Source organism: Vanellus vanellus (assembly GCF_965231255.1).
Source record: "Vanellus vanellus genome assembly, chromosome: 1".
NCBI classification, from domain to species: domain Eukaryota; kingdom Metazoa; phylum Chordata; class Aves; order Charadriiformes; family Charadriidae; genus Vanellus; species Vanellus vanellus.
The window spans coordinates 32,171,540-32,243,628 of NC_138905.1; the positions used below are offsets into that span (position 1 = coordinate 32,171,540).

The 72,089-nt window shown below is 39.2% G+C and overlaps 1 protein-coding gene across 1 annotated transcript; it reads left to right on the forward strand.

The window, feature by feature from the left end:
- The first annotated feature begins 1,508 nt into the window (after positions 1-1,508).
- Positions 1,509-43,524, forward strand: PNPLA8 (patatin like domain 8, phospholipase A2). The gene is made up of 10 exons (XM_082498686.1): positions 1,509-1,580; positions 2,300-3,516; positions 4,704-4,853; positions 6,074-6,225; positions 7,979-8,073; positions 13,902-14,073; positions 18,943-19,000; positions 21,249-21,443; positions 40,432-40,627; positions 42,671-43,524. The coding sequence occupies exons 2-10, from the start codon at positions 2,392-2,394 to the stop codon at positions 42,943-42,945; spliced, it is 2,418 nt and encodes an 805-aa protein (XP_082354812.1). The 5' UTR covers positions 1,509-1,580; positions 2,300-2,391; the 3' UTR covers positions 42,946-43,524.
- Positions 43,525-72,089: the final 28,565 nt, after the last annotated feature.

Sequence of the window (72,089 nt, forward strand, 5' to 3'; positions counted from 1 at the left end):
AAATGAAACGTTATCCTCCTAACGTTCAAGGCAAGGCGTTCATCAGTCTGCTGAGGCACAAGGCGTGTTCACCACCCTTCGCAATCACCCTAAGTTTAGGCAATTTTATGAAAACTGTCTTTCAGAGAGGCTGCGTAGGCGGGAAGCTCACTGGCCTGCTGCTGCTCTGAAGTCTGGCTGGGTAATAGCAAAGCTTCCCCCAAACCTGTCCAACTTATGAAAAACACAGTATTTGTCATCATTCTCTGAGTATTAAGTGGGAAACAGAATCATAGTATCGTTTTGCTTGGCAGAGACCTTTAGGACCATCGAGTCCAACCGTTAACCTCAACACTGCTGAGTCCACCACGACAGTGTCCCTCAGCACCACATCTACACATCTTCCAAACACCTCCAGGGATGGCGACTCAACCGCTTCCCTGGGCAGGCCGTTCCAGTGCTTGACAACTCTTTCAGTGAAGAAATTTTTCCTTCAAAAACGCGGGGAGGGATACACCCGCGGCCAGAGAAGAGCTAGGCCGGGCAGGGACCCCCCTCCCCTTCCTCCTTACGGCCCCCTCGCTCCCAGCGCCTCCGGGAAAGAGGCGGGGAGGGGTGGGGGGCGGCACCAAGGCCCCGGCGCCGCCGAGCAGCGCCGAGTAGGACCCGCTCCGCCCTCACCGACCGGACTCGGGACAACGGCCACCCCCACACCCGCCCCGCGCCGTGCTGAGGCGATGCAGGCTCGGCCCCGCCCCCCGCGTGCCGCTCCGCACGTCGCCGCCCGTAGCTCCCGCGCAAGCGCCGCCGCCGCCACGGCCGTGACCTTGCCCCGCCCCACAGGCTTGCGGGCCGCCTTACGCCACACCGCCCGCTTCCCCCTCCCTGTGGCGGCGGGTGAGGCGGCGCGTGTCTCAGCTGTTTCCGGCGTGCGGGGCACGGCGCAGGCGCAGTAGCGCCGCCCGGGTGGCCGCTCCGCGCCCCTGTCGGTGTCGCCGCCGCCGCCGCCCTCCTCCTCCTCCTCCTCCTCCTCCTACTCCTCTTCCCCTTCCCCGCTCCGCCGGGCTGGCACCGCACGGGCCGCGGCTGCTCCGTTCGTGAGGGGCGGCAGGCCCTGCCTGGCGCTCGGCGGCGGCCTGGGGAGCGGGGAGGTGGGAGCCGTTGCCCAGCAGGTACCCGCCGCCGCCGGGCTGGGCCGCGGGGTGTAGAGGGGTGGGCAGGGGGTGGCGGCCAGCGCGTGCCAGGCACGCGGGACTCGCGTGCGTGACGCAGGGGTGGGTGTGGGCGCGTGACGTGGGGACCGCCACCTCCTGGCAGGGCCGGGGGCGGGGGGGGTGGTGGGGTGTGTGGGGAACGGGACGGGCCAGGACTCGCCGCTTGTTTACGAGGCCGCTCTCGAAATCGTTTCTGCGAAATGGCGCAAGGCAGAGAGCGAGGCCGCTCCCGCCCCCCCCCACCCCCCTTCCCGGGGCAGGAGGCGCCCGTGTCCCTATATATCTCCCCGCCCGCCGCCGTGGCCTGGAGGCCGTCGGTGACCCCGCAGGAGGGCTGGCAGGCGCGGGGCGGCACGGCCTGGGTTCGGGCGGCCGCTGAGGGAAAACGTAAGTAAGGGCGCTGCTGCCTGCGGCAGGGTCGCCTCTGCTGTTGTTGCTTTGGCGTCGGCCTGCGCAGGTATAGGCCTGCCCGAACCCCTCTGGCACTCCTCACAGCAGCCGGGGGAGTCTGGGCTTGCCATTGAGGCGAGTAGTGGATTCGCGCAGGCGGTGTCAGCGCAGCTCTTGAGTACTGTGTAAAACTCTGATCCACCCCAGAAGCATCCTTCTCGGTAGAGTGAGGGATCATATACTGCCCTCAGCTCTTAGGATAGAACTCGTGGCTTTATACTGAAGCTTTGCTCAAAGAGTTGTTGCCCTTTCCTCCCTGGGAGGAATTCTGCCAAGGGCTGGTTATGGAATGAAAGTTTCCTTTGAAATTTGGGCTCTGCACAAAATAATTTGCTAAAGAGATACGTATTTCTCTCTATTGGAAAGACCAGCAAGTAATTTTATGGGTTGCTAAATGCTTTCGACAGGTGTTCTGTATTGCTCAAGATGGACTTAAATTGGCCTTTAAGGAATAATGTGTTGAAATAAAAATGTTGGGATGGTACTGCTAAATGTCCTGATCAGTAGATATTCCCCATGAGATTATTTGATTTGAATGTTTATCTGTCGTTACTGAAAGAATAAGTAAGCTGCAGCTGCTTTAAGCAACTCTGTGATTTTAGTTTAACTTGTTACTGGTTTTGGGTTTCCATTGGTGTGTTTTTCTTCTTTTTCAGACAACACCGTGGTATGAGACTTATTTATTGAAATATATTTTCTGGATTGAAGTAGACAAGCAACATAGAAAAGGTGCAATTATTTATAAGTAATGACAGTTCATTTATCTTTAGATGCATATTTGTTTTTTGTGATTAGCCCAAAAAGTCTTTGGTGGAAGCAAAGAAACAAATACCTGTATTTGTATAGATCTAAAGTCTATTGGAGGATAAATCATGCCATTCACCCAAGAGTTTTTCATACAAGTGAGACTCGGTGTAAATGGGCCAGAAGCAGAACATTTTGGTACAACAAATACACTTACAGCCATGACTTCTTATACTACAGAGTTTCTAAACTTTTAACTTCTTCTTCCAAAGGACTTACAAAAGTGAACAATCGCATGTCACGAATTAAGAATACTATAGATTCTGTTTCAAAGGCAGTGTCTGGCACTCACAGTGAACTGGTTTCACGGATTGCGCGATTAAAGACACACTCAGGTGCTCTGGGAAAAGCAAATAAAAGTAATGCAGATGCAAATAACATCAATGCAAATCTAGAAAATGATAAACAAGTCATAGATGCCAAAACTCAGGAGGATTGCAACAGGGGCCCAGCTGCAAAGAAATCCACTTGTGCAAATGAAAACTCGGAGTCTATGTTAGTATGCTCAAGTGGCACTCATCAAGATGCTCCAGAAGATTCAGCGTCTAGTAAAACACACCTTTTTCATATTAGCTACTTTTCTACAAATTTTGGAGAGACTTACAACTTTGTAGCTGATCATATCAACTGGTACTTTAACAGTAATTCTGTTATGGAACGAGAGAAAAAAAGGAATGCTTTATTACAGGACTCTAAAAGTGAAGAAAGGAATAAGCTTGATTCATCAGAAAGTACTGTAACGAGTGAAGAAAAGACAGTGGATTCACCAGCTACTGTAGCTCCTGAAGCAGAGACTCCGGGTGCTCTAAAGACAAATACTGCTGTTCCAGTTTCCACTAAAAAAAGTATTGCAAACTTTCTTTCATATCCCAGTAACAGCGTACAAGCTTTTGTAGACAGTTACATCGGTGGGTTGGTTCCCAAGTTAAGGTCCGATACAAAAGTTGTTTCACAAGAAAAGAGTAAACAGCCAGAACAAGAAGTGTCTGAGAAAGATGAGGAGGACAAAGCAAAAGAGGCCAAGACTGCAGAAGAGAGGGAAAGGCATCTGTCTCTTCAGAGAGAAAAGGTAAGCCTGTCTTTATATATTATTTCTATGTATATTTTATACAAGTGTATATATACACTATACATACATGTATGTGTATATAGCTATATGTAAACTTGCATATCATAGAATAGTTTGGGCTGGAAGGGACCTTTAAAGGTCATCTAGTCCAACCCCGCTGCAATGAGCAGGGACATCAACTAGATCAGATTGCTTAGTGCCCTGTCCAACCTGACCTTAAACATTTCCAGGGATGGGGCATCCACAACTTCTCTGGGCAACGTGTGCCAGTGTTTCACCACCCATATTGTAAAAAAGTTCTTCCTTATATTTAGTCTAAATCTTCCCTCTTTTAGTTTAAAAATGTTACCCCTTGTCCTATTGCAACAAGCCCTGCTAAAAAGACTTGTCCCCATCTTTCTTATAAGCCCCCTTTGAGTACTGAAAGACTGCAGTAAGGTATACACACATACATACTTACATAAATGAGTATATACCTATGTATATACTTACATACATAAAAGTATATCTATATATACTATATACATACACATATGTTTATTTATATGCATATGTACATATAAGTATGTACTTATATAAATGAGTATATACTTATACGCATAGAAAACCTATATAAACTTATATATACATACTCTAAGTTATGTAAACTTACATATCTATATACTTAAATATATAAATGTCTGTATATGTATATAAAAATGTGTATATACTTTTTATGTAAGTACATACATCTATATGTAGGTTTATATATAAAGTGTGTAGTACGTGTGTGTATAGTATATACAGATACTGACTTTATGTATATGTAGAGAAAGAGTACATAAATATAGATAGATCTAGTTGCTTTTTTGTTGTTGTAGTTATAGCAGTCTTGCACTCCTTACTGGTCCAAATATTATGATTTCACAGTTGCCCTGAAAATACATCTGAGTACATGCTGATACATGTTTGTTTGGTATATTGTTGCTGTGAGCTTCCTTTATTTATTTTTCTGGTAAACAAAGAATCAAAAGGTTGCCTGTTTATGTTTAAGCAATGCTTACTTGGAGCCTGTAGCAGATCTCTGGTACAACATGCTGTCCATTACTTCTGAGAAATCTTAAAATAACAGTTTGGAATTAGTCTTGACAAATTGTACACATTTCTTAGAGTAGTTTTATGTTATCTGTATAACTTTGTTTTTTTAGATTATTGCAAGAGTGAGTATTGATAACAGGACTCGAGCTTTAGTTCAAGCCCTACGAAGATCCTCTAATCGAAGAGTCTGTATCAGCAGGGTTGAAGAACTGACCTATCATCTTCTAGAATTTCCAGAGAGCAGAGGAGTTGCAATTAAGGTGCAAATTGTCTTTATACTTAGCCAAAAAATAAATACCTGACAGACAATTGAAGTAGAATAACATAAAACTTTCTTCTGTGCTTTTGCGGGCTAGTCATATTTTCTCTTTGTAAAGATTGCAATGTGAATGTCTACAGCTATTTTTTAGCTGGTTCAAGCAGACTCTCATGCAAACTATCAGTAGTTTAGCTAAAGGCTCTTAAGATTGCAGTGTTTAATTTAGAAGCATACAGCATTGTCATGTGGATAGATAGTATAGCTTATTGTAGTGGTAGAGGTAGAGGGAAGGTCGTACACTGTGTCCTCTGTTGCAAGTGACCAGACGGGAATGTACAGTACAGTTGATCTGTATATGCACAACAGTTTTTATGCTTGTTTGCATGTTTCCTTTGAAGAGAGGTGACGAGTGGAATATAACCATCAAATAAGTTCATGTAATCTAGTCCTACTCATTCTCTTTCCTGCAGTGAGAGGACAGGAGGTGGGTGATAGACTATTCGAGCAGTACTACCCAAATCACAGCATTTGTCAGTCCCATGCCTTTTTCCACAAGATGTGACAGGTGTGTGACATAGACCATAGAATTGCTGGAAAGGAGATCTTCGGGAATGGAGTGCAGGCCAGATGAATCATCCGGGCAGGGTATGAGTCAAGCGTCCACATGAATAGATGCAAATTACTTTGTTATGAAAGAGTACATTCTCTACTCCCATTTTGTTTATAATAACTCTGTATCTTTGTGATAATATTTGACGTTTTAAAATTAGCCAGTGTGAGGAAGAGTGTTAGTTTTTGGTTTGTTTTAATATTAGTGCACTTAGAAGGCATTTCCAATTTTGAAGCAGTGTGATATTTATTGAGCAAAATCTGGGATTTTAGCTATACTTGTGCTCCATACTTGAGTTGGCCAATGTGACATTGAAGTCAATAAAACTAAACTGGTAAATATAGCTTTTCTCGCTGTTCAAAAGATTTACTTTTCATCTTGATTGCTTAATTCTGATAGGTAGTTACTTTAGCAATGAGGTGTGTATGACATACTATTGGAGTCCTTTCTTTCCCTTGTTAGAAAGAGAGATGGGTTAATACAGATTAAAGATGTTTTCCTCCGAGTTTAACTAATTTATTACTTTTAGGCTTAAATGCCAAACTAGTACATTTAAGCATGGATTCTCTTGGTATAAACATATAGTTAGAATGAAATATATTTATCAACAGGAAAAATTAATCCCATGCCTACTGCGACTGAGACAGGCAAATGACGAAAGTCTTCAGGCTGCTGTTAGAGAGACTTTAGCTATAATTGGATATACAGACCCTGTGAAAGGCTGGGGAATTCGAGTCCTTGCTATTGATGGAGGAGGAACAAGGTAAAACCTATGGGTTTTTTTAATATATTTGTAACCTTATTCATACTGTAACTGGAAAGTTTATCTTTGATAAGTTTGTGCCCAGAGATGCAATTTATGATTTACAGTTATGTTACGTTTGACCATCCAGGTGATGGGTATTATTTTTGTATGCATTTGTGCTTAAACTTCCATGCATTAGTATTCCTACAACACTGAAATTATGTACCCATTTAAAGTTGGTTACACACTTAAGTAGTTGGATTGGCTCTTTCTCCTTTTGGAAGTAAATTAAATGGTTGTTTGGGTTAGTCTGCTCAGAAATCTAATCTCAGAAATACAAAATTGATGTGAAATGCTAGAAGTAGTTTATACTCTTATGATTGTGTTGACTTAGTAATACAAAAAGTGTTCTTGTACTTGCTTGGAGGGCAACCTGCCTTTGCAGGACTGGTCTCATATAAAAGAATGAATAGGCTAGTGGTGAAAGCTATTCTAGCTGTGCTGTTGATTTATATTTCTTCTACAGCAAATGTTTTTTGTTTTTTTTTTTTTAAATAAATATGCACCACATGTTCTTAGTTACATGTGCCCTAGTTCTGCATGAATTTATGCACCTACCGCAATTTGCAAGGAGTTGTAGCAGAAGCATGTTCATTAAATTTGTTTTCAGGCTTATTTGAAGAAATCTTGTTGGCATATATTTACTGATTCACAAATCTTTATTGGTAGAAAGTGTGGAGTTAGTTACTGGCAAAATATAGTTTCATGAACTTTTTGTTTCCCCATAGTATTTCTTTACTTGCATCAAAGTCAGTTGTATTCAATAAGGAGTAAGTGTATGTCACAACTTCAACATTTGTGTTTCCAAAAGTTCATTGTAAACCATGAAGATTTAACCAAGTAGAAAGAAGCATGCAATATGTATAAAGTGTGTTAACTTTTCTGTTGGATTTCTCGGGGAGTGACATTATAATATACTGCATATTTAGAAAGCGGTATTTACATCTATCACACTAAATGAAACAAGTCCAGAGAGTGAGCCTGAGTACTGACTACTGGCTGTTCTGCCACTTAATTGGTGGTGTTCGGCTGGTTGTAGTTTTGAACTGGGTTGATTAGTGCTCTTCAGCACAAGCCAGGACAGATTTGGGGTCAGCATGCAGGAGGTGCCATTCTCAGTGGAATGCGTTTGCCAGATGATACTTGGTTTGGTGCTCCTTTTGCCATATGCAGTTCTCTAGCTCTATCTCAGCACAGTTAGCACCTTTGAATGGCAGATACTCTTGTCTTGTGCTATAGAAGCACAAGTCCGATGGTCTGGAATGCGTCTCTCCGATTATTTCAGACGCATTGAATTGAGGCAAAAAAAAAACACAGACGGAAAAATACTATGTCCCAAGGGGCATTGTATAGCCCTGTTAAGACCAGACTTTTAAGTGCCATGTGGTGTGGATATAGATAAAAGCTATCCTGAGTCTACATCTGCAGAAGATGGTCATCCCTGAGCCTTTGCTACAGAACAGTATGGCTACAAAACAGTATGGCTGTAGCTGTTGAATACTATTTTTGGTATGCCTATGTCATTTATATTTAGTATTCGTAATTCCATTTTAATTGTGTTCTGCTACTCTTTCATTCCCTGAAATACTCAGGATTCTTACTGTTGTAGTCATTCAGTTACAATTAGTTACAATTAAGCAAAGATGGGCTTAATTAGAGCTATGTAAGATTAAACAACCATTGTACGTGAAGGGTTTTTTTTGTGTTTCAGGGGTTTAGTTGCACTTCAGACTCTACGGAAACTAGAAGAACTAACTGGAAAGCCGGTTCATCAACTTTTTGACTACATTTGTGGTGTAAGCACAGGTAATTAAGCCACACATTGGAATTTTGCTATCAATATAGTATAAGAACATCTGAAAATAAATGTAGATTTTTCAGAACTTGATGGTTTCTGACTTTGAGTGTAAGCTGGGAAAGTACAGGTGTGATTTCTAAAGTCTTTTTTCTTTTGAATAAGAACTTTGGGTGATTCTTGATACGCTCATAACTTCAAACTGAATTGTCATTTTTTTCAACAAATGTGAAACCTTCATTTTGCGCACAGATACAAATATCTTAGATATTTATGGGGCTTTACAGACAGCTAAGGTAATGTCCCTCAGGGACTAATGCTGGGCCAGTAGTGTTTCCTCTCTTTACTGATGACCGCAGCAGGACAGAGTGCGCCTGTAGCAAGATCTTGGATGACACTAAATTAGAGGAAGTAGTCAGTACAGTGAATGCCCTCTGTTCAGATTGGCCTGTGCAGGCTGGAGAAATGGCTCGACAGGAATCACCTAAGGTTCAGTAATACCAAGTGCCAAGCACTCCATCTGAGGTGGGCTGACAGGCTAGAAACCGGCTTTACAGAAAAAGGCCTGGTCCTGTTGGAACAAGTTGAACATGAATCGTCAATGTACCCTTGCAGCAAAGAAAGCTGACCATGTATTTGTTTGTATGCACAAAAACGTACCCAACAGATTAAGGGTCTCTGTGTGGCCACTGTATGTCTAGTTTTAGATTTCTCAGTAGATCCTTAATCTGTTGCGTATGCTCTTGTACATACAGGGTGAGTCTGGCAGAGGCCATGTAGATGGTCAGGGGACTGGAGGTCATGACAAAAAGGGAAGAGTGCAACATCTGGGTTTATACAGCTGTAAGAAGGGAAGGCTAAGGGGAGGCCTTGTTGCTAATAGGAAAATACAGAGAAGATGAAGCTAGGCTCTTCCTGAAGATGCACAGTGATGGGAGAAAAGCCAACAGACAAGTTGGAATACGGGAAGTTACGATTTGGTTTAAGGAATCATGTTTTCCTTGCAAGGATGGTCAGACACTGGAAAGAGTTGCCTGCACACACTGTGGAATCTCCATCCCTGTAGACAATCAAAACTCGGCTGAACAAGTCCTGAGTAACCTGTTCTAATTGAACCTGTTTGAACAGGAGGTTGGACTAGATGACCTACCAGCCTTAATTGCTCTGTGACTCCATGATAGTTTACTCCTCCCTTGGAAGTAGGAAACTCTAAAGCATAACTTTCTTTTAAAAAGGCAGTCATCTCTTTTGGAAATGATACTAGACCAGTAGCAGCATAATGCTGATTTCTAACATCTAACACCCTCTAGAGCGGGTCCAGAGGAGGCCACAAAGATAAGAGGGCTGGAGCACCTTTCCTATGAGGATGGGCTGAGAGAGTTGGGGTTGTTCAGCCTGCAGAAGAGGATGCTCAGGGGAGACCTTATTGTGGCCTTTCAGTATCTGAAGGGTGCCTACAAGAAAGTTGGAGAGGGACTTTTTACAAGAGCATGTAGTCATAGGGTGAGGTATAATGGCTTCAAACTGAAAGAGGGTAGATTCAGATTAGATATCAGGAAGATATTTTTCACTGTGAGGGTGGTGAGACACTGGAACAGGTTGCCCAGAGAAGTTGTAGAAGCTCCATCCCTGGAAGTGCTCAAGGCCAGGCTGGATGGGGCTTTGAGCAACCTGGTCTAGTGGGAGGCGTCCCTGGCCATTGCAGGGGGGTTGGAACTAGATCTTCTTTTAAGGTCCCTTCCAACCCAAACCCTTCTATGATAAGATGTATGCTGTAGTTCAATAGCTCAGTTTCCTTTAGAAACCCAAATTCTTCAATTTTTTTGCACAATGCTCGTCTTCCATACAGTTTAATTTAGAAATAACACTAAATGCTGATCACCATGACTAGATACAATGTTTGTGTTTCCAGAGATTTGCTTAGTAAGCTCAAAATAGCAGAGAAGAGGAGAATGTTTAGGTCTGCTAGACAGAATTTGTCTGTAGGCACAATATAGTTCCCTGCTTTACGATTTTAATAGTCTTTGAAAAGGAAATTCTTTGTTAATTAGTTTAGCAGTCAGTGGTTGGTTTTTTTTGGAACATAGTTTCATTAACCAAACACTTCTCTAATGTCTCCTTCAATCATTATGAAGACATTTTATCTTTGGTAAAGAGGCCTGGTGTTCTTAATTCGATCCCACTACTCTGATTAGAACTAACTTTATTCTTAATTTTTCACCAGATTGTGGGGTTTGTACTGCTAGTAGGTGCTTAAAATGTTCTTTTAAGCTTTGTTTACACTATCAAGCATTTGTTTGTGGTACTTCAGTTTGCAATAATTGGTGACAAGACATGGCTGGGAGAGGTTGTACATATCTGTCAGCATGTGCTAGCAGTGTACTTTACCGTTTCAATTTGTGTTGATGGTACATATGCCAACAGAATTTGCAGAAGCTTGCAGCTGGATGAATAGTGGTTTAAAGAGTGATGTATTAAATGAAAGGAAGGATGCCTCTTGTGCATTACAGGTGTTTTTTTTTTTTTTTTTCTGATGTGCTTTTCATCTCTTACCATCATTTAGCTGGTTTGCCTTGGAGGTTTAGAAATAAGCAGTTTGCTGTGAATTCAGTGTTATAGGGTCTGTCTTTGTAGTTAGCTTCCCTGTACTTCACTAGTGGTCATAGGGTGTAAATGTAGTTGCAGAGAAAGGTCACTGTAATGATGCTGTAATGGGCCCTGCATACTTAGGTCACCTGCCTGTTGCTGAGCACAGTATCTGGGCATAGAAGCACCAGAAAATCTGCAAGCACATGCAACACAGCGATGGCCACTGAACTTTCCTTATGGGGAACCAAGTTAATGAAAATTCTGTACCAAGTTTGTGCCTGTTCTGTGCAAAAATCCAGAGATGAAAACAAAGCAGTTGAGAGGAAGAAGTGCCATTCTGCCATGAACTGAGCTGGTGGGAATTCTGTAAGTGAGGGTGATAATCACTGTTGTCTGGATTATGACATGCTTTTACAGATGCACAGACCACTTAACCCATTGAGGAAAACTTACCTGCAGGTATGCTGTGGGTGTGGCTTGTATGTTCTTTTAACCACTCATTCAGTCTCCCAGTATAGCAAAGATACCTCTCAATAGTAGTGCACTTAACAATTCAGTCACAGGAAGCAGTTTATAACATCAAGAGTATGTCATCAGGCAAAGTATGTACTACCCCATTTTCAAATGTGCTGGCCTGCTCCAAGAATTTTAAAAATACATGTTTTTTCCTAAAATTCTGTATTGTTCTAATAATTAGTGCCATTCGGGTGCATCATATGAGAGATTAGATCATTGACATGCTGTGATCAAAGGTTCTCTACGCGTGCTGTTTTCCAGTGCGTTCTGCTACAAAGACATCTGAATTGTACTGGTCTCTTTGATCATCAGTTTTGGATGTATGTGAAGGTTGCATAAGGACTTCACGTAAGAATATTCTCCCAAAATATTCCTCCCAAGTTAAGAACAGCATTGGGCTAGTGCCCCCATGTATTCTCCCAGACTTCAGTACTTCAGTGATTTGCAGATAAGGCGTCTGTGTAAACAAAATGGGTATCTTTCTGTGTTGGTGATTTATTATTATTTTTTTTTTTAAACCCATGATGTCTTTCCAGTTTTGAAATGCATTTTGAAAACCTTTCTGATAGAAAAGGTATTTTTTTCAGGAGAATTCACGAGTAAGTCAGGTCATGCTATTATAGAGCTGGCAGCGTCCTTAGGAAGTTATCTTGTTTCCCAAGGGAAGGGTCAGCTGTGTGTGTTTCGCTATTGACAATTTTGTAAGATTTTGAATCATGTCATACCTCTTCAGAAAATTTGTGCTAGTGCTACGCTGTCTTTACGTTTGAGGAAAAAAAATCCAGGTGTCTAATATGGATCTTCCTGTGGATGTTCAAATTTTTTTCCTCTTGTCCTGACTCCCCAGGAACATGGATAACAGATTCTTTCTTTTCTCCTTGCAGCAGCCTTCTGTGCATTTAAAGGCTTTTCTCATAGCTTGTTTACTCAGACCTTCTTTACAGACTGATTTCCTTGATGTGTGATGGGGTTTTGGGGACTTTTTTTGTGTATTTCTTCTGTTGTTTTCAATTGGTCTGTGTCTTTTTTGAAGAATGTAATTTAGGTACAGGTATAGCACTTCAGCTGAAGTCTTACTAGCACCAAATAAGGAAGGAGTACTTCCGTCTTTCAGGTTATATTTTTGCTTATGTGTCTTATTAGCCAGCTGTATCCCTGTGTTCTTCAAGATATGCTTCTTAGCCTCCCAGGTTTTATTTAGTTCCCCCTCCCCCCCCCCCCCCCCCCCGAAGTGTTGGCCTGGTTGAGATGGTGGGATGGTGACTGGAGTGTAGGAGTCTCTGATACAAAGCAGGATGTGATGGAAGCATCAGAAACTTTTTTCACTGGACCACCTGGTGGAGCCTGCACTGTATCTTTGATTTTGATCTTACTCTCCTGTGAGTGTCTTATGACCATCCAGCAGGTTTCAGCAAAGCCCTCTAATGTGTACCTTGACTCTGGTATTATCTACTGCCACTTGTGTGCTGATGTGGACTGCAGGTTTTGGTGCTGTTTCTCAGGAGGTGAAGTGAAAATGAGTTTGCATTTTGTATGAATTTTGGCTCTTTGGCTTTGAAACTGTTCACCAAAATAGGAAATGCATGATATTCTAGAATTGGTGCTGGAGAGTTAATAGGAAAAGAAGGTAGCAGAGGATTTGCATGATTGAGGAAAATGGTGTTTCTCTGCTGCTAGATGTTTACTCTGTGGTGAATACAGGCATTGGTGATTTGGCAGTTGAGTAGGTTTCTGTTGATGAAACTTTCATGTGTCAAGTAGCCCCCGGTATATTAAGCATGTGGGCTACAATTTTAAAAATTGAGACCATCAATCCACTGACACTCAGCTATCATAGTGGTGGGGTTTGTGAGAGCAAAAGCAGCTTTGAAAGTCATGTTTCCTTTAAAGCCTTCTGTAACTTTCTTTATGTAGTTCTTTCTGCATATGCGTTTTATTCTTACTCTCTTTCAAGAATTTCTCCTTTTTAAAATTAATTTTATTCAAACCTATTGCATTCACTTCCAAATTGGACAAATCATGTCGTAATTATTCCTAATGCTTAATTACATGTCCTCCCAGTATTGCACAATGAGATTTAAAGGTTGCATATGTCCTTTTCAGTTTAACATATCTCAGAATTGTAGTGATGCATTAATTGTATTTTTCCACAGTCTTTTTAATGGCATTCTATATCCATGCTTTTTGGTTACTGTTGTTTTGTTCCTTCAAGGGTAGGTCATATATGGGTTTTGAGGCACACACTAGATGGCAGTATGTATGAATGACTAATTTTAAATGGTTGCAACCAAATGTGTTCCAAACTAGTCAAAACTCCTTTCTTTTTATGGAATTTTCCTAGAATTTTTCTTTACTGACTCAGAGTTTGCCAGATAGCAAGTAATGCTCCAAATATATTTTTAATACCACAGCATCAATTTCTCTTACTCATTTCTCTTTCCAGATAAAGCAGTGGATTTAATTTGCTTTCTGCCATATACATGTTTGCAGGGGTGAAATCTGAGAAATGAAATAATGCAATTTTCAACTTCTTATAGTTCTGTTTTTGAAAGTAGACTATTCCTGTCTTGTATATGTCCTTTAAAACATCGTCTGTGATCTTTGAACAGGAATTTAGTGATAGAAATGTCAGCTGGTCTTCCCTTTTCGAGATAGATGTTCTGCTTTATTGATAATCCATCTTTATAATCTTATTCCAGGCTATATTTTACATTTCAAAATATTTCTTCTTCAGGGGCTATATTAGCTTTTATGTTGGGGTTGTTCCATATCCCTCTGGATGATTGTGAAGAACTGTATCGCAAGTTAGGATCAGATGTTTTTAAGCAGAATGTGATTGTTGGAACAGTCAAAATGGGTTGGAGCCACGCCTTTTATGACAGTGACATCTGGGAAAAAATGCTCAAGTAAGTAAAAAATGATCAGGTGAGAAGTACTTAGTATAATGTTTGAGAGCCTGTGGTTTTGTCATTGTTTCACTGGTAAGCATATTTTTAAAACAAGTAGAAAGGATTAGCATATACTTGCATTCTTTCGAAATAGCTGTTTTCATATTTACCAAAACATTGAAAGCCTTTAATGTAATGATTTCTGTTTCTGGGGAGTAAAATACGTTTTAGTGCACCAATTTCTGATTATATTCTTGTATGCTTGCCAGCTCTACTTGATCTGACTCATTATAGATCTGATACAAATTTTTCTAGCCACCTGCTGTGCCTTTTTTTCTTATAGGCGACATGGTGAGAAATGAAATAATCTGCTGTAGAAGGAATTTTTAATCTTAGCTGCTATATTGAGGGGTTTGCCCATTGCCCCTTTCTTTGAAAAGGGAAATGGGCTGTAAAGATTGCAATTAAAAAATATCTGTTGTGTCAGAGTTGCCAGTGAAAGGGTGTTTGTTTGTAGATATGTATACAAAAGCATTAACGGCTATTCAGGAAAAGTCACTGGAAGAAATGATTAACATTTATTACAAGTTTTATTACTTAGTTTTATTCATCTGTATTTGTATTGGTAGTTCCATTGTTTATAATTTTTAGCAAACTAATGTCATAGTTTCCCAAACAGTGTAAGCTGGCACTGCTACTAAAGAACTGATAAAGCCTTCTCTGAGACCAAATGTAAAAAAGCTGCTTTGGATAAGTAATAACAAATTCCTTTGGGAACATGATTAATGTGTTTTATAGGATTGAAGGAATTTTTTCTGGGCAGTATAGTGGGAATACCTGTGTTGCCTGAGTTCTAAGCATCTTACTTCTTTGCTGAAGTGGAGAGAGAGGCTTCCAAGCACCACTTCTGTGTGCTCTTGCATGGAATAAGTGTGTTTATCAAATGAACATCACGATGTTTTCTTCTCAGATGTCTGAAGTTCCTCTTTTTTTTTTTTTTTTTAAGAAAAGAGATTTTTCTCTGCCTTCCCTCTTCCTTTCCTGCCCAACTAAAAGAAGTCTTGTGAAAATCAAAATTACCTCATGTGAAAGTATTTTACATGCCATTAATTAAAATGCTATTACTCTTTACAGCTACATGTAACATGAGGGAGGTATGCACTCTCCTCTTGTGCAACAGACAGAAGCCAGGCAATTTTTATATTATCTATAGATTAAATTAAAAATTAAATTTACTGATCAACAAATGACTTTTTGTTGACCTAATTCTGCAATGTTGAAGGGAGACACTATGCAGACACAGCATTTTATTTAAACAGCAGGGATTCCTGCAGGCTTCCTTGTGGTGTGGAAGCCTAGAGCTAAGAAGGGAATTGAAAGGTTATACAGTATCTCTTTATGGCAATAAGAAGATCAGGTCTAACTTTTGATCATTGCATGGGAAAAGTGCTGCATGTTTTCTTTTGGTTTTTTTAATATATTTAAAAGCCTGACCTGTGCTGGGAGACTTTTTGTTGATTAAATGGTAGTAGACTTGTCAGCCTTGCTTGAAATAGAGAGTAACCATTTACCGTATACAGGCATACAACATACATTTAACCCTACCACAATATTGATGGTATTATTGTCTGTCAGAAAGTATTCTTGCTGAAAATAATTAAGCTAATGTTGCATGTATTAATGAGGCATGTTATAAATTCCATTTCTGAAAATGACAACTGATTTTGTTTAAATAAGTTTTATTCTGAGTGCTCTAGGGAATTGATTTTATGTCTTAAATATATGTTTATTTTAACACTTCTGATGTATTCCTTGGATTGCAGCTTGAGGACTAGTTTTAATCAATTACTTTTATTATTTTGTGCAGAAAATTATACTTGCCATGCATTGCATTTGCAAGAAGAACCTGGCTTATAGTTCCAAGTTTTCTGTTTTCTTTTGACTGTTGTTTATATATGCAGTTTTTTTCTTTCATACTGTCCTGAGAAGCTACTGGAGAAATTTGCTGAGCAGCTAGAGGTTTTCACAAACTAACTAAAATCCCGTATTGAGAATTTATAATCTTGAGAAGCAATCAAGCATTGTATAGACGGTAGGGTAAAAGTTACATATTCTCTGTTGGTAGGAAAATGGGTAATGCATGTGCTTGGTATTGCAAGTAATAATACTTCAAACCAATTTACGCAACAAATATTGAAGTATAAATTGAGACTGCTCTCCAGTGACTTGACAGGCAACACATTCTGTACCAGTTACTCACTCCAGACATACTTAACAGATTTTGCAGCGTTATCAGTGAGATGTTCTATATCTTTATGGAACATGGAATAGAAGTCCCTCTTCTACGTTTGATAAATAGTCATAGTTTCCTGGTACTTTTTGTTGTTAGAAGGAAGTAAAAGTTACAGTTTTGCCTTTCAAATTGAATGTTCTTTCTCCAGACTATTTGTACCCTGGCTGTAACCCATTAGAATGTTTCTGTAAGCATATCTTTGGCAATATGTTCTGCATAGCATTATTGAAATAAGTGTTGCAATATTAGTGACCTGAAGCAGTGGAAGAACAACATTTGCGAAGGAGACTTGTTTAGGTAGGTCACGTCTAGGGGACATAGGTCACAGACAGACACTAACAAAGCAGATAAATGGAAAAAATAGGATGGCAAATGTAATTATGTGTAAAGTAATAACCCATGAGTGGAAAAATGTAAAATACAGGATTTAACCTAATATAAAAAAGCGATTTGGGTGTTGTCATGGACAGTTTAACAAAACATCTGTATGCTTGTGATCAAACCAGATGATTCAGTGTGTGAGGACTGGGATTGAAAATACAGAAAATATTATAATGCTGTTATATTAATCCATGATATAGTTTCAATACTATTTACAGTCCCAGTTACCCTATTTTAGAGAATTATTCAGTTGGAAGATTGGTAAAAAGTAGCCAGTGACCTAAAGACAAATCACACAAAAGAATTGGGACTCTTTATCATTAAAAAAAGCAAACAAGTTAAAGCAGTAATTTGAGATAGTAAGATATCTTGAGGATTACCGTTCTCATCTCTTCAAGAACAGGGGACTGTTCAGAAAAATTAAAATTAGGAGACTTTCTCTTTTAATGCAGTATGTGAATAAACTGGAATTAATTGTGTTGTGACTTGGGTAAAGAAAACAATTGAAGTGAGGCTTGACAAAGACATTTATATAATACACAATAACAGTATTAATGCTAGCAACAAAACTAAAATAAATTTGGATTTATCTTTAGACCTTAATGTTTAAACTTGCATAGTAGTTCAAGGGATTTCTTGTACCTACTCTAAAGCATCAGTTTCTGTCCTTCATAAGAAACAAGATGTGAGAAAATAATTACTCGGTTTGACCATTCCTATTTTTAAGCAGTGGATATTGCTTATGCAGTTTTTTAATCGTTGCATTCAGGGTTTGGGAAAAAATATCTACTACAGATACTTAGGAAGAAGTAGGTGAAAGTGATGCAAATCAGTAGATGTCTTTCATATCTCACGTCTATCAATCTCATCTTTTTTTTCTGAACATTGCTAACTTCATGGTTTTGTGTGCCTTCCTCTCCTGTAATCAATTAGTGAGTGTAGATGGCACTCTTCCCCTTCCAGTTGATGACCGTGGGACTGGAGATAATGCATTTGTTGGAAAAAATAATATAAACCAGTGCTGTGGATATAAGAATTGTGTCAGCAGCAGTCTTCAATCATAGGACTAGAAGCTGTCCCCCTTCCTTCCTTCCTCTCAAAGACGCGTACACAGCCATCCTTCAAGCACAGATATCCAATAGCGAAACAGTAAATTGTCCTACCTCCAAATACAGTTTACTGTCTACATTGAGGACTAGATTGATAAAGGTGTTGTTTTTAACAGTGGAAGCACTACTACCTACTGTCACAGTACTGCAAGCTATAGGTGGATGATCTCTTAACAACAACACATGGAATCACCTTACTTAAAAAGTGTGGCAATACTGAAAACCGTCTTTGCAGAATAAGGTAGATGCACTACCTGTGTTTGTGGGCTGTATTCAAGGGGAGGGAGAAAACTTACTGATTTAAATGAAGGCCTGTTCGGAATCGTTATGGATGAGCACCCACTCTATAGTTTTGTACCTTTGCTGTAAGCAAATCAAAGTTGAAGCGGGTGCTGATACGATATTACTGGCTAGTATGCTGATACCCTCCAGTTTCCTGCACTATATGCAGGAGGGCTACCTTCTCGTTAGCAATTAGAATACTGACGCTAATGCTGATGTGATGATAAACTGCAATGTTGACCATTCATGTGATTTCACTGTCACATTTATAAAAATGTATGCATATGAAAAAATTCCACCTGAAAAATGGATGTTAAATGCATATTGAATTACTGTTATGGATGATGTGGGTTGGACTAGATGATCTCCAGAGGTCCCTTCCAACCCTATGATTCTATGATTACATGTAGATGTTTTAACTTCTAAATCATGTAGAATGTTGTCTGCCTGTCTTTGCTTTTGTTATCATAACAATTCAGGACAGTAATTTTCATTAAACGGTTTTATAGTAATTAAGAAGTTGATTTTTTTTAATTCTTAAATATAGCAAAGTAGTTGAGTAATCCTGATGGTTTATGGTTAAGTATGTGGTGAAGTGAGTAACTGAATCAAGACCTCAATCACTATTCAGACTTATTTCCAACAGCCTAAAAGGTTTGAAATATTGGTTCATTGAAATCACCCATAGACATCCAATCATTAAAGAGAAATCCAAGCATTGTTTCTTTTAAATGCAAAGTTCTCAGAAGTAAGGATGATAAAAATGTCTCTTGTTCATGCTAAACTGATGGAGCATTTTCAATTTTTTACACTTATTTGTAGAGAAAAAATGGGCTCAAACCTTATGATTGAAACTGCAAGAAATTCCAAATGTCCAAAGGTAAGTACATTTTTATAAGGTAAATACTAATTATGTATTCCACAAGTACTTTTAAGAGTTCTGAGTAAGGGTACTATCCCTAGAAGAATATTGGGTAAACAGCATGAGCATTGATACGCTCTCCAAGCTTCCGTACAAGATAAGCCATGCTTCTAAAGGATAAAAATTCATCAGCTTCTTAAACTTCTACAGCAATTTCTCAAATTTTTATTTAATGCTCTAAGTTAGAATGTGTTTCAGAGATGTTAAAAGGCTTATAAGCAGAGAAATACTACATCAGCTTCTTCAAGTTGTGCAAAGTTTGTTATTTCATATAAGAGAATTCTAGCATCTGGAGATGCTGCATGTCAGCTGTGTTCTCTATTATTGTGTGGTGAGAGAACAAGGTTTCTCCTTAGTTTATCTGGATTATCAATTTTTCTCCAGTCACGTTCATTTGCCTCAAGATCTCTACTCTTCGTATATGATCTAAAGGGCACCAATTAATTGGAGGGGTGTTACATAGAGCAACAGCACGAGAGTGAAAGATGAGAAAGCAAGGGTATTTTATTTTTGGTGAAGGATAGGGTGTGAAGAAAGAAGAGAAGTCTAATAGCATATATTTCAGAACAATCTGTAATTAACAGGTGTTTTGGTGTCATAGCACTATATTCAATGCTTTACTGTTAAATGGAAGATACATTTTTCTAAACATAGAAACATGTGCTTGACTGACTGTGTTCCTAGTCCATGGCTAAAAGAAGGACATGAAAAGGCTGGAGTGGTATGTTGCTTTCTGAGAGAGAAGCTGCCCTACGTTGACTTGAAAGTTATCTTTGAACCGGGATCTTTGGCTTCCTTCCATGTTCTTCAGTAATAAAATGCAAATATAAATAGAGTTGAAACTAACTATTCCCAGTAATTGCTTTGTAGTGCTGGCAGTGGTGCACTCTTTACAAGGCACAGCAAAATCAAAATAAAACAGCAGTTGTGTGCTCTGCTGCTGTTAAATTCATGGCAGATGGATTTTTCCAGAAGGTGCTCAGCACTTTACAACTTAGACTGCTTCATGAAGTGCAAGTGTATATGGGTATGAGAATAAACTCAAGCATCAGTTTAATAAGCTTTCTGTTAAATTTTCCAAAGCATTTTTTCTTGCTGCTTCTGGTAGTGCTTAGAACCAAACCTTCCTTTTGACAAAAACAGGAAACTTTTCCTCCATCATCAAATGATGGAGTACAAATCGTGCATGTGTTTTTCTTCTGCATTGTCATATGGAAGTAATACTTTCCTTGCTTTCATTTTTATAAGGATGGACTTACTGTGAATTAAATTATTTAACTTATGTAGCTGAAGAATGTAAATGCATACAGTAATATCACAGTGTCAGCTGTTAGAGCTGTTGAGTAATGTTTCCCAAAAACACTCTACTCTGTAAAATAGTAAACAAAATGGAATTGAACACCCACTTGTCTGCTAGACTATTGTTCTGAACAGTGCCAGCCAGGCTGGGTGCATCATCACTAAAAGTTCTTGCATATTCTAAGACTCACCCATAAGTATAGGTACTCTCACCTTGAGTAATTATATCTGTAAGATGTAATTATTTTTTTTTTTTGCAGTCATAAATTTTGTTTTATAGAAATACCATTTTGGCTTTTCACTTAGATTTACATTTGTGACTTTCTGTTGATGAAATTTCAGGGTCCTTGCAAAAAGCCTTGAAAGATTTGATTCTTTTGTTTTTCTTTGGGAGAGATTCTTCCTGCAATCCTTTAACTCAGATTGCAGTATTAAGTAATCGTTTTCTTGAAGAAAGAATTTGGTTGACCTTGCTAACAGTTGTATTTAACGGCATTGTTGCATTGCTGGTGACATACTTTTGAGAATGAACTATGAACGAACTATTACTGATAAAGGCAAAGTATTTTAAAATCATATAGATGGCACCAGCTCTTTTTTTTTTTAAATATCAATGGATAGATATTGGTAGAAATGGAATAGCCACTGGAAACAATTTCAGATTAAAAATAGCATTTTCTTTAGGGAATTTGGTTTGGAGAGGGTTTGTGATGTTGTGTGTGGGTTTTTTTTTTTGTTTTTTTTTTTTACTTTTTAAAATTCAGATAGGCATTATAAAAAAGTGAATATATAATGAACCAAGTAGGATTCCAGAAGTGTATTTAAGGTATAAATTTAATTTCATATTGTGGGAAGTTGTCATTATTGTCATCATAGATGACTATTTTTGCTCTTTCTAACTCACTAGGTAGCTGCAGTAAGCACCATTGTAAACAGAGGAACACCACTGAAAGCATTTGTTTTTAGAAACTACAATCACTTCCCTGGTGTTAAGTCTCATTATATTGGAGGCTGTCAGTATAAGCTGTGGCAGGCCATTAGAGCTTCATCTGCTGCACCAGGTTACTTTCAGGAGTATGTTTTGGGCAACGATCTTCATCAGGTAAGTTGAAATATTCTCTTTTAGTAAGTATTTTCTAGTATGATACCTGAGAAAAAAGCTGTCTGAATTTCTGAATCAGAACTAAGCAAGTAAGTTGGTAGCAGAAAGGAAATCTAGGATGGATAGAAGTAAGAAAGGAAATTTTTAGCTCTTAAAGAATTAGAAAGGGTATAAGCTTAAGTTGGTATTGAGAAGACTAAAATTTTTAAGCTCTTCTGCTGTTCCTTTCTTCTTTGCCTGGAAGGAAACCTTATCTGAGTTGTAAATTGCCTCTGACTTCCTGATTACAGCTGGCATTTCATTGAGCATTATTTCGCTAAACAGATGGTATGACTTAAAATCTAACAATACTGTAAAGTGAAAAAATCAAGTTATGTGTTTCAGTGTTCCTTGTATTAGTGCCTAATTTCAGTTTATATTCTACTTCTAATTCTTTCTGTTGATAGCTTATTAAGCTCTACCCTCGTTCTGAGCTCGTAAAAAGAATAAGAGATGCCACAGTAGTAAGATTAAACTCAAAGGACAACTGCAAAAGAAATTCCCTTCAGGATAAAGCACTGTCTCCTATCAACAGTGTATGCTATTTTGTTGTATTATAGCTTCTGTTGGTGACCCTGGTTAGAAAAGAGCAAGGCAAAGTAATTTCTTTAGTAGTTTTTTAACCATTGCGTTCTTGCTCTCCAGTGCCCTGTTATTGTTCTGCAGTTCTCTGAGTTTTAAAGGAATCCTTTTTACAGTACATATTAATTTAAAACTATTAGTATTTATTTTTAAGAAGATCTGTTGCGTATCTGTGGCAGAAAGGACTACGAAGGGTGACTGTACCAGAGACCTTCAACAAAGACAGCATAGGATTCTATCATTTAAATTTACAGAAAGCATCTATTACGTTGCTGTTGTATTAATTCATACGGTGGCATTAGCCTTACTACTAGAAAGCAATACTATTTTGAGTAATAAGGTGTACCGGGATCACATACAGAATTTCTCATGGCAGTGTAATTAAAAGGCAGTGTAATCTCATTAGGATTGTAATGTGCATGAGTAATACTGAAGTTTAAAGACTGACAGATCAATAAGGAGTAGAAGATAAAATAGTGAAAAAATGATTAGATTAAGAGATAATAAACAGAAGCATTGATACAGAGAAACAGCTAGAATTTAATCTGGAAAAAAAACAGTGTACTTCCATGTTTTGAATTAACATTTGTAAGGAGATGGAATAATTATATTCAGCTATGTAAAAGGTCTGCATAAGTTGAGGGGTGAAGGGGAAGGGTTCCTGTGGAGGGAAGGATGGTGCTACTACATCAGCCGCATTCTGAGAGTTCTTCCATTTTATTCTGTTTCCCCTTTTTGTTTAGTGTCTGTCTTTTTTTTTTTTTTTTTTTTTCCTTCCCCCTTCACCACTCAGCCTCCCCAGTATGTTCTTATCCCCAAGATAAGACATTTTAATCACAATAAGCAAATAAGCTTGGGTGTTTTTTTAAAGCTAAAAATGGAGTAACAGAACAGATATTGCAAGCCTAAGCACTGCTTGAAATCCTGAAATGTGGTCGTCTTCCATTTGGCCAAGCAAAACTGGAAAGGGAGCTGCTTTAGCCTTTGGAGCTGTTCCAAGCTGCTCCTTAACTGCTTGAATGGGTCAGTGTTAAGCTATGTGAAGCACTTTTCTTCCTCTTCTCACCTTTCCACCCCCTCTTTCCTTGAATTGAGAGTACATCAAAGTCTGTCTGTGCTTCTGTATGAAGAATAGCTACATAAACAGCATGATTTTTAACTTCTGTGTAGTGCTTAGACAGTTACTTATCGCAACATCATTTCTGAATTGCCAGACGTATGTGAAATGCAGTAAGGTGGATATTTGTTTCATCTGTATTCATTTTTAAATTCAATTTACTAGACCAGAGAATGTATGGTTAGTGTTAATAGAGATTAGATCCAGTGTTCTCAGGCATGTGGAGCTAGAATGAAGTCGAGTTTATTTTTCCTTATTCCAGACTCTAGACAAAGCCCTTCCATATGATCTTACCAACACTGTTTTATCAACACCATTCTTTTCTATTTGATATATTTTAATTACTAGAAAGCAGTGGCTTACAATGTGGTTCACCATTGTAAGCCATAAAGAACTAAGTATATTTTCAGTACTAAAACTAAAACTGTTTACTGTAGTACAACTAGATGCTAGATTTTCTGTCTTTAACTTTCATATTATCTGAAAATCTCTCTTCTACCCAGGCATGATATTTAAACACTTTTGAATTCTTTTAGAATCCAAAGGGTATCATCTTTGATGTCCGTCATGCTTTTCTTTCTCCAGATTATACTTTTACACATCTCTATTCCCCATAACTATCTATTTTCTGTGTGATGTGCTTGTTTTTTTATGGACCACCAACTAGTAAGGTGCTTCATGGCAAATGCTGCATAACCATCTTCATGCAGATTATAAATCCACCACTGCACACTCAACATACCTTGAATTATCTTGTTTTAACCCTGGGGTAAAAGCCTTTATGTATGTAGCAGACTATTGCCCTTACATTCTTGGGTTTAATGGTACCTCAGTGGAAAATGCAAGGTAATAAAGAGTTTCATCTCTATTAAAGTATCCGTGATGAATTGAAAAGAATACGTATGCATAAATATGTTTTTAAATAAATAGAATCCTAAATGCAGTCATATTCCTGTTTAAAATAGCTTTGTGATTATTTTTAAAGTATGCTAATAACTTTTAGTCCTTAATTATAGCTCATATCATAAATACAAGATGATAGATTTTTTGTTAAGCATCTTTATTCTAAGAGTGCACTGTAATTGTAATGTTAAGTTCATCAACCAAGTTATGTATGATACCGACATTTGTAGTTCATGTGGAAATACTTGCTCTTTTCTGTCTTACCACTTTAAGCCTGTATACTATCTAACAGGTTGGGCTGCTTTTGATCTGCAGAAATAAATGAAGCATGACATTGTTAGACATTCTCAATGATACCATGATTTTTGTAAAGTGCATCAGCACAGTACGCATTAGTTGTAAATAATAATTTATGCCAAAGGCTTCAATATTGTATTACAGTGTCAGACAGATGATGGTCTTTTGAGGAATTTTTTTAATGGATTGGAGACTTCCATTAATTAGTCAACATAATCTCTTCTGAATATAAACTATGCTAGTTTCTTAATAACTTAAATTTGCTTCTGCAGTGTTGTTATTTCTAAATAATTCAAAGAATAGAGATGGCCAAAATGTGAAAATGATTGTAAAATGTCAATGAAAATTCAGAATAGTAAATATAATGGGATTTGTTTCCTGGCTGAAGTTTAGGACTCTAAAGGATCCTATATGGAGACCGGGTTTTGTATTGGCTTATCAGTGAGTTATACATTTAAATCTGAATGAAGAGCACTCTGGCAGTTGATCTGACTTGGGACTGTTCAAATATGTGAAAATATTTATTTTGATAATGGAAATTTAGTGGACTACTTCTATGGTCAGCCTGCATATTCTTGTCTTATGTTATCTAGCTTTTGTTGAAATTGGAGTCCTTTTGCGAACTGTATGAAGTAGTTGAATAAGAGTTATGTGTAGGGTTGAGATTAATTCGTAAAGATTTTATGTATGACTCTAGATGTATATGCTGGAATCATGCCTGAACTGAACTGTAGCTGTTCACTTTACCTCACTTTTCCATTATAAATATATATACACTTATATGTGTGTGTGTATTTGTGTACACACATGCATGCCCTTTCTTTGGGAACATTCCAGTCTGACTTCCTGTACTAGTCACCGTAAATGTTCGAGGGGATTGTAAAGTGTGTTAATTTATTAATAAGGTAATAAATTATTTTTACAATTCTTCTGATGTAATCGTTTAGAAAGAGACTTCTAGGTGCCTGAACGCTTATTCTTATCTGTGCTGCAGATAAGCTGATGCCAGGTTTGTTAAATTTCCACAAAAAGTAAGCAGTTCAAAAACAAATCGCAATATTTACAATCGAGTCAATCATGCCATGCTATCTGGTTCCACTCTGTCAAGTAGGAAAAAACAGTGCAGCTGTTGGTAGATGAGGGGAGGAGGATTAGTATTCTTTGTGGTTCAAAAGAGGAACACATTAACATTCAAAGGGATTTAATCCCTGTAACATGCTTCTCCAGGAACCATGCAAGTCAAGAGAGAACAAGTCCCTTCCACGGAGGGCTGTTTCTTATATATCTTTCTTTTTTTTTTCCTGTAGTTTGAAAAGCATTAGGGGTACTCAATAATGTCACTTCAGTAGATAGTACGTATGCTGAGGAAATTGCCAGTTAATTAAAAGAGCAATTTAAGATTTAACAAAATCATTATGCACACTTCATTTACTAGGTTTTACAGTAAAAACTAAATTTGTCCCACAGGATTAATTAAAAGGGCAGCAGGGGTTGTGTGTGTGGTGGTTGTGAGTTTAACAAAGCCACAGATTTTTCTCAAAATAAAATATGGTCTGTTTAATTCAAAGGACCTGATCACATTTTCTTGATAGCTTCCCATGATTTCATTGTTGTATTACAATTCCACTTATTAAAATGCTGATGTTTAAATAATCGTATTTTCTTTGAGCAAGATCAGATACTAACGCGGTTAAATTGGCAGCCTGTCTGTTAGTGGAGTTTTAATAATGCAGGTGTAACAGGATGTGTGGTGAGAATACAACCTAGAAATAAAAAATACGTATAGTGCAATAATATGATGTAACTAAGCTTTCAAGTCTCACCTTCATTGAAAAAAGATAATACACAGGTTCTTTTTTTTTTTTTTTTTCCCCAAACTTTTCCCTTCCTTTTATTAGGCAGTAAATCTGTAAAGCCATTTCATCTTTGTAGGTTGTTACAGGAGACGCCTTCAAAAGTGACTCGCTTAGTGGATCCTACCCTAATTGGTTTTACACGGTAGCTTTTAAAATTAGATTCAAGGGTGCTTCCCAGGCTCTAAGAAGACATAGAATATAGGTCACATTGAAGTGCTTTTCATTCTTAGGATATGCCACGGTGATCAGTATGCACCAGAGCTTATACAGACTGCGGTTTAATAGGTGTATCTTGTTCTCACAATGATAGAAACAAATATTTCTTTGTTTCTCTGTCTACTTGTTGCCATACACATTTTCCTACAGCCTTGGAGGCAAATGTCGCCTACTGTTTAAGGAAGAGGGAATTTATTGGTATGTGTCAACTCCACGAATACGTGCATTTCTTTTTCTCTTATGGATTCTGGAGGTTTGATTAGCAGCTCTTAAGGTGGATGCGCATCATGCAGTTTACCGGTTTGTGAAATTGCTGTGGTTACTGCACCAGTGGTATTTTGCAGAGCAGACTACTTGCAAGATTGCAGGGAATTGCTAAGTGAGGTGTTATTGGAAGATTTGTTTGGTGAAATTAAATTGAGAGTATATTTTGGCATTTAACTTGGATGCATTATTTTTATCTCTAGTGATTCAGTGATGCTTTGCTAATGTAATTTTCACAGTGCTTATTTAAAACAAAAAACAACTCGCTCCCAAATGGGCTGTGTTACATTTAACTGTTGTTTTTGCTTAGACTTCTGAGTCCATATATCTTTAGCCGCACTGTTTACCAGCTAATATTTGCTATAAAACAAATCTTGTAAAATCAGAGGAGGCCGGTATAGTGAAAAATTAAGAACTGAGTCAATTCAATGTCTGTACAGACAATCTAGTTTGCTGCTCTCAAGTTCTGATGTTACCAGCCTCCATTTCTTAGATCAAAAAGAACAATTTACTGTTAATTCTTGATAGATTGTAATTTTTGTTTTCCCAGGTTGTATATCTGTCTGATACTGACTTGAATGGGGCCATATTTTCATACGAAATAGCCTTGTGATATTCATTGCAAATAAAAGCCTAAGAATGTTGGGGGACTATTGATATACTGTTACCTCTTCCCTTAAGGAAAGCTTGTTTATGATACATAGTGGCCTGGTGCTTAATGCGAACGATTACTTTGTGCTTTGTCAGCTACTATCCAGCCTCTAACTTGCCTTCTGTGTTGTAGTTTAGGAAACTGCCCTATTCTTTCGTGGATACAGGTCTTAGTACTGTGGCAGGAATAGTTTTCACTATGGATGGAAAATGTGCGTAAAGGCAGTTAGTCCAATATCCAGTGCGTTCCCATTAGTCGAATAGGGCACAGTGTCTAAGCCATATTTCTTGTGCTGAGCTTCTCTTCCAATGCAAGGATTAATCTATAGTGTTGGTTTTGCAAATCCCAAATCAGTTGGCAGTCTCTTCAAAGATTCTTTACCTTGCATTGTTTCTTTTACTGGGGTTATACTTACACTGCTGTTTTTTAGTAGTGGATATATTTTAGATTTTTGGCTACAGAACTTAGAATTATTTCAGCTGGCATTTCCTTAGGAAAAAACAGTAAGGGAGTATAGAACAAAACAGTTCCCCCCAGGTCAAATTTAGTCCTCTGTCATGGTTGCCAACTGCATCGTAGACTGTAGTTCCTAAAAATGTAAAGCTGTCTTGGCTGCTGCTACCTTTGGAAAGGGTTATTTCAGGAAGATATGTCTTCGTTTTTCTCATGACTAGAAAACTTCTGATTTTCACTCTTAAGTTGTCGTGGTTTAGGCCAAATCCACCACTGGGGACCCGAGGGACCCCAGACGGGACCGACAGATGCTCCCCTCTACCCCTCTACAAAGAGAGAGGCAGAGGAGGAAAAAGAGACTTACAGTTTAGAAGAAACTAAACTACTTTAATGAAATATTAATAATAAAATAAAAAGAAATAATGAAAAATATATACAAAACAGTATCAAGCTCCCGAGATGACAGTCGCATCACCTGCTGGCACTGGGGCAGTCCCAGGCTGGACTCAGTGACGGACGGGAACTGGATCCCGGATCTGGATTCAGGATCGGGATCACAGGCAGACAAACAGAGTCCTCCTCAGATGTCGGCCATTGAAGGAAGAGCCCCTGACCCTTTGATCCCTCAGCTTTTATACTGAGCATGAGGCAGATGGGATGGAATACCCTGTTGGTCAGTTTTGGGTCACCTGTCCTGTCCTCTCCTCCCTGCAGGTGGGACCCCACTATGCTTTTCCGCTTCCGACCTTCCAACATCGCAAATAACAGCCAAGGGCAACCAACTTTGTTATGGCAATAAGTGTAAGCAGGAGCCTCTCTGCATACCATGCCTGGGCATCAGCTATAAACAATTGGCCTTATCACTCTGAGAGAGTGAACACTGTCTGCACAATATGCTGTTAATTTCAGTAGTTAGAAGAGGCCCAGCTAAGAAGCGGTTACTGAACAAAATTGGTTCTGTTTTACCTCAAACCAGGACATAAGTCTGTTGGTAGCTAATGGATACAAATTGTCTTTGTGCCAGTAATGTTCTCTGGTTTAATTAGCTTCTTGTAGTATTTACCCTTCTGATAAGTATATAGAAAGCACTTCCAGCCTTTTTTATTTTGTTGGTCTAAATAATGCCAGTCTGTCTCAGTCTTGCAAAATAGGCTCTGTGTTCTCTTGATCATCCTAATGGTCCTTCATTGCACCTGCTGCACTTCGAGTAATCTTTCTTGAAACTGGACTGTTCAGTTGAGGAGGACCATGTCAGAGACCACTTGGCCAAGCTGGGCATTCACAAGTCCATGGGCCCTGATGGCATGCATCCGTGAGTGCTGAGAGAGCTGGCGGATGTTATTGCTAGACCACTCTCCATCGTCTTTGAACGGTCATGGAGAACAGGAGAGGTGCCTGAGGACTGGAGGAAGGCTGACATCACTCCGATCTTCAAAAAAGGCAAGAAGGAGGACCCAGGGAACTACAGACCAGTTAATCTAACGTCTGTCCCTGGGAAGGTAATGGAGTGACTCATTCTGGATGTCATCTCCAAACACGTTGAGGAACAGGAAGTTATTGGAAGTGGTCAACATGGATTTACCAAGGGTAAATCATGCTTGACCAATCTGATAGCTTTCTATGATGTTATAACTGGTTGGCTGGATGAGGGGAAAGTCGTGGGTGTCATCTACCTTGACTTTAGCAAGGCTTTTGACACTGTCTCCCATGACATCCTCATTAGGAAGCTGAGGAAGTATGGGCTAGATGAGGTGACAGTGAGGTGGATTGAGAGTTGGCTGCGGGACAGAACTCAGAGGGTTGTGATCAGCGGCACAGAGTCTAGTTGGAGGCCTGTAACCAGTGGTGTCCCCCAGGGGTCAATACTTGGTCCAATTTTGTTCAATATATTCATTAATGACCTGGATGAGGGGACAGAGTGTATCCTCAGCAAGTTTGCTGATGATACCAAACTGGGTGGGGTGGCTGACACCCCAGAGGGCCGTGCTGCCATCCAGCGTGACCTGGACAGGCTGGAGAGCTGGGCAGAGAAGAACCTAATGAGGTTCAACAAAAGCAAGTGCAAGGTCCTGCACCTGGGGAGGAAGAATGCTAGGCACCAGTACAGGTTAGGGGCTGACCTGCTGGGAAGTAGCTCTGAGGAGAAGGTTGTAGTAGACAGTAAATTATCCATGGCCCAGCAATGTGCCCTTGTTGCCAAAAAGGCCAATGGAATCCTGGGCTGCATAGGGAAGAGTGTGGCCAGTAGGTCGAAGGAGGTCATTCTCCCCCTCTACTCTGCACTGGTGAGGCCACAACTGGAATACTGTGTCCAGTTTTGGGCTCCCCAGTTCAAGAGGGACAGGGAACTGCTGGAGCGAGTCCAGCGAAGGGCAACTAAGATGATTAAGGGATTGGAGCATCTGCTTTATGAGGAAAGGCTGAGAGAGCTGGGACTCTTTAGCCTGGAGAAGAGAAGGCTGAGGGGAGACCTTATTATGGCGTACAAGTATCTAAAGGGTGGGTTGAAGGAGGATGGAGCCAGGCTCTTTTCAATGGTTCCCAGTGACAGGACAAAGGGTAACGGGCACAAGTTAGTACACAGGAAGTTCCGTTCAAATACACGGAAAAACTTCTTTAAGGTGAGGGTGACAGAGCACTGGCACAGGCTGCCCAGGGGGGTTGTGGAGTCCCCTTCTCTGGAGATTTTCAAGACGCGCCTGGATGCAGTCCTGAGTAATGTGCTCTGGGCAATCCTGCTTTGGCAGGGGAGTTGGACTAGATGATCTCTAGAGGTCCCTTCCAACTCTGAAAATTCTGTGATTCTGTGATTTATCAGTGATATATCCAATAATACAAGTCACCTGGATTCCATATGGGTCACTTTTAGTCTTCGTACTCTTCCATATTTTTCTCAAAGCATTTTGAATTTCCTGTCATTTTACTATTATTCAGTAAACTGACTGCTGTAAGCATAGCCCAATTAGTTAGCCAAAGTAATATCAATAAGTAATATTAATAAAAATCAGGTTATTGATGTAAAAATATATTGAGTGTGAGGAATATTTACATTTTTAGCTTGGGAAATGAAATTTAAAGAATTTTGAAAATTTGAAAATCTAACATAGTTGGCTTTCACAAGGATTAGGATATCTTTGGATCTGTGATTTCTTGCTCACTTGTGGAGGTTTTATAGTAATGTGATTCTTTTGCGTAACTACTAGAGCTTTCTCCTTAGTCTGATACATCCCGCTGTAGCAAATAGTTTTTATATCCTTCCTAAGTTAAATGTTGTCAGAAAGGACAAACCTTCTAGACTTGAGCCCCCTAGTGTCATCTGAATCCAGAAAGATTTTATTCAGATCCGTGGGGTTTTTTGGTTGGTTTTCTTTGTTTGTTGGGGACTTTTTTTTTTTTGTGTACTTTTGCCTGTGCTTCTCAAACATCATATGGAGAACCTGAGGTTGGGTCTGTTTGGGACCAGAATAGATTAAACCACAGGGACAGCTTTTTCTCTTAGGTTGTACACTATGATCCTCAAGTGTAGTATTACAGGCAATTCATCAGTTGGGAACCACAGTTAAAATCCTATTTTGGTGATGTGCCCTGTTGTTCACTGCAGAATTCATGCAATTAAATCTGCAGTGCACAGCATGTGCTTTTAATGACAATATATTTTATTGCCCAATAATTCTTTCTTTCATGATGTCTCCTGATATTTAGCAATTCTTCGTCAGTGCAGTGTAAGAGCACATTTTCCATATCTGACATAAAAAAATGAATTTAGTAATGTCTTCAGAGCAGCTGGTCATTTTCTGTGAATTAATGACTAGCTGGGATGAGTTAATAATTTAAGATAATCACCTAGCCATCTACCTCAGCCAACCATTCATTGTAAAGAAATGTCAAGAGGAAACATGGGTAATGTAGGGTAAATTACTGTAAAATATATTATTAAATATTTAGCTTATAATAGCAATAGTATTGATAGCTCTCAGAAACATTTAGCATAACATTTGTGTGTATGCAAACAGTGTATTACAGTGTTTCTAATTTTTAGGAAAAAACGATAAATACTATATGGGAGAACAGTTGTACTGAAAAGGAAGCTTTTCAGTAAACTTTCAAACTGTATTAGATTTTTTTTTTTACTTTATGTAATGTCATCTCAGTATAAAGTGTTCTCTTTTTGCAGCTGGTGTAGTAGAAATACAAATCTAGCAAATGTACCTTCTGATTTTTTATTTTTTTTTTCCCAACTGTCAAAGACAGCAGTAATGGAAACTTTAGTGTCATTCAGTAATATAAAACCAAATCCATTTAATTTTAATGTTCTGTACAAACATTTTCTAAAGAGTTTTTCCACTAGCCAGTTCAAGGGGAATCACTTTTTCAGTGCGCACTTGAGCAGTTACTTGTCACAGTTCTAGAGTGTTTGTTTTTCTAATGTCTGAAGAGAAATTGTAATTTTGATATCCTTATGAAGTAATGAGCACAAGACATTGATATCAGGAATTTAAAAAAACATTTCTGCCTCTCCTGAAGTAACAGTCAGTTCATTCTGAAATTGTTAGAACTCGGGTGTATGGGAGGATTGCATTAATAGCTGTCACCAATTAAGGCCTCTGGGAATTGGCATACTGCAGAATACATCATCAATTGTATATAGTTGACCCAATAGCATACCTATTAGCATGATTTTGAAGCAAGGGTATATCTTTCTAAATAAATTGGATGAAATATTTGCATAAAGAGATAACGGTAGGTCATTGTATGCTTTGTGGAAAATTATCTAATTTATTAAAAAAAAAAAACAACTCACTTATGAAGCAAAATGGATCAGGCCCCACCTTTAGAATGAAGCTAAACCAAATTGTTCTAGTGCATGGTATATTTTAGAGATTTCTTGGAAATATTGTTACTGCAATGCATTGCTGTCACCAAGGTAAAGAGGAAACAATTCTACTTCTATACTGTTTCATGTTTATAAAACGTTGTGTATTTTACGGGGTGAAAATAGATTGTGCAGGGACATAAAGATTTCCTGTACTTGCTGGGAGCTCCTCTTCAACAGATTCATCCTCGGTAGTGCTGTGACCAGACTGACAGGTTACTTACAAGAGCAGAGCTGTAATTAATGTAATATTGCAAACACTTTCGTATATATTTAACAGAACAGGGTGATCATATAACTTTTGTATTGAGGAATGTACATTTGTGCGGAACACTACAGAGTCTAGTTTATTGCACAGTTAACACTGAATGTATGGATTCCTTCCCAGTGATGTTTGACTGAGCAAGCCTTAAAGCTTTATATGTGAATATAATAACATTCTCGTAATGGCCCTGGGTGCCCAGTGCAATGAGTGGACGAAGTCACGATGTGAATCTTGAAGTGATCTGTATGAGTAGATCTTACAAGAAGTAAAATAACTGTCCTGTTTCTCATTCCTGTCTTCTACTCTGAGGACGTTTGCTGCTACTTATGTAAACGTATTGAGCTGATTTTGCAGGACGACTCAACAAGGCATACCCATTTTACTTGTGGAAACTAGGGTAAATGTCTTTAAATTAGTTGCTTTTTCTAAGAAGTAGCCCCTTGTAATAGTGCAGCAACTCTTCAAACTCCTCATTTGAAGCAATAAGCCCTACCTTTCACCTGCATATTTACTATCTTTATGTTGACTTTAAACGTAGAATTTGAAAAATACTTTTCAAAAGTCCATTCAGAATCTTAGCCTGTCTTGTCCTGGCCGGTGATAGCTTTGTACTACTTCTGTCTCCACTTTTTCACAAAGACAATGCAAGTAAACAACAGAGCAAGTCTGTAAAAGTGAACTAAAATGCAAAGCATGTCTGCATAGGCAGTGAGGGGAAATGGTTACTATGGAGCCAACAAACTCAGCTTCCAAATATCAGGCTTGGCTTTCTGAAGTTATATATCCCTCATCCAATGCTAAATTATTTTCTTCACAAAGCTTAGCATCATTTTAGTGAAACTGTAAAGCATACAGGATGTTACACAGAACAGTTACAAGGCATAGCTTGAGTCTGACAAAATTAGGAAATGCAGTGAATGTACAGAGTATTCTGAACTTGTTAGAAACAACTGCCAGTGGTAAAGTATGGTTCAAACTGATTTTTTTTTTTTTTTTTTAACATCTTAATTTTAAATAATTGTTTTTAAAGTTTTGACTTGAATATGAGTGGTGACTTTATGCACAGTCACCATATTTTTTTTTAATGGGACAAGATTTTCAGAAGATTCTGTTCTACTAGGCTCCCAAGTGGTCTGGAGCATTTGCTTTCGTTGAGACTTCCCGATGTGTTTTCCTTGTGGTTGTAGAATTTGCCCCCATCTATTTCATAACGTTTAACCGGATGTTTCTTTATCCCCAGGACACTGGGAAAGCAGGATATCTTCACTAGAGTTTTCATTGGAGCACATGCTTACAAAAGGTGCATTTTTCCTGCTGTAAATAATTTAAATATTTATCTGGTAGTCAAATCATGAGGGAGCCATCCCTGTCTATTTTGCAACTATCAGAAAGCTTATAGAAAATATTAGCTACAGCTTTAGGCTTCTGACTAACAACCAGCAAGCCCTAAAAATATGGTTACAGTTCTGTGGGGAATTGATTTGAAAAATCTGTATTAAAAAAACATTTTGTTGAGTTCACTTAGGAATTAGCTGATAAAATATTAAACAAAACATAACAGTTGAATGTTTACCACTTGAAAAGCCTTTGGCAAAAGACTGAAAGTAATGTCCCAGTCCCTGAGATCACTGCTCTGCTATCACTAACAAGCTTGGGTTTATACATATCAAGCTCCATTTCAAGATTAATTTATTTTATTACTTCTGTTATTTTTATTAGAAATATTAAAAAAAAAAAAGTCTTCTTACCTACTGTTTACCTGCACGATGTGAGCATAGGTATAAACCCATTTTCAGCACTTACTTGCATTAACATTCCTACTAAGGCACTTTGTGTTCAGTGTACTGCCAGCAAATTAAGTTGACTCAAGTGTGGAGTGGTTTTACAAAGTTCAGAATACGAAAAAGTGTATCGTACTTGCCAGTGCACTGATGGTAGCAACACAGCAGAATGCAAAAGGAAAGGGGTGACTCATGTATGTTTGGGAAGTTAAAAAGAATTTGCAGTTGGATTGAGAACTAGCTAAATGAGAAGAGATGGTGAAATATAGGGAAGACCAGACAGTCTAAGAATGGGAGAACAGAGATAATGAGGGGTCTACTCTGGCCATTTGCCCAACACTGAGTCCTAACTCAGAACTCGGGACAATTGCACATTTCTGTGGCTGTTGGTCAGTAATTTAGTCATTTAAAGAGTTCCTGTAAGTTACCCTTTCGGTTACAGATTCCAAGGTATGAGTTGCGTATGGAAAATGCATGTTTGCGTTTTCCACAAGACTTACACTGGACTGACAAAGTTCAGTTTCTAATAAGAATGGCTTTTAAAATGTATTTTCATTTTACAGCTAAAATAACAGGCATCTATGATTCATACACTATTTCTTTAAATGGAGTAGAACCTTAGAAAAATTAGAGGAGGACCGGGCCTCAGGAGGTCATCTGGTCCAGCCTCCTGTTCAAAGCAGGGTAAACCTCAAAGTTAGGTGAAGTTGCTCAAGGCCTTGCCCACCTGAGTTTTGAAAATGTCCAAGGATGGAGATTCCACAGTTTCTCTGGCTCTTACGCTGCACTTTTTTGAAAGAGTCTGGCTGTGTCTTCTCCCCCTTTTGGTAGTGGAAGACTGTGATTGGATTCCTGCTTGGCTTAGCTTTCTCTTTTTCCAAGTTAAGCAAACCCAGTTCCCTACATCTCTTCTCATGTGTTATGTGCTTCAGCCTTTGAATCACGTTCGTGGTTCTTTACTGTATGTATTTCAGTTTTTCAGTGCCTTGTAAGTGGGTGTCCAAAACTGTGCATGGTATTCGCAGTTTGACCTCGTGAGTACTGAATGAAAAGGGATAATCACTTCACTTGACCTACTGGTTTTGCTTTTAGCCCAAGTGTATGTTGATAATGTAGTAGTTTATCTAATATACTGGTCATATTGTCTCCCTTTTTTTGTGTGCACACAGGCAGTACCATAGCAATATATCTAATAATAAAAATGGAGGGACATTTGAAGACATTCCAGTCTTAATTTTTTAATATTAGAACTGGAGCTTCTTTGTTGTTTACAGTTTTCTTAGAATTCACATCTATGTGAAAACATTGCAACTAATTTTAAAATTGTGAAATTTTTTTCCACAAGAATTTCAGCCTTTGACGTAATTAGCTCTAAGGTTTCTGGAGCTGCAGAATTAAATAAATGATTGCAGTATTTCTTTCAGTAAGTCCTTAATAATCTGATTTAACTGATAACATTATTTACTGCTTCAGTAGTTAATCATTGTAAACAAAAGAGCTATATGATGAACATTTTTGTTTAACAGAGTAAGCTGATTTGAAGCAGAATATTGATCAGTATGTGGTCATTATGAACCATAATCTGGAGGGGAAGAAAATATTCAATTGCTTTCCTTATTGAGTCCTACTTCTAACCTTCCAAAAATGACATGTAGCTATATAAATGCCAGAAGTTATGTAAGAGGTATCTAAATTGACAGTTATTAGAAATGGATATTTACTGAAATGTCAATAAACCTAAATTGGAGGATGTTTAAATACAGAAATCATTGCACAAAGCTGTTGGTATCATCACAATACACATTTGGTAGGTGTAGTGTACCTTTCTTTGATCTTTTATTTGTCCATATTACAAAAATATTACAGTATTCTAGTATTATATACCTCCTAACTTTATCTAAAACTTTTTCCATGGTGAAACAATCATGTTTATTTAAATTATATTGACAAGACCGGTGGAAATTATTTGGTAATCATGTTTTTAATCTAGGATTTAAAGAAAAAAGTAAGCGCCACAAAGATAGCTATTAAGATTTTAGATTAAGATTCGTGGGGAACTACATCAAGGACAAAAAAAAAAATCCTTGTATTTAGTTTTCTATGTAGAAGCTAATTTAAACATAAGCAAAGGATAACAGGGACTGAAGAGACCATTCATTTTAGCAGTGTTTTGAGCAAAGCGGACAGTATCCAGAAGGAGTTCAAAGAGCTTTTTGTAGGTTAAAATGAAAGCTTAATTAAAAAAACTGAAATCCCCTAAAAACTCAGCACAGTAATCCTGTTTTTACTTATTTATCTAGCACAGCTGTAGTTAAACATTTTACAGAAACTCCTTTTATCAAGTCCAAAATGTTTTCCTTTTTATTCTAAGCTAGTCCTGAGTAAAGTTGCTTTTTTTTATTGTTGTTGTAATGTGAGGTGCGGTATGGCATATAGGGAGTTCAGGGAGCTTTAGGATATAGGGAACTTTTGCATAATGCTTTGTAGTCAATATTCTGTTTCTTTTCTAATTTATGTGGGAGTTTTTGTGTAGATTTTGAATGGCTATAAAGGTCTTTGTCTCTGGTATTGATAATGTTTTCAGCTTAAGTTTTGCCTTCGTAACTGCTTTTTTTCTTTAAGGTATTCCTAATGTAGAATGTCCTGTTCAATTCAAAGTCCAAAGTAATCCATTTCTTAATTGGAGTGATGATCATTTTACTTCCAAGAAGGGCTGAACATACTTTTTGAGATTTGTTGAGTCAAAATCTCCTTGTCCGAATCCTTCTCAGACTTATTGTCAGTCATACTGATTCTTATTAGTCCTAAAGTATTTTATCCCAGCCTAATCACCTACGCTTTTGACATGTTGCTGGCAAAAGATGTCTCTTCTCACTTCCAGAATTGTAAGAATAGCCTTGGTTCCTGTTATTCTTGGGCTGAATTCTGATGTTCAGACGACTTAAAGAAGCCTCACGTTCCCAGGGCCTGTTCCTCAGGGGGAACTTGAATCACCCTGACAGCTGATGAAAGGACAATACAGGAGAGCTCAAGCAACCTAGGACATTTCTTGAGTGCATTGATGACAACTTCCTGGCAGAGTTGATGAAGGAGCCAATAAGGAGAGGTGCTTTGCTGGACCTGAGGCTTATGAAGAATAAAGAACTGGTCATGGACATGAAAGTTAAAGTAGGCCTTGGCTACAGTGACCATGAGATGATGCAGTTCAGGACCCTAAGAGAAGGGAGCAGGGAAAAATCAGGACTAGCGCCCTGGACTTCATGAGAGCAGACTTCATCCTCTTGAGAGATCTGCTTGGAAGGATCCTGTGGGCTATGACTTTGAAGAGAGGAGGGGTCCAGGAGAGCTGGCTGATACTCGGTGATAACTTCCTCCAAGATCAAGGAAGGACCATCCTAAAAAGTAGGAAATCAAGCAAAGGTGGCAGGCATGGATGAGCAAGGAGGTCCTAACTGAACTTGGGCATAAAAAGAAAGCGTACAAAACGTATGCGAGCAGGGGCAGGTGACCCAGGAGGAGTGTAAAGCTCTTGTCCAGTCTTACAGAGATGGAGTTAGGAAAGCAAAAGCTGGCCTAGAGTTGAATCTGGAGAGGGATGTAAAGAGCCACAATAAAGGATTCTACAAGTACATAAACAGCAAAAGGAAGACTAGGGAAAACAAGGACCTGCTACTGAGTGGGGCAGGGGAGCTGGTGATAAATGACATGGAAAAGGCTGAGATGCTTAATGCTGCCTTTGTTTGTCTTTACCAGTAAAAATGGCTTTCAGAAATCCCAGGCCCCTGAAGCTAGAGGTAAAGTCCAGTGCAAGGAGGACTTACACTTGGTGGAGGAGAGCCAGGTTAGGGAGCAGTTAAACTGGAGATACATAAATTCATAGGGCCTGATGGGTTGCACTCATGAGTGCTGATGGAGCTGGCTGATGCCATTGTGAGGTGATTCTTGATCATGTTTAAATGATCATGGTGATTGGGAGAACAGATATCACTCCTGTCTTCAGGAAGGGAAAGAAGAAAGCTCTGGGGAACTACAGGCTAGTTGGACTCAGCCCAATCCTTCAGGAGGTGATGGAGGAAATCCTCCTGGAAAGGATTTCCAAAGTCATGAAGGACAAGAAGGTGATCACGAATAGTCAACATGGATTTACAAAGGGGAACTCGTGATTGACCAACCTGGCAGCCTTCTACAATGAGGTGACTAGCTTGGTGGACAAGTGGAAAGCAGTGGATGTTGTTTATCTCAACTTTGAAAAGGCATTTGACACTATTTCCCATAACAACATCACAGACAAGCTGATAAAGTATGGATAAGATGAGTAGACAGCGAGGTGGATTGCAAACTAACTGAATGACCTGGCCTAGAGGGTTGAGAGAAGTGTCACAAAGTCCAGTTGGAAGCAAGTCATTAGACATGTACCCCAGTGGTCAATAATGGTGCCAGTGCTGTTCAACTTCTTCATTAGTGACGTAAATGATGGGACAGAGTGCACCTGCAGGAAGTTCACAGATGGTACAAACCTGGGAGGAATGGCTGGTACACCAGATGGTTTGACTACTACTCGGAGGGACCTCAACAGGCTGGAGGATTCTCATTAAGTTCAACAAGGGGAAAGGTAGAGTCGTGCATCTGGGAAGGGATAACCCCATGCACCAAACCCATGCTGGGGACTGGTTGTAAAGCAGTTTGGCAGAGAAGGACCTCAGGGTCTTGGTGGACAACAAGGTGAACATGAGCCAGCAATGCACCCTTGTGGCAAAAAAGGCCAACAGCATTCTGACTACACTAAGAACAGTGTTGTCAGCAGGTCAAGGGAGGTGATCCTTCCTCTCTGCACTGCTGAGGCCATGTCTGGAGTACTGTGTCCTGTTCCCCAGTACATGAGAGACATGAGCATACTGGAGTGAGTCCAGCGCAGGTCCACAAAGATGATGAGTGAACTGGAGTGTCTCTCATATGAGGAGAGACTGAGCGAGCTGGAACTGTTCAGCCTAGAGAAGAGGAGGCTCAAGGGTGATCTTACCAATGTGTACGAATAAAGGATGGGAGGGAATGAAGAAGAGGGAGCCGGTACTCTTCCCAGCAGTACCTACTGCCAGGACAAAAGACAATGGCACATATTAAAACACGTGAAATTCTATCTGAACACAAGAAAAGTTTTTACTGTGAGGGTGGGCAAACACTGGAACAGGTTGCCCATAGAGGTTTTGGAATCTCCATTTCTGGAGATACTCTAAAACCCGATTGGACGTGGCCCTGGGCAATGTGCTGTAGGTGACCCTGCTTGAGCAGGAGGATTGGACCAGAAAAGCTCAGCAGGTCTCTTCCAACCTAAATGATTCTGTGATTTTCCAACTCTTAATCCAGGCTATAGCATCTTCTGTAATGACCGTGCTTATAAAGTAGCTTTGGCCAAGCTTAGCTTTTGTGATTTTGTATTTATTTATTTTTGAATCTGCATATAGTGATTTGGTTTTCGTTACAGAATATATCCTTGTAATACCAGTAATAAACATTTTAGGATGCAGACTTTTTGATTGTCTAAAAATTTGACAATATGTGTATGTATCTTGCCTAAAAAGTCATCAGAAGATGAAGTCATAACTTCTTCAGATATTCCAGGGAATGCTGCTGTTTCAGCCTACCTCTTCTATACATAACATATAACATTTGTACTTATTTCTAATTTACAGGATGGAGGCCTACTTCTAAATAATCCTTCTGCGCTGGCAGTTCATGAGTGCAAGTGTCTTTGGCCAAATGTTCCATTGCAGTGTCTAGTATCGCTGGGCACTGGTCGATACGAAAGCGAGGGAAAGACGAATGTCACGTACACCAGTTTGAAAGCCAAACTCACAAATGTTATCAGCAGTGCAACTGACACAGAAGGTTGGTGTCTTAAGATGCGCTTGTATTCTGTTTTCAGGTTTCTATATTTCTTAGAATTACAATTTCAATTCAGAGAGCGATCTACAACCTTTTGTCTCTCCCCTTCTCTCTGCCCGCCCCATTGAAACTACTTGAAACACTGCTATCTGTAACTCATTAGGTACAGCTGGTGTTTTTTAATACCAGTATTACAGGTTTTCTGGAGATGATAATATGAATGCATTCCTTCACCTTATCTCCGTGAGTCTTCGTCTTCACTATGTTGTTGCTAAGGTCTTTTAGCAACAGGTGTTAATATAAGGTTGATGACATAGGTATACTAGAGATAAAAGCTACCTTAAAAATCAGAATGACAACGATAATCCAACAGGATTTATACAAAGCAATATGGTTTTACTTGTGTTTCTGAATAAAGGCATACTCGGGAATTCATTTCAATAGAAAAATTGTATTTTCTTATTTGGTTTGTTTCTTCCATAAACAAAAAAGCTTAATAGTTAACAGAGAAAATTGATTGGTTTTCAACAGCTTTAGAAAAAGTATTTTAGTTCTCTTCTATATGTCCTTAACATGTGCTTTTCCAAGTACTAGACTGTATCTGCCAATGTTCACGACTTCCGTTGCTGTCAGGAGGAGCCAAGCACGTGCTTTCCAAAATAAGCGCTGTTCCTAGGATGGGAGTACACTGGAACTCTACCAGTAGCAGTTTACATCTGTTTTGTTTTTATAAACAGGAAATACTGATAGGCAGATGCTTTTTTTTCCCCTCTTATAAAGGGAACTGATACTGTAAAAAGCTAGGGATCAAGAAATACTCTTATGGTCTAGATCCCTTGCTGTGTGATCTCTGTCAACTATTATTAGTAAGAAAAAACTAGATTTTTGGGCCACCTTTGTTTTTTGCACAATCGTGGAAAGGAGAGACATTCTATCAATGGAAGAAAAAGCTTCATCACAGCAGAAAAATCAGGCGAGAAATTTGATTGGGGAAAAGGAGGAAAGGAAAGTTTATTGTGGAGACCAAAGAAGAGGAAATGGAAAGAGGGGAGAGTAGATTTGAGCAAATGGGAAGTTATATTGTGAAGGAGAAAGGGGAGACTATTAAATAGGGGAAGACAGACTGGATGTGGTGAGACAAGAACAGAGACATAGCTGAGGAATTTACGTGAGGAGGGACCAAGCTGAGAAGATTTCAGGTTAACAAGAACCTTTTGCTGTAGTCTTACCCATAATAGTTTTTCACTTTAAAATTTTTATATAACAGTAAAAGAATGGGGAAGTGTGGTAAGAATGCAAAAAGATGGAAATGAAAGATGAAAGAAGTAATGGAAATGGAATTTTAAGGGAGCCAACAAATAGAAAAGAAATCTAAAAGGAAAGAAAATAGGTTATAAAAGAGGAAAAAAGGGAAAGAAGAGAGGAACCTACAAATACATTACATAGTTTATTATTGTACTAGTTAACTGTTGTAATTTTAAATGTTCATGTTAAATTATATGAAAGTTAAATTCAAACCCAAAATCTGTAGTAATATGTAAAAAATGAATTAGTTGCAAACAAAAGAAAGCTATAAACCTACATCTTTTTTACCGCAGTCCTTGAAATTAGAGAAGAATATATAGCTATCGGTTTCATAATACCTACTTCTATTAGGACTGAGTGTAACAAATCCTTGATATCCTGAATTGAGAGGATGCAAGTTACATTCGTGCTCTTCAGAATGCACTCTGATTTGCAAAGGAATGGAATGTATGTGTAATTAAAAACCTGAAGAGCTGCAAATCCTTCTTAATTGTCATACCAGTGAAGTTGTCTTAAAATAAAAGATGAAGCTTTTCCAGAGGAAACAGAGCTACAGGGTCATTTGCAAACCTTCTAATGAGAAAGGGGTTTTGATGAAGCAATGGTGGAAACACATCTACTCAGCAAAACTGCACGTATTTACACTTACTGTGTCACTCCAGAGCACTTGTTCAGAGAGCAGAGGACTATTTGTCTGTCTCGGGTAAATGTAACTGTTTCCTTCATTTGTTGTTGATGCAGAAGTTCACACCATGCTGGATGCGCTGTTACCCCCAGATACTTACTTCAGATTTAACCCTCTTATGAATGAAGACATACCTCTGGATGAAAGTCGTAAAGAGAAACTCAATCAGCTGCAGACAGATGGAATTCGTTATTTAGAACGAAATGAAGAAAAACTGAGAAAAGCTGCAAAAATATTAACACAAGAAAAAACAACTTTGCAGAGACTTCAGGACTGGATAAGATTAAAGGCTGACATGTATGAAGGCCTTCCGTTTCTTTCCAAATTGTGAATATGTAATGCATGAAAGATCATAAATGTTAATCTTGTACCGGAAAATCCATTCAGTACTGTAAAGGAAGTATGTTTATTGGGAGTAAATGACATCTTTGTTAAGCTATCAGAATTCTGGAGAAAGCCATTCAGGATGGCTGTTTTGTGCACATTTACTTGATACAAGGTTTTATGGTGTTAATTATTTTTTTGAACTTTACGGATCTTACTGTTGTTCTACTTTGTTAAAGTCAGTAAAACTGAAAATTATGAAAACAATTGTGCTATGCATTTTTGGATGTACCATAATTATGGTGGCAGTAAGTTTATTTATCAACTACCAGGCTTATTCAAAATTAACAAAAAAAATAATCCTCGTTCACTTTAGTGTAGGTCATATACTTGTTAGGCTCTTATAGCCAGTGAATTTAATAGAAATACAGTGTTCTTACAAAAACGTTGCCTGTGTTAATTGCACTTTTACATTTGAAAGATAACATTTAAATTCTTTTTTTATTTTCAGTGGGTTTTGTACATAACAGTATTAAGATGTTTGGATGACTACAAATGGCATATTAAATTATCAAAATTAACTATTTTTAGGACTTGCTGCTTATTGTTTTCATCAGGATAACTTCAGATTGGTTCATTCATTATTTGAAAATAATCCCAAGCTCCCAAACTTCACTTGAGCAGCTGTTCCTGTCACAGGATAAAGAAAATAAAACATTGAAATAGTTCACTTGCTAAGTGAATCAGGAGCTTACTATAGAAGCTTCGGGTTTGGATGCCAAACTTCAGGTTTCTCTAGTCAAGAAAACAATTAGCAGTTGATACATGACATAATAAATTACGCATTTCCTTTTGTCTTTTAACTTTCATATATGCCTCCTCTTGAAGTTACTTCAGAGTTGTGAAGTTACATTTAGAGCTTATTACGATCTTACTACTCATTCCTTTGCAACTTTCTGCTTATGTCGAGAAGGGAGGTGTGGTAAGCTATGACAATACAGTACATCTATGAAACAACATTTTCAACAACAGGCACGTACACGTAGTTCTTCAAAACACTATGACTGCAGTGAATTTGAGTTAGACACAGCAGCTGTCACACATTAGGCATGTACACATTAATAAGATTGCTCAACAGGTTTCTGGGTGAGTTTTTGCCTCTTAGTGGACTGCTACAGTACATGAAAATATCTACTAGATAAAATCTATGTTTTGTGCAGTAGATAAAATGTCCAATTTCACCAAAAATCAGTTCATTTGTCACTGCCTTTCAGGACTAATTGCCTGCCATTGCATTATCTACTAAAAATATCATTTACTTTGATAGTCACGTTCTGTACTTGGCGTCTTAAAACACTGAGAATGTTATTGGGCTGCCTTTAGGAAAGGAACTTGAAGGAAGACAGCTGAGATCCTTTGTTATCTTAGGAGTTGCTACATAGCATTCTGTGACTATGCAAGACAACGTTTGAATGGGGCTGTTCATTTTTTTTTTTAATCTCATGTGTTTTTAATTTTCACCTGTGTTGTCTTACTCAGATATCCATACTTTTCTGGTGCTCTCTGTTCTCTGGCTTGTTTTTGCCAATGAAGCTCCTATGTGTCATTGGTACATAAGCTGTAGCCTTCACACTTTTAAAATTATTTACAATGCAAACAAATTCTAGGTGCATAAGGACTAAAGAAGCTGTTGTCAGTCAGTACATGAGGAAGGGAAAAGAGGAGAAACAGAGAGAAAGAAAAGTTAAAAAGCTACAGCAGTTTAAGGATAAATGAAAGAATGCATGTTATTCATTCCCCCCCTTTTGTTTTTAAACTATGAACAACAAAAGTAGTTCCTTCAATAGGGCAATAAAAATACTAAAAAGAAAGTGTTAAGGTCTTAGTGCAACCGTACTTTATACAACTTCCCTTCTTCATGCCAATTACTAAGAACTGAGTAAAAGAATGACTGATCAAGCCTTTCCCGTTGCTGTGAGATAGCCTGAACATATACAAAAGAAATGTGAGCATTATTGTGATCAAGGCACCTTATGTAGAGTTAACCTGTGTTGCCAGCATCCTAAATCAAAACAGACAATATAGGATAATCTCATGTAACGACATACATAATACGCTTCTTCCCCTGGCAAAGAGTAAAGTCATGGCATCATCCATAAGGCTATCAGTGGCATTATTCCGAATTCTACATTTCCAGTCATAGCTTTTTGGGATAAGCATTTAAGACAAGCTTACCTGTAGTGAACAAAGTGATAACATTTCCACTTCATTTTTATACAAATAAAGCCTATGAGTTATTAATTTTCAGACTCTGGGGTAAGTGCGTATACTGGACGGGGCTTTGCAGGTGGAATGTCGTTCCTGTTTGCCATAATGCAAGAATTTTTCTTCATTGAGAAGTTCTCCAAGTACTCTGTACTCTTCTCATGGATAAATTTAACATTATACTGGGAGTTGATCAGAGAATGTAAACCAGGAAAGCTACCCATCTTTTGAATGAGTACAGAGTATCTCAAATTAGCTTTATTTAAATATCAGAGGTTTTTCTACTTCTTTGTGAGCTGCCTATAAAGTTTCCACTACAGCTTTGTTGAAAAAACAGCCATTTTGTATAGAGCCTTGGCTTTGCTAATCTGCTTTCCAGACTACATTAAACATACTCTAGGCTGATGAGTGCAGCTATTTGGCTGCCTTTTTAGATCCCATATTTAAGAAATTACAACATACTTGTGAAGCCACCTACGTTGTCTCCATGTTACTTGAGGTGGCCTTTCCTAGTGGATATACATAAATGCATTTAATCAGCTCACAGGAATGAAGGCAAATACTGTTTTTCCTTTAAAAAGGGTACTCGCAAAATGATACTTGCAGCTGGTTACTTTCTCTCTGCAAAATCCTGGTGTGGCTTCAGCCAACAAACCAGGACGTGGGAAGTGCCTGGACTTCATGTTAGACCTCTGTAAAGCTTGACTTTAATCTTTGGTTTACATTACAAGAAGTCTGGTTCTGGGTTGAATAAATAGTAATATTTGAGATAGAGCACATGCAGGCAAAGATAAGTGATAGCAACAACACTGGGTAAATATCTCATGAAACACAGGTACACTCTTGTGATTCCAGAGGGTAAGAAAATCATAGCTCTTAAACCGATGAGGTCAAGGCTACATATAAAGAGCAATAAGGGGAGGCTGTATTTAAATCAGTTCATTCTATGAAAATATTCTGATTCAGTTTAAATGTATTGCTGATTTTTTACATATTGCTGTCTTGAGGAGAGGGAAGGAGGAGTTTATTTCAGTTAGAGCAAGATCTGGATTTGTGATTACGCTGGTTTTGCTGGAAGCTATTATCTTCACCCTTTTTCCTCTTCTTTATTGCTGTAACTATTTTTTCTTAGGTGGGGCTTTTAAAAGTACACATGGAATTTGAGCTATAGAGTAATTAATTCAGACTGTTTTAGGCCACTGTGTGTATAAATTCACAAGATGCACATATCGAATCCTTTCAAACAGCACTCTTTGATCCTCAGTGTTGCAAGGGCTGCACTGTCTATCAGGCACTAATTAGGAGTTCGCTTTCCTCTCTAAACCACTTTAAAATGTGCAGGCGCAACAGTTTTATCACTCTAGCTGTAATTAGGTTTTACTTTAAAAAAAGTGTTAGCAGTTTGCGAGGGATAACGGCTATCGTGGATGTGTTCCTACACCACTGTGTGTTAAGTAAAACTATTTTCAGGAAGTTTATTAGATGTGGAATCCCACATGATACTTTAATAGAAGAAAATGGAATAAGGAGAACTGTAGAGGAATTAGGACTGGCTAAATAAGGGAAAAGAATTTTAAATTGGGGGGGGAGGTATTGATAGGGAGCAGAGGGATTAGTACTGCGTCAAATATTAACATATTTTAACTAATCATTTGGATGGATTGAAGAGGAGGATAATTCTCATCACAGGTGAATCTAGGAGGGATCATGAATATTTGGAACAATAGGATTTGAGTGCCCCATGAATCTGAGAATAAAAATGGCTGGAATGAAAAAAGTGCTTCTGAAGAATAAAACTTTAACATTGAACATTAACAACAGGAGAATGAATAATCTAATGCAGAACATCACGTTAAAGGAATCCTGCTTTGAAAAAGTACCCTTGGGAATGCTGTACAGTTATCCAATCAACAAACTGAAACTGAGTCAGCAGTCACAGCTACAAAAATAAGGATGTGTATCAATGCACCAGAGAATTCCTTGGCTGGAAAATGTGAACAAACCTGAAAGAATGAAAAATCAATGTGAATTTTGAATCTAGAATAAGAAATACAAGAAGATAGTAGATAACCATTCCAGGTTACTGATGAAGTCAGAGAAGACAACAAGGTTTACCTGCCCCGATGAGTGTTCCCTTTTGAAATGTGCCAGGTTTGCGTCCTGGAAAGAAAATCAGGAAGTTCATGCTTTAGTTAAGAAAGTGATTGTGGTGGGTTGACCCTGGCTGGATGCCAGGTGCCCACCAAGCTGCTCTATCACTCCCCTCCTCAGCAGGAGAGCACCAGGAGAAATAAGATGGAAAAAAACCTCATGGGTCAAGATAAAGGTGGTTTAATAAAGCAAAAGCAAAGTCTGCACGTGGAAGCAAAGGAAAACAAAAGATTTATTCTCTGCTTCCCATCAGCAGGCGATGCTCAGCTGCTCCCAGTAAGTACGGCATCAGTATGCGTAGCGGTTGCTCCAGAAGACAAACATCATAATGATGAATGTCCTCCCCCCTTCCTCTTAGCTTTTATTGCTGAGCAGACATCGCATGGTATGGAATATCCCTTTGGTCAGCTTGGGGTCAGGTGTCCTGGCTGTGTCCCCTCCCAAGATCTTGCCCACCCCCAGCCTACTGGTGAGGGGGGAATGCTGGGGAGACAGCCTGGGTGCTGTGCGAGCAGTACTGAAAACACTGGTGGGTTATCAACACCTTTTCTAGCTCCCAATAGAAAGTGCAGCACTATGAGGGCTGCTATGGGGAGAATTAACTTCATCTCAGACAGCCAATGAAGTGATAATGTCAAATCTTTGCAAAATGGACATATTGCCCTTGCTCTGATTTTGAAAGGCAGGAAGAAAGAGTCCAGACTGGGAAATTAAAACCATAAAATAATCTCCCTCTAAGCAAAGTCAGAAAGAGAAAAAGCCTCTAGGTCATCTCTTAAGTTTCTAATTATCTATGCAGAAGGAGATCTTAATTGAAGGAGTTTTCAATACCAAAGGAAAGAAAATAAAACTTTTAAATGTTGAAGTGTGATCACTGATTTTAGGATATTTCCTGTCAGTGTCCATTCCAGCAGCGATATAAAGATACTGATTCTATTGCACAAGGCGCAGGCAGCAGCAGTTGAATTTAATTATAGTTTTGGTCACTGCTATTAGAGAAAGAGATATTCATACTAAAACAGATGCAAAGAAGAGCTGCCAAAGGGAAGATTTAAGAGAGCATGGTTTGTTTTGCTTAACAAAACAAGGGCTGGAAGGAGGGTACATGCTGCTGTTTAAAAATACTTCAAGAAGGAAAAGATAGTAAGCCAAAGGGCAACACTTGCATAAAACCAAAGGTGCTCAAACTGACCAGAAATAAATTTAGCCAGAAGATAAAAAGGTGCTAAAGCCCCAAGGAGCAAGATTACAGAAAGCCATGCAGAGAATTAACAGAGCAAAAGAACCTGGTTTAGTGTACGTTTTACAAACTGAGCTCATGAATGGGGTTCTGCAATGCACTATGAGAGTGGCTACAGTCTCCAGGGCCAACTGAATCCTTTCTAACCTATGCGGCAGGTAAGAACTTGTTAACCCCTTATATATAACAGAATCCACAGGCTTATGGAAGCTTCTAACAGCTCCTTCTAATTAGCCCTAATAGATAAGGATTCTGTCTTGTCTTTGATCCATCACTTACAGAGCATTTCATTTATTTTGCGTTCCTTGCCTAACTGGCAGAGGGAGCTGACAGAGGCTGAAGTAATACAAGACACATTGACAGGTGAAGGAAAAATCTGGCGTGTGCTTACTACTCATTGGCACCATTAATTTTTCATCAGAGATTAAAATACTCACATGCTGCTGGGTCAACAAATAGTGCCGTTTTTCTTCCATTAAAAGACTCTTCTCAAAATCCTAAGTATTAAATACAGTCATAATCTTTTGCAAGGGAGGCCGTGTTAAGGGTTCTGGTTTCTGCTTGAGGACTGCACTCTCAGGCGCAGCTGTAATATAAACCCACAGTCTTTTACACTCAGCTACATAAGGCAAGAAGGCAAAACCACTTTGTCTTTTGCATCGTTGCCTAAGAAGTGAGTCAAATTTTCAGACCTTGCAGAACAGTTCCATTTGAAGGACAGTCTGGTACTAAAAGTAAGGTATATTCTTAGTGTAATCATATTAATTTACAAAGGAAAATAAGCATGCTAAATCCCTCTTCCCAAACTCTCTAGGAGCAAGATGAGTAGGCTCTTTCCTTGCTTCAGCCCCACATCACTGAGGTGTGACCTCAAGGGGCTGCTGCCCCCTGATTCCCTTCTGGCTGCTCGGCCTCCTCGCTCCTGGCCTCCTCGTTTCCATATCTGCAGTCACAGATGCTCCTGGTACGTACCAGTTAATTCCAGTGTATGACCTGGTTCAATACTTTGCTGATGTGCTTCACTGTTTGCAGCTACTTAGGTAAAAAAACTAATTTTTTTATAGTTCTTTCAAGATTTAACAAGGAAAATTCTATTATTTATTTTAATAAAATTGGCAGACTTCAGTGAGGGGGAACCATTAGTGACTTCCAGCATAATACAAAAACAAAACAAGTACTGAAACGCTCCAGTACTTATATCCCTGGTAATGCATGTTTAATCTTTAGTAGCAATGCAATTTTGCTTTTTATTTACGATTTCATTTAATTTATCATTTTCTCATAACAATGTCATCAATGACTGTTTTACTATAGAGTTGCAATAGCATAAAAAATACACAGTAGTATTTTGAAATCTTTACCTTTGGGGAAGAAGCTGTAATATACTATTTTCAAGTAAAACCAAAGAGACAACCCGGACAGATTACTAATACCGTTAAAGAGCATTGCTGAGTTTAGCAAACTTATGATTTTAGCATTTAAAAGCTTTTTTTTTTGTTTTCAAAACCTTGTTTAACTGGAAAAGGAACAGCTTTTTGTGCTCACACCATTATTTTATAATTGAATGAGGTAATACTCATCACAGTAAGTATTACAGGGAAACAGTCTTCCAGAATGTCTCAAAATTTTGATAGCAAACTCCCAGAGGTAATTTCTTAAAAACCTCGTCTATATCTGCTTTGGGGCATAATTTCAGCAAAACTGCTGTTCGATGCTTCCTCGCTGGCTGCTCTGTGAAAATCAGAAATATGGTCCTGCCCTGTCCTTTTGTATACCTCATTTGAATACATTTTCAGGCAGGCAAGTCAGGCAGTCATGGAATGCTCCTAACAACAAAACGACAAGACATATATTGTAGAGAAAAAAAAAGCAGAAATATTTGAGAGTTTAAAGGTCGAGTAGGGAATATTTCTATTCTCCTACAAGGAAAGGAAGATATCTCAGGTACTGCCTAAAATGTGGAGTCAAAGGACAAAACCATTGGCACTACTAAATCTGACTTCAAAGCATTACTTTACGGAGTCTACTAAGACATAAGCATGTCATAACTTCAAAACTTGAGCATTGTGTCCATTCTAGCTGGTATGTTTCTTGCTAAATATTAGATTTAAAACCATCACCAAGCAAGTCTGAACAATACTTAGACAAATCTGGGTATGAATACAGCAGGAAAGACAATATTTCTATAGCAGACCGAGTTTTAAATAATTTGCACTAGACATGTTGTAAATCCTTGGGAAGAACTCCAGATCAGTAGGGAAAACTTAGATGAGATTGTCAGGAAGCAAGTGTGCTCTGGACAGCTGTTTATTGCATGGGTTCATAGATATATATATATATATATATAAAATGTTTGTATATATTAGATATAGTAAAGAAAAAACCAAGACAAAATATTTCCAGCATGATGCTGTTCCTATGTATTTTATGCCTGTAGAGTGCGTTCACTTCAAACTGTCTTTGAGAAAAGGAAAGCTTTTTCTCATCTATTGTGCAGGGCTCAGCACACTGCAGCCTCTCAGGTAAACCTCATCTCTTTTCAAACCGATACATTTACAGCAAGCACATCATATCAAAACAAATACTATTTGAAAAAGAGACTCTTTCCCAGAACTGAATATATCTAGCATGTATTAGATCAAAACTGAGGGGTTGCTACCGTCTTTTGTCAGCAACTGGTATTAGTTGGTTGGAAGGTACTGCAGAAAGCAGCATTACTTCCATGCATTTCTGCTGCGTGGTCATTCAGTGACTCTGCAAATGGTGCCTACTGGATGGGAGATGACGGCAGCCGTACGCGGGCAGCGATCAGTTATTCAGCAGTTATTCAGAGGTTATTCAGCGGATATTCTCTTCCTCCACATTAGAGTTGTAGCCACTTCATATTAGTAGTCACTCTGACCAGTCAGGCATTTACAAAATCAAACCACAACGAAAAAGATACTTCTCTCTCCTTCTGGAGATAATGAGGAAGACTTAGATCATTATTACTGTTTGGGACACAATGCCTTTGCTTTCCTCACTCACAATAGTTACTTGTAAAGAAGAAGCTCTTGAAGCCAGGGCTCAGAAAACAATACTCCATGGTCCCAATAGCCCACAGTCATCTCAAAGTCACTAAATGCATTGGGAAGGACTACTTCTCAGGTCCCCAAAATACTTTGAAATGTCTGATTTCCAGTGGGGCTTAGACTGCCAAACCCTAAAGGCATTGAGAAAGATTTGCAGTGTCAAGCGGTGCCTCTGCAGAAGGTCCCCATGGTAAGTTCCTCATTGCAAAAGCACTTCAGAAGTGTGGAGTCGCCACAACAAATAAACTCCAGCTAACAGTGGGTACCTTGTTCTCATAACCTTTACTATCAAGGGCATCCCTGGCAGACCTGGTACCAAGTGCCCAGCTGACACATAGGGATGTTTGTGAAATGGGCAGAGAGTTATTCTTAGCATAGAGCTGGTGCCAAGCCTTCTCCTTTCTGCCCGGGACAGTTCCTTGAAAGAAGACTCCCATGCCAACTTTGTCCCAGAGCAATCTGTACAGTAAGACAACAAAGTTCCCAAGCTAGATTCAGTGTTGGGTTGAGGGATGTTACAGCAGGTTTTTAGGCATGTGAGAAAGGGAGCGTGTTTCCTGAGCAAGCCAAAGGACAAGCATGGATGCTGCTCTGCTAACCCTACAAGCCACTTGTATGAATTTTGGTTGTCATCATGGGAGGACATGGGGATAGGCAGGCTGCTCTTCCAAATGTCACGTTTTCTATCAGGTGAGAGGGCAGTTTCCTGCTGGTGGTGGAAAAACATAATTGGTCCCAATATGTGCCTGTGCTGCCATGCTTTTGCAGAGATGTTCTGTCTATGTGGGCAAAAGCATTCATCACAGAGGTGCCGTGGAATATGTGCTGGCAGTCTCAAATCACTGCAGACCGCATGAGGAGGTGATCTGAAGGGTAGTGTAAGAGTCTTGTTCCTTGAGGAACATAGCCACCGGACACCAGCTGGGTCTTTCTCCAGAGCCCCAAAGCATTATGGCTGCTGCCACAGCCATGCTAAGGGAAGATGATGAAGGAATCTGAAACTACACAATGCAGACCCAAAGCATCTACAAAGTAGCAAACAGAACTTCTAATTAGGTACTCAGAAGTATGTACTTTTTTTATCATGACAGGTCCTGGACAGCTTTTCTTCCCTAGTTACCTAAAAAGAAACAAGAATAAAGAGTTTCTTCAGAAGGTAAGTCACCCTGTCAGACTGTATTTGTAAAAACAAACACATTGCATCTCATAAACCCCTTCTCCACAACAGTAAGCAGCAGATTAGAAAATGATTGAATGTAGTTGATTTTCTAATCTGATGCAGACATGCTCAAATAGCTTTATAGAGATAGAACACTGCAGCCTTCATTTAGCTTGAATTAAACAATACCTGCTACAGCTAGTCTGCATTTTAGTGTTAGCCTCTTGTCTGCAGTCACCTACCGTGAAGGTCAAGAAATCAGATCACAGAAGGCTCAATGTTAGTATCTTACATCTTTTAGCTTTTACTCAGGTATATGTGTCATAGCAGTATATCTCTAATCTCTATGTATATCTCTTTCGTTACTAAAACTAGATGTCACGGTAGATGGTGGCAAGCAGTCAGCTGTGCACTCAGCTGCAACAACTCTTCCACATCTCTGCAAAGATGTCTAGGATTTCATAGGTTTGCTCAGACAAGTCATCTTCCTTATTCTCATCTTGCTTTCAAGGTCTAGAACAATAGCTGTTGAGAATCAAAGGCTTACTTCCCCAGGAACAAAAGGTATGATAGCATTTCTAGATGAGTACTGCTATATTATAGCTATAGCTATAATGCTATAGCATTTCTAGATGAGTACCTGAGTATTGCTTGAAGATCTTCCCTTTCTTTTTTCCGAGGAAAGATCTTTTTTTTTTTTCTATGTCATTGTTCCACATTCTGAAAAACTCTTTTTTTTAGTTCTGCCCTGTGGATTTGTCTATGTCTGGTTTGACCTCTGACAGCGCTGGACGTCTAATGTTGTGTTTTAAAGTACTGTCTTTAATGATCACATGGCTAATTTTGAAACCTAATGCTGCTCTTATAAACAATGGTTAAACGGCTTATAGAACGGTTTTTGTGCTCATCTGTTTATTTCTGGACAAGAGAGTACTTTCCTAAGATAGCTCTCTTCATGTTACTCCTTGAATTTGTGCCACAGAACAGAGAATGATAAAAGTGTTACAGAAAAAATAAACCAATAGCCTTGTCTCTCCTGCTCAAAAATGTCAGTGTTGCAGCATTTCTAACCTTTGAGTGGAGCACAAATGTTTCTTAGAACAACAGATGATTGGAGAAATGAGAAAATCATTGTTACATAGCTAAAATAACAGAAGATCATAGATGGTGCCAAGGGATTGATTTTGGGTATGGTAGATGGTTCCTCCCTAATCACAACAACAAAAAATAACTTCAGAAAATAAGTGGAGGTTATCAGAAAAAACAAAGTTTGATGTCAAAGGTAATACACGTACCAAGTTTTTGAAGAGAAATCTAGATGACAGATGAATCTATTTGGCTTGAAGGCACAGATTGAACCAGTAAGCCACAACTTCATTTGTGTATTGATTATAGATATTCCTATATCAAATATGCAAATTATTATTGAATGTGCTAAATAAATTGCTATTTAGTGTATTTAAATATATAAAGGAACTCAGACTTGAAGCTGTTTCTGTGATCCATGGTAGTGGGAAGTAGTGAACAGGTGCATGCACACATACAGGAAAAAAACTGGATGTCTCCAGACCCAGTTAAAAGTTCCCAGTAAGGAGTATGGGCATTCTACTGCCTCCATTTTAGGGACCATATTAGATTAAAAAGTTAGGGAATCAGTCCCATAGATCCAGAGGTTTCCACCGCCTCTCCTAAGGTTAGGTGACCCACCATGCCTCCAGCTGTGAGCATGAGAGTCCACCAGCTACACGTGTGGGGGCTAGCGCCAGCCTATGGACCACATTGCTTGCCGCCAGTTGGGACTCACAGCACCAAGGAGCAACAAAACTGTATGCTTTACCTTTTTAGGCTTGCCTGCACTCTGCCTTTGTTTTTAAAGAAATGAAAAATTCAGTTGGTGTTAGTCAGTTTGAGCAAACCAAGAAAACTTCTTTGCACCACCATTGGTGATGAAATAATCTGTAGTCTGTGCTCTGTCACTTCCTCCGTCTGATTTGAGGGCATATAGCTGGTAACTATATTAGTTTGCTTCTGCAAGTTTTCAAAACGTTCAAGAGAACTCCTGAGCTGAGGAAACTGCTGGACTCTTGTAGCAGTCAGCATCCCAGCAAGCAGGGAAGCAGGTTCCAGCACCGGAGGAGGTGAGTGATTATCCTTTAAACGTGAGCCCTGCCTGAGTACTTTGGAAGGAGCAGAGGTAGTTACAGAATAAAAGACTGACAATCTTAAAACGCAAACTGGAAAAGGTCTCACTTCCAGTGAGAGGAAAGTGTAAACACCAGGGATGGTACATCATTAACTAAGGTTTTTCATTTATTTTAGTGAGATACAGCACACACACGGAAGATACCCAAACTTCACAATAATTGCTGTATGTGATACTAGGTCTTCCAGCAAAGCGTAAATAGTGAGACAGAGAAGACTAATTTCCAGTATGCTCAGAAATTGTGACACTTTCCTTCAGTTTGTGGAAGGAAAATTGTATGGATATATGAATGGAGAAATAACGAAGCTCAGAGACTATGCAGCAAAGGGCAAGGGCTTAGGGGAGATCAAGCAGAAGAGAATATAGTGAAGCATTTGGTTGCTTTACTGAGAAGAGCTATGCCGGTATACTATGAATTGAAAATGATCAAACAAAATACAAAAACACAGGCAGAGGCTCACCTGCTAGAGACAGAACGGTGAAACTAAATAGATCTGCTTGCTGCTGAAGTATCAGTGGAACTTTCCATTAGGAATGACAGGATAAAAGAAAGGTATTCCTTCTGTTTATGCTGAGGCTCACACCTGCATATGCAAACAGGACCTTTGCAAATTCGCCACACCTCAATTTAGCCTCAAAATCATGGGGAATATTATTTCCAACAGGATGTCACCTGTAAGCATTTGGAACAACTCCGCATCTTTTAATTTTAAAACTCCTTTCTTTTGTTAAATGTTTATATATTGCATTTCTTGTGATGCATGAATGCATTGTTTTTAATTAATTTGTTGTGTTCCACATTAAACTTCTTCAGTATTTTTTTTTCTGAGTCCTTCGAATTATTTGATTCATCTGGGGCAGATTTCTTGAACTCTATTCTAAATTCCCAATTCATACCTAGAGGTCATCCCTCTTCCAGGCTTCCCCAAGGGCTAGTGATTAGCTCTTGCAGTGATCATCAATCACATCTTCTAAACACCATTTGGTGCTTGAACTATGACAGACCCTATGAATTACTAACTAACCTCACTGCCAGTTAAATGTGAGAATACTCACATACTGCATTACAGTATGCATTGCAGGTATTGCTTTTCCTCCTATTCTGGGTGTTTTGCCTGTCTGAATTGTATGTTTTCAGGGTCAGAAATATTTCCTTTGGTATTTTGGACTAACATAAAAAAAAAAACATGAAGAGTGAAACCTTTCACTTAAAGTAATTATAGTTCTCTGGGCTTTTAAAAATACATAATTATCCTGATATGGTGACCAATATAAGAGAATCTTGGAAATATGTTTGGTTATGCAGAAAAAAATAAAGCTGATTGATTGTTTACTGTTGTCTGCTTCAGAAAGCTACAAGGACCATGAACGGATGCCTCTCCTCTGGGAACCTAGTACAGCCAGTCAATTTATCCAGAGATTTTCTCACATAAACTGCTTCAAGAATCCAAACATAAGCCATTAGGGCAACCATGTTTGTAATTTGAAACTAATCTCATCCTTAGAAAGTCCAGCAGACTTAGAGAACAAGGTGTATCTTAAGCAAGCAGACTAGAAAAGCCCTTTGGGCATTTTTCTAGTTCAAGACTAAAGTATAACTTCAAAAGGATTTAAGTCATGTAATTTTTCACCAAAGTTTTCCCCTCCTTCTTCTCAGTTTCCCAGGCAAAACCCTTCCTTCATTCTAAGCTTTACTACACGTGATCAAAATTCATATTAATGCGTTGGGGAGGGGAGCAGACCTTACTCTTTCCCCAACTTTGCTCTTTTTCATTCTCATTTGAAAAGACTTAAGTATGTGCTTAATTTTTTTCATGTGTGAATCACGAAGTTAATTCCCATTATGTATATGCACAATAAACAAGCACATGAACATTTGGTGGATTGGAATAAAGTTTCACTAAAGCAAGAGTTATAGCTCTAATAGCTATTATTAGGCATTTTCCAGAATCTTGGAGTTGCTTCCTAGCTCATTTCCATAATGGAAAACTCCCCACTGAAGAAAAACTCTCTGAACCTGAGACCCTTAGCCAAAAGATGTAACAGGTTAAATCGTAAGGTCAAGCTTGACTTTAAGCTCCAAGTTTGAAAAGGGAGCTGCTTAGTATTCAGCACTTTAGAAGTCCCTTGGATAAACTGTCTGGTGTCTGTAGACTTTTGATCTTCATGGAGCAGTTTTTCAAGGACCTTGAACCATGAATTATACTTGTAAGAGAATTTTAATTGTCTCAGACAATCTCTCCTAATGGAAAAATGTGAACTCTAATCATGCACACAAAATGTGTTTGGTGTTTGCAGACAGTTTAATCCACTGCGTGTGAAGGACTTCCTTCCTTTACTTAGATAGCAGATAAAACATTGGTCGTGTTGAAATCAATATCAAATTTCTATTGACTTGAGCTATTTCACCATGTTGAATACAGCTGTCAAAAAAGGGTGTGTTTCTGTAATATGCCACGGATCACATTAAATACATATTTTATATAATCCTTTCTCTCTCAAGTTTCTGACAAGTTCCAACAGTCTTTTATGTTCCTTGAGATCACCTTCTAAGCATTGCCAAACAGTACCACAGTCTGCATACTTTGGTATCTGTGGATGTTTTAAAAAGTTCACCTCTCTCTTTTACGTGAAAAGCTTGATCCAAATGATTGATTACACTTGATACAAAACCAATATGGTAATATTTTCTTGTGATTAGAATTGTCCAGGGTGTGCGAGATGTATGTTTAACTGCTTTTTCAGCCTTTGCTACTTAGCAGCTATGAAATGGAGTATTCCAAAATAAAATGATGCTGTCATCTCTCCTTCTGAAGGCATTTTACTTTACATGGAATTATTAAATACTCACAGGCACAAGAGAGAATGCCCTAATCATTAGTCTAGATAGTCAAGTTACTGGGGAGAAGGGAAGCCAGTTATAATTCTAATTAAAAAAAAAAAAAAAAAGACACAAAACCCGCATGAAATGTGTGCAGGTATAGGGTTAGAACTCAAGTTTTCCCACACATAAGCAAATATATCAATTACAGAGTTTCTGTGTGTTTGTGTGAGATGTATTTTATGTGTGTAATCTTACTTTCTCGCAGTCTTTAACTATGCTGTACAAGGTGGAAGAGCGTCAATAGGGTGGATTGAAAACCCTTATCTTCATCCTCAGATTCTCCTAGATGCTGTTGTATGGCTTGTGCCCTGAGAAGTTAAAGTTCATTAAGCAAAGGAAACAACTGAACCCAGACCTCCTACTTCCTTTCTCAGCACTCTAATGATCCAGCTAATGGAAGATGGGACAGGTGATACCACCGGCAGCTCCTCCTCTCCATCTGCTCCTTGAAGAACAGGATCCTCTCCTTCCATTTTGCATTCAAGCATCTAATTCCTGAAGGAAGTTTCAGCCTTGTGAATCTCTGGCAGTGTCTCCCAGCAGCCTGGAATATCTAAAATCCTAAAAAGGCAAGATTAAAACCACAGCATTTCTGTGCGGCTGTCACTAACTGGCTCTTTGCTTAGCCTGCTAGCTGCCTTAGGTGTTAGAAGAACTCTGATTTCTTGTAAGGGAAGCCTAGGTAATAGCTAGGATATCAGGCATGGCAGTACCTAACTGTAGTCACAGATTGTCTTTTGAGAAAATAGTTCTGAAGCTTTACATTAAGTATTATTTTTTCGATTTTTGACAGCACATTGGAACACTTGTGTGCAGTGTCTTTCCTGCACAATTCTGCTGCTAGCCTAGTTCTCAACATATTTTACATCAAAACACATCCTCTGCCTGGTTCTCTGTGAAAGTTGATTTTGTTACCATATACCAAGCAGTGCAGCTTTTAACATTAGACGTTATCACTTAAGCTTTTGATCTTGTCTTTGGTCTCTTTTCTTCTTAGAAATATTCACATTTTATGCTGCTATAGTATATAAACACTGGCTTCTGAAAGGTACGAGTCCATCAGTAAGTGTGTTTAATATTATGGTATCAGAAGATCCTCCAAATAAATTTGAAATGCTCAAAAATAAGTTAAATTTAAATTAATCTCAAAAGTTGTTCAGTTTTTGATCGGGAGGGCCTCATAATCTACTGAATATGATTAGTCTAAATTTTATTGACTTTCAGTATATTCAGTGAGGTAGTCCTCACTGTTTTACATTGTGTAAGGTACACATGTGCATGCTACACCATGCTCCATTCACTACTGTGAAACCTCAAAACGAGTGGGACAGTGGGATAACTCATGTTAAAATCACATGGGTGGCATTCAGCTGAGTAAGTGCAGACTCATACAATGTAGACATTTACAGCTGAACGAGACACCCGTTGGTCCTGTTACAGTCAATGGAGAGAAACAGGCATTTCTAGGATGCAACCCAGCTTATCATAACGTAGACATCTAAAATAGGTTAGATGAATCATACACTAAAAGTGACTATTTCTGGTTCCCTTTATAGTCAGTAGAGACAGTGACTAGCTCAGATACAGTCGTTCACATAGCAGACATCTAAAGTTAGGTGAGATGAACAACCCAAGATGTCTTTCTATATCCCTTAAAAACGTCTGGTCGAGGAACAAAATGTCAAAGAATTCTTTGCAGCTAACACTAACCTCTTCCAATGTTATCAGCCCTCTGAATATTTTATTTGGTGACCTTCCTAAAAACACTTTGCAATGCATTACGGGCAAGTTTTTGATAGCTTTTCCTGTGTCACAATACTGTGATCATGTGTGTGCGTATCAATTTTGTGTATTGATCAAATGACGTGTCATGCACGTGATCAACACTTCCCTAAACAAAGACTAAAAAAAGCCAAAAGATTAATACAGAAGAAGGTGGTAGATAGCTAAGTGAATCAAGGTTGATATTAAAGCAAGATGAAGACTAAAGCACTATGTTTGGAACTGCTCATCCAGGGATATAATTGCAGCAGACAAAGTGGGAAGATATGTTACAAAAAGCAGTATATGACTACAGAAAAGACGCAAGGCAGCAGAGAACTCTGAAAGCTAATATTCCTTCAGCCATACAACTTCTACTTACCATAATGGCTGTTGTTGTTTATGCCAACAAGCCCACCTGTTTGTTTTTGCTTGGTGCCACCATCCTACTGCCAGTATGGATGGCACTCGTCCACAATAGTGGATGCCATCACCAGCAGAAGTAGCTCCTAGCTCTGTAATAGGCTGTATAAACCTCTGAATTTAATTGTTTACTGATAATTATATGTATGCCACCATTTGGAAAGTTCTGCTTTGTGCCATTGAATGCGTGTATTTGTTTATGTCATAATATATAAAATATGGAGTTTAAATTCTTAGGGGAATCATAAGGGTATAATCATACCAGCTGCAACATTTCAGCCTAATCATACATGAACAGAGAGTTGTTTATTACAACCTCCCTGCAACAGTGAAATCTGTTCATTTATTTGGTTTCTGTGGTCTAAGTTGCACCAAGTGGTGTGCCCCAGCCCATTGGTTTGTGCTTATAAAATTTGGTACATTTGCCATCCAAATACTAACCAGATCTTTGCTCCTACATTTTAAGAAAGTTAAACCTTCAACTCAAGTTAAACTTACAACTCACATCCTGAAGTGCGCTGAAGTTCTTCAGTCCACCTCCTGAGGGTTTGGCTCATCATGTTCCCCTGGGAATCTGGCAAGGGTGCAAAAAGATAGATGTCTGAGAAATCATGCTTCTCGCAGCATTTTATACTCAGATTTTCTTAAAGCCAGGAATGGCTACATATTCTCCTTATAGAACACAGTATCTTGGAAGCAAAGTCAGGCAATATCCTAACATCTTTGGGCCCCTGTTTACACATTGCTGAACGTTTACTTAGACTGTAGTGGTTTTATATTTAAGATTAAATAAATTAATTGGGAACATGGGAGCTGTATAGCAAGCAAAAATGTAAGCAAACAAACAAAAGTAAAGAACATTTAGTGGTACACAATATATTTAAGCACTTACTTCCCTCTCTTTATAAAAAGGATTTTCTTCACATCCATCTAATCTTCTTTGCATATTCAGGTCTCAAACAATAATATCCCGGCCTCAAATTGATAGGAGCTTGAATATCTCTGAAGACTGAAGCAGTAGTGTCTGACTTATTGTTTAACCCTTGGATATTTATATGCATGTGCTATATCATTTATAGAATCTGTTATTCATCTAGAGTGTTGTTTTTCAGTAGGTCAGCTGTTCAGATTTAACTTGCCAGAATCATAATGGGGTTTCAGCAGAGATGCAGGGTAAGGGCTTTTTGCTCATCTTGGGCACTGCGTTTTGCACTATTAAGTTATCACTATAGAGTTCACCTTGAAAGCTGTTTCCTGAAATGTATAATAAAGAGTTAACCGCTATAAAAGTTGCTACCTTGCAACGCACAAAAGGCTATTCCTAAAATGGCTGATCCAAAAGCAACTTCAGCAGCAGCAGATAATCCCATTTACTACATTCAATGTAGACTTGGAATAATTTTGAGCAATATTGAGCATAGCCCATAGAATTCTCAAAAAGATATTAAAATGTTTTCTGACATTGCACATTAAATGAACAGCAAGATGTGAAAGGGAAGGTAAGCACTGTAAGCGCTTCTCAATTGAGAGGCATCTTCCGCAGAAAGATCTACTTGAAATAACCCTCACCCGTGACACTTCTCCAAACGGCCTCATCCACAGCTTCTCTTTAAGTGATCGCATCCAAGCATCTGACTTCCTGAACTTGTGAACTGGAAATTTAACCTAATTCAATTTTGCTCCGACTGGTGAAGAACGCGCTGGGACGAGCTGTGGGCAGGCCGCTGGCTCCGCTATTTGTGGCAGTCCCCAGGACAAACGGCGTGCCACGGAGGATTCCACCGCCCCCCAGAAGAAGCCAGCAATGCAAGCCTCTGTCTTTACGAAGCCAGTTTAATTTACTGTATTGTTGCACCCACAACAGCCGAAATTATTGGCTCCAATCCTGCAAACACCCGTGTTTAACTACACACATGCGAGCAGCACTACCGAGTTCAATAGGACTATTCTCGAGTGTAAAATAATATCCTTGTCTCCAGTTTGGGAACGAGCTGAAACCATCTATTTAGAGGGGCACTGCCGGGCTAAAATAATGCGTCTATTTAAAACGCCGCCTTTGCCAGGGCCCGCACCGCTGTGCTGAGGGAGGGGGTGGGGGGTGTGCGGGGGGCTTTCCCCGGCCGGGGGAGGGCAAGGGAGCGGCCCGCCGTTGCCCGGCACAGGCGCTGAGGAGGCCGGTGGCCGGGTCGGTTATCTTCCAGACGGGGCGGCGGTTAGGCGGAGGGGGGGCGGTGGGGGGAACGGGGACTGAGAAGGCCGAGCGCCGGCACCGCCGGCAGGTCCGCTCGCAGAGCGCGATGACGGTTTTAACTCGGATTCTACCCCAGGTGGCGGAGGGAACGAAGGAGGGAGGGGGGGAGGAGGAGGAGGACAGCCGGAGCCGACCGCTTTCCCCGCCGGTGGCCGCGGGGCGATGCCCAAGATGGAGGCCGCCGCCCCGCGCCACCTCAGGTGCGAGGGACCGGCATCGCCGCCGCCCCACCCCCTTCCCCCGCCCCTCCTCCTCACCGGCCGCGCGCGCCCCGGCGCAGCTCGCGCAGCCGCGCGCCTTCCCCGCCCGCCCCCTCCCCCGCGGGAGCGCGCCCCGCGGTACGGCGGGGGCGGAGGTGCTGGGGAGGTGATAGGCGCGGGAGCGCGCCTGCCTCGGCTTTTCTTGCCGGGCTGCCGAGCGGGCAGGAGGAGGAAGAAGAAGAAGAAGAGCAGCAGCAGCGCGGCTGCGGGTGTTTCCCCCCACCCCACCCCACCCCACCCCACCCCTCCCCTCTCCCCGGGCGGAGGGGGCTGCAGCTTCCCGTGAGTACCGGCCTGACCGTCCCTGTCACAGCGCCGCCGCTTAACAGGCTGCGAGAGGTTGCCGCGCCCGCCGCCGCCGCCTCCTCGACGGTGAGGAAGACACCCGTCCGCCCAACCGCCTGGGCCGGGTCCAGCCGTGGGGCTCCTCTGGGGGGACGGGCGCGCGCGGGGCGGCAGCCGTTGGCGCCCGGCGAGCGGAGGTCTGTGAGGAGGCACCTGGTGAGCCCGGCCGGTGAGGGGGGGACCTCCCGGGGGCTGGTCGGTGTGTGTCCCCCTGACGCGCCCCACATCCCTCAGCGGGGGGAGGTCGCCATTTCGTGCGCTGCCCGGTGGGGGCGAGGGCCCGGCGGTGGCGGGCGGGGGAAGGAGCTGTCTGTGCTGAAGTGCCGCGGTCGGCCGTTTCGGCTTTTACACGTTTCATTTATCCGCTTTTTTTGTTGTTGTTTTTTTTGTTTGTTTGTTTGTTTTGTTTTATTTTTTTTTTCCCCCATTCCCTTCCGCGTCATTGCTTCTCGCAGGGGAGTAGCAACGGCGAATTTATTTGGGTATAAAATAGGGGAAAAACGTGGCTGAGCTGTTCCTATCTGCCCTCGTTTTGCTGCCTCCCTCTTGGATTGCGATTAATGGCAGAAAATTGCAACGAGGTCTTGAGCGGTGAATGCACCTGCTCTTCGGTTAAAAAGTAATAATTAATTCTTCAGCTACTGCTGAACTGCTCAGCACAGATGTGTTAGTTTTGAAGCCTGAAGTGTATTTAAACCAAGGCTTGTGAGCCTTAAGTGTAAACAGTACCTGATTAATAATGCCAAGCTGTTTAAATATTTAAGATTATAGTGTGCTTCAGCCCAGTCAATAAGGCTGTTCCATATTGACAAGTACACTGTGAAAGGAATATTGTTTCTTAGCTTTCTGTTTAGTTAGATAAAACAATGGAAAACGTGATACGTAACTCCAGAGTGGGACCTATAGATCATGATAAGATGTTCTTTTATCCTTAAAGGTCCAGCTTTTCACTGTTTATTCAAAGCAACCTCCTACTGAGTCAAGAAGCCAGTATTAACCACCCGGGTTTCTTTTTTTCTAATGTTCCCTGCCTTTGAGTATTTCTACCTCTGTTTCTGAGCATTAAAATACATTTTAATTCTTAGTTAAGTATATTATGGAAAAAGTAGATGAAACCTGCAAACTTTGTGTCTAACAGCAGCACTATTAATCACTTCAACTTCTTCCATAATTTAATGTAATCAATGTGATAATTTATGGATAATAATTATATGGGGCTGTGCATAGAATAGATCACTGTACATCAGAAGGCATCTAACTTTATTTTCAGTTTGAGAGCAGCCTATATGCCAAGAGATGCATCTTACTGGTATTCTTTGGCAAAGGATATCAGCTGGAAAGAAAAAGATACTATAGTATGACATACTGACTCGAAGAACCTAGCAGTCAGCAAACTGACTTAGAGGTGCAGCATATTTTGAACATTTGTCTGATCTCTTTGATACTACTGTTTGTATGAATACAACTTGGGCATTTGTTTAGTTGATGGCTCTCCTTAGTTTTTAATAGAAATTGCAAAGCAAGTGACCAGAGTTGCTAAAGAGTTTGGTACCCAAGTCTGTGAAAGTTACTTATTTGAATTTTGAAGTACTGTGAAGTTCTCTTGGGTGTCTAAAATGAGCTGTCAGACTATATCAATATAGAATTGGGAAAGTGGTGCATTCTGAGAATATTGAATGTAAAGAAGCAAAAACAGAAAGCTGCTTGATGTTTAGAGAACTCTGGATCCATTGAATGAATTCACATTCTGGGTTGTGCAAAAGCAATGTGGCTAAAGGAAAACTGTACAGCTGTGTGACCACATGGGATGACAGGGTAGTGTGTACCAGCTGGTGTTAATGATGGAGCTAAAACCCTCTTCACAACTCACAGAATAAATCCACAATTAATCATACCGTATTGATATCTTAGTTCTGTAATTAATCTTACTGGCCACAGCAGAAATACTCAAACATAATAATGTTTGAGGTGAATGACATCACCAGAATCTGAGCTTTAGTTATCATTCTTTGTCTTCTTGCTGAAAGCATAATGTTTATTGCACATACCACAGCTTGTTTCGTAAGAAGGGCTGTAATAAGAAATTTTGGCTTTTTAAAATGGCCTTTATTTTCAGGAAATGAAAAAAAAAATAACAAATCCAGTGGATGCTTACTGATGTTTCCTGTTAGCTTGTGCTTTGGTGTTTCTCTCTGGTGCTCAAAAAGGTGACAGCAGAAGCATTAGTAACTAAGAGGTTCTTGGGGTTAATGAGATGTCTCTCTAATTGACAGATTCTGTTGGTTTGAGGATCCTGACTTAAAGTCAGGAAAAGGTAATGCTAGTCTCCCTCTTCTTCTTGCTCTAGGGAAATGACTCTCCATGGTATCTGGATATAAAACATACTGAATAAACTAAGGGTTTGGGTTTTTGTTAAGAGATTATCACACAGCTCAACTAGCTTGATCAGCCCAAAAATTAAATCTGTTTTGCCTGTGGCTGTGGAATTGCTGTTAGTCTGTAGTTTTATTCAGTTGTCCCAAATCACCTTGAATTGCGATTACTTACCTTCCATTATATTGGAATAGTAAAACCGTGCTGTTCAGTTTTCACTGGATATGTTCATTTTGTTATGTTTTATGAACAGAATTGGTAAAATGGGAAGCCATACAGAGAAAGTACATCTTGGTAATGTAAGCTGAGGGAATAATGTAGGAGGTTGTCTGCTGGGCAATATGCAATGAATTTGATTTTGCCTTCCTGAGTGGGCTGATAGTATTCAAAAAATTCAGTTATACTTTCTCTGCAGTGATAATTTGTTGCATTTTAAATTGGTAAGTATGTGTATTGCCTATTCAGTTTAGCATTAATGATGTAACTTATGCATATATGAATATTGTCTTGTAAATATTAAGGGAATTTGTAAAGAGTTAATCTCCAATAATAAGATTAACACGATGCACCATAAGTTTTGTCCTACTGGTTGTTAACCAGGAAAGGATAGTTGCAAGCTAGCTATATTGCTTTCTTCTGAGCTACTGGAGGCTGGCTGAGCTTTCAGTTATTTACCTCAATAGAAAACTGAAAGGGAAAAAGTGAACAAAGGAGGTCTGTTTTGCCTGTCCCACTTGCTGGGCTGTTGTCTTTGCCCTTTTCAGTGAAGGAGGGGGTAGAGCTGGGTCAAAGTTGAAGAACACTGAAAAGGAATTCAAGTCTTAAATTGAAATGTGAATGATAGCTTAGTTTGAGCGCCGAACACATTTGTTTGAATATTTTTTTTTTTTTTTTACTGTCTGTGGAAGCTTTAACTGACAGATGGTGATGGACTGGCATATAGACTGCTAGAAGGTACATCTAGATATGTGTTCAGGCCCCGATTAAGATGCTCAGTAAACAAGTACATATCTGATGAGACTTTTAATACTGGAGATACTGATGCTAGACACTGTGCGACACACTAGACATTTGATTGTGTGAATTAAGGGCAGGCCCCTGCAGCTGGCATACATTCAGACTTACTTGTCTAGCCTAATTGCATTGCAAATACTTCTCTGGATTGCTCTTTAGCTTCTCGCTTCTAGTAAATGTTGAATAAGTACAGAAATGTTCATCTGGATCCTCTATTAACTGTTGTAAGAAGCTTTCAATTTTTTTTTGTTTTGCTGTATGAATCAGGATAAATGTATCTTAGTATTCATTTTGTGAATACACTGTTTTCCTACACTTTCAGTTTTGAAATGGCTCAATTCATAATGTGATTACAGCTTTCCCCTTGTTAACTTTTTAGTATGGAAGCATAACAGCTTGAATTATAAAATGTTTCTGTAAGAGCTCACAGTACCCCCATTCTACTTTAAGCAACCAAACTTTATATAAAAAGCAGCATTTCATGCAGAGCATCTCAGATGCACAAAAATAGCCAAGTGAGGAAAAAAAAAGACCAGTTCAACTTATGAGGACATGATAACTAAAAAACAGCCACATTAGAAAGGAACTAGCTGTCTAAATTGTGAATTAAATCAGACGGAATCAGTATGAATGTAGTCCCTCTAAATTCTGTAAATACTAATGTAAGACTGCTGAATTTGGATGCATCCCAGTGGGAATACGGTTATCTTAATGCTTTGTCTGCACCATTAGGTTTATATGACCTTTTAATTTCCTCTGGTTTGAAGTATGTAATTGTTACTGTTCAACAGCTTGTTTGCAGAAAACAAAAGTTGATCCGTAACTTCCTGGTGTATGTTAGTCTTCAGCCACTAATTAGGCTTTTCCAGACAGCCACCCAAAATATTAACATATCATTTTCCTTTGGACTGTTACCTGAGTGAGGAGCTGACAGCGTTTATACAAGAGTACGGATTTTCTTTGTCTTTCTGAACTGTGCCTCTAACTTCCCCTTTTCCGCGTTTTCAGTGTTGCTGTGTTTGTCCAATTTGATTGTGAGGATTCGTGTAAAGGAGTTGTCTTTACAATGTCACAACACTGTAGGGCTCCCTGTGTATCTCTATGCATGCCAAGGCATTGTATATAATCAGTGCGAAAGCCAGCTGTTGTAAGCCAGCTGTTGTACAAGATTTGGAGCCAGGGAACAGTTCTGCTGGTGGAGAATAATACCATGGAGTTAACTGACTGGTGCACAGGCACTGGCCAAGGGAAGTCTTCCTGCTTGAATATTGTAGCATAGGCAGGGTAGTAGAAATAAAAAGAATTCAAAGAAAGAGGCTGAAGATAATGAATTATGAAAAAAAAAAAAAAATCCACAAGGAGGACTAATCTATGAGGAGAAAGATGAAGAACAAAAAGTATTATTGACTTTTGCATTAGAAAGGACTAGTAGAAGTAAGGTGGTTGTGAATAAAATTAACTGGAAATCTTAAAGAGAAAAGGCAACAGTCTTGGGAGCTCCGAGTAGAATAGGTTGAGCGGGAATGTATATACAACCCATGTATAAATGTGCGGGATGAAGCAGGGGATAGCTCCTTGGTGTGAGGTGGGAAGTGCAACCAGTCCTGAGGGAGGGAAGAATTTTGAAGACGTCAAAAGCAGGGAAATGAGTTACTTCAAGGGGACCAGAAGAAGAAAACCAAGAATTTGTCTTACATTGGTGAAGGGTTGGGTTTTTGGTTGTTTGTTTTGTTTTTCTCTAGGAATTATCAAATCAAGCAATTTGAAGGGAAATGCTGCATACCCCTGTTACCTTCATGGCATATTCCCTGTCATTTAAAGGGCTTTTCAAGAGTAAGAATTCGGTGTTGTTCATCAGTAGGCTTGTACACCACAAGTTACCCTTCGTAATAGGATAGACGGTCCTCTTCACTACTTCTCCAGTGTTTAGAAGGACTGTTGCTGTTTGTATCTCTAGGGGGATCAAAATGCAGGAGGTGCTTGATGTGCCTTCCTCATTGCAATTGTCATGTGATATCAGGAAAAAGTAAGCTTGGCCATGGCTATTGTTTGTGTGGGATGAACCGGTTTAGTGACTTGGTTACTGCCACTTTGAGTAACCTGGAATCTGTGGGCCCCTCCACTAAGGCCCTTCACCTGTAGACCAATGCTGTGGTGTTGGGGCAAACTAAATGTACAATAGGAAGTTTAACCTCCTTCAGTTGCTGCTCTTGAAAATGGAAGGCATTTTTTTCATTTTCAGCTCAGCTGAATTTGATAATTTTGTTGCAACTGTTATATAGACACAAGCAATCAAAATCTGGTTCTTGCTTTGGGTGAGATGAGGCTGTGCTATCAATTTTACTTCTTCTAATCTGTTCTGTCTGACTAGGTATTTCTTACTGGAGCTCTGAAAAGGGAGATATATTCCTTTTCCTTTCCCGTTCTTTCAAAATTGTACGTGACTTGAGTAAGCTTACAACAAGGGAGCTCTGCATTAAAAGAAATGAAATACGGAGTCTTTGCATGCAGTGTTGGATAAAATGAGGCCTCTGGTCATTCTTGAGTCTTGGAGCAGTAAGTTCTGTGTTCTGGGTCCAGCTGCTGTGAGGAGTTCTGTTATCCTTGGATGGTGAGTGTTTTCAGTTATGAGCAATTTAATGGTTCCAGTGTGATTAGGCGGTGGTGGTGTTGTTAAATCAGTTCAGGACATAATGGCAACCCATTTTCCACATCGTGAATTGAGTTCTGAGTAACACTAAAAGCTAGAGTCAGCATCATAGTGTGGTGCAGAGTCCTGTCATGTTTTGAGTAACTTGTTGCTTTCTCTAGAGTGTAAAGAAATCATTTCAGTATTGCATTGATCGAGTTTGTAAGTCATGAAGAGAAGAGCCCTTGTGACTGGAGATGTTGGACAGGATATGGTCTTTTCACAAGATGTAAAAGAGTCCTACTTCCATTTACCACCATATTTATTTATTATTTATAGTGAAGTTGAGAGACACCCAAGGATAGGGAATATCTTGGCAATGAAGGTGGAAGGGAGAGCATATGTTTTTGAGGCTGTTGTCTTCTGCACTTTTCTTCCTGTTGCAGGTGTCATCATTCTTCCCTAGGCATAGGTTTCATTAGGATATAGGCGCAGATGAGAGCTGTCATAACTATTACTAATGCAACCCAGTCCAAATAATACTAGAAGGGTGTTTGGGACATCTGTGGGGGTGTGAAGGAACCTGCCCTTCATATCGGAGCTGTGTGTACCTTATGTATAGTTTGACTTGCCTTTGTCTACTCGTGAGCTGGTTTTTGGTTAGACGTCTGGAACAACCAACAAGTCTGATGTCAGTGTTTTACATACCAAGTGTATTTTGAACCCTCCTGAAGTTTGTCTGTGTGGTTTTTACATCATCTAATGTCTTTAAAAGCACCAAATAATGAGGGAGAGAGGATTCCACTTTCTGCTTCTCTGACACTGAAGGCTTAGAGCTGGGAAACAGTTTTCTCTCTTTCCTGGATATATAATACAAAGCAATTAAGGAAGCTGCATGACTGCTCCCCTGTCACATGAACTAACACATGGCTGTCAGAAGAGCAGTGCTCATCACGGGACTACAGACCACGGTCCTTCTTTATTGAATGTTTTTGTTTGTATCAATCTTGCATGATATATACCTAGAACTTCCTGTGTAGTACAGCTCTGACACCTTTAATGTGCAAATAGTCTTTCAAATATCCATCTTTTCCCTCAGAAGCATTTACTGTATTTGTGGACCTTGGAGTCTAGTAGCCAACATTTCAATGTATTACGAGGTGTAACATCTTCTCCCAGACAATACCAAACATATAGTCTCAATATAAATTGAAACTTCCAGTGTTATTCTGGGGAATTTTTGCAAATTTTCTCCTTTCCTGTAGTTTGAGTGCTTTAAAAATCGGTGTCTAAACTTGGTTCTAGATAGGGACAAACAAAGAACATCTTAAATTATGGTGAAATATAAGCAAATACATAACTGGAAAACAAGCCAGCCCAGGGTGACTAAAAAGCTAAACTATCTGTTAGACCTTGTAGGCAGTAGTTGTATAAAGTGCATTTTTAACTTAAAGATAAAAATGTTGGAACATATAAATGTGAATGTGACCACCAGAGGGCAGACACATTGTTTAATGACTACAGACCAAAATCCTTAGAAATGCGACTGGCCTATGCCTGTAAAAATACAGGGAGATAATGACTGAATAAATAACACAGTATAAATGCACAGAATTTCATACACTGATAAAATATACTATTTAATGTTTAAGATGAAAGTAAATTCATCTGCTTAGAACTCACCTGTGGTTTTGTATTGTTACAATGGAAGTCAGAACAATTTATCAGATCCTGTAGTTTGTCCTGCAAATAATGAGTTGTTAAACTGAACCCGTTTACCTTTATACTAAGTCCAGTAATTTTAATTCAAGCATGTTTTCCGGGACTGTGTCCATCTTAATTTGAAAATGAAAAATACACTCCTTTCTTAATAGTTTCTCTTGTAGTTAAAGAATAATTAAATTCTGTCTGAGTTAAAGTTCATGTTTTCAAAAAGATCTCCCAGCATTTGCATATTCTTCTTTTCCTTTCTATTGTTAGTAACATTCATGTCCTTTAAAGCATATAATTTTGCTCTTCAGAGTATTGTGGAAAATGTTTAACATTATGGGCCTAAAATTAAATGCTTCAATAAAGTAGCCTTTTTCACTAATGCTGTGCTCCAGTTTTTAGTGAAAGATAATGTTCAGCAACTTTTATTTAGCTTTCTTGCTGGGAATGTGGGTGCTTAATTAAAGAACGTCATGTGTTGGCTTTTAGTGCTCACGCACCATCTCAGTTTACAGTGGTAATGTCTTTTATTTAAATTATTTTCCTCTAAAACCTAGATAGTTTTTGTAAGGAAAACAAATGCTTTATTCCATTGTTTCAAAGTTGGTATTCCTTAGAGGCAAGTTTAAAGAGCTTTCGTTGTTCTCTGGGGGTCTCAATTCTACCAGTTGTGCTGGAGCGAAGCATCATTGAAATAGCCTTAAATGCTGCCCCAGATATACAGTTTCCCCACTGTCACTTCCAGCAGGCACATTTCCCTTAACAGCAGAATTTCTAGAGACCTCCTTTGTAAGCCAGTTTGCAGATATCATCCTCAAAACTTTATCTGGAGGGATTTCTCCAAGTTACTTCTAAAGTTTTAGATACTTCTTCACAACATTCTTACCCCCTTGGCATTGAAATACAGAAGTAGGTTTCTCATCATGTCCAGGGAAATATACTTGCAGAACTGACAGCATCAGATGCTCAAGAGTACTGTAGGAATTAATGATTTATTAAGATTTGTATCTTCATAGTTCACTTGACTAGTGTGTCCTAGCCTCTTTATTTTTTTGTGTCTATGTCTGGAAGCCTAAAAATAAACCTCATTTGCTCTTAATTGGTTGATTTTTTTGCATCTGGGTTTTTGAAAAATTCAGTTAAAGACTTGACAATTCTCTACAAGGGCTGAATTCTGTCCCTTAAATACAGTGATAGAAACAATATTGCTGAGAACATGTGTAGTAGCCATAACCTGTTGGAAGTTAAATGGGTGCTAATGCAAAAGTTAGCATTAGTAGGAAGGTTAGCCTTTATGTTCGTTATGTTATATAGACACTTGTGTGTCTTTTCTCTTCTGAGGTAAAGCTGACCTAAAAGAGTGAGTTCTGTGAGTTCCCCCCCATGCACCGAGATTTCCCCCCCCATTAACT

What these genes read in the sequence shown, in the direction of transcription:
- PNPLA8 (XM_082498686.1), top strand. Translation starts at nt 2,392, where the DNA reads ATGACAGTTCATTTATCTTTAGATGCATATTTGTTTTTTGTGATTAGC. An exon ending in ATTGATGGAGGAGGAACAAG is followed by an intron (nt 6,226 to 7,978) that starts GTAAAACCTATG and finishes TTTGTGTTTCAG; the next exon opens with GGGTTTAGTTGCACTTCAGA. An exon ending in CAGTGCAACTGACACAGAAG is followed by an intron (nt 40,628 to 42,670) that starts GTTGGTGTCTTA and finishes TTGTTGATGCAG; the next exon opens with AAGTTCACACCATGCTGGAT.